The sequence below is a fragment of the Dendrobates tinctorius genome, unplaced genomic scaffold, assembly GCF_039654945.1.
Source record: "Dendrobates tinctorius isolate UK_male_01 unplaced genomic scaffold, ASM3965494v1 ptg000261l, whole genome shotgun sequence".
Taxonomy (NCBI): domain Eukaryota; kingdom Metazoa; phylum Chordata; class Amphibia; order Anura; family Dendrobatidae; genus Dendrobates; species Dendrobates tinctorius.
The window spans coordinates 1,282,075-1,352,232 of record NW_027361928.1 but is presented as its reverse complement, the minus strand read 5'-3'; the positions used below and the strand labels follow the sequence as shown (position 1 = coordinate 1,352,232).

The window sequence follows — 70,158 nt, the reverse complement described above, 5'->3', positions numbered from 1 at the left end:
AGCAGTCAGCTGGATAATACAGATATATACAGAGTAATATACAGAGATTACAGCCAGAGGTGCAGCTACAGGGAGGGCACAGGATGGGACAGCAGCCAGCTGGATAATACAGATATATACAGAGTAATATACAGAGATTAAAGTCAGAGGTGCAGCTACAGGGAGGGCACAGGATGGGGCAGCAGCCAGCTGGATAATACAGATACAGTCATGGCCAAAAGTATTGACACCCCTGCAATTCTGTCAGATAATACTCAGTTTCTTCCTGAAAATGATTACAAACACAAATTCTTTGGTGTTATTATCTTCATTTAATTTGTCTTAAATGAAAAAACACAAAAAGAATTGTCCTAAAGCCAAATTGGATATAATTCCACACCAAACATAACAAAGAGGGTGGACAAAAGTATTGGCACTGTTCGAAAAATCATGTGATGCTTCTCTAATTTGTGTAATTAACAGCACCTATAACTTACCTGTGGCACCTAACAGGTGTTGGCAATAACTAAATCACACTTGCAGCCAGTTGACATGGATTAAAGTTGACTCAACCTCTGTCCTGTGTCCTTGTGTGTACCACATTGAGCATGGAGAAAAGAAAGAAGACCAAAGAACTGTCTGAGGACTTGAGAAACCAAATTGTGAGGAAGCATGAGCAATCTCAAGGCTACAAGTCCATCTCCAAAGACCTGAATGTTCCTGTGTCTACCGTGCACAGTGTCATCAAGAAGTGTAAAGCCCATGGCACTGTGGCTAACCTCTCTAGATGTGGCCAGAAAAGAAAAATTGACAAGAGATTTCAATGCAAGATTGTGCGGATGTTGGATAAAGAACCTCCACTAACATCCAAACAAGTTCAAGCTGCCCTGCAGTCCGAGGGTACAACGGTGTCAACCCGTACTATCCGTCGGCATCTGAATGAAAAGGGACTGTATGGTAGGAGACCCAGGAAGACCCCACTTCTTACCCCGAGACATAAAAAAGCCAGACTGGAGTTTGCCAAAACTTACCTGAAAAAGCCTAAAACATTTTGGAAGAATGTTCTCTGGTCAGATGAGACAAAAGTAGAGCTTTTAGGGCAAAAGCATCAACATAGAGTTTACAGGAGAAAAAAGAGGCAATCAAAGAAAAGAACATGGTCCCTACAGTCAAACATGGCGGAGGTTCCCTGATGTTTTGGGGTTGCTTTGCTGCCTCTGGCACTGGACTGCTTGACCGTGTGCATGGCATTATGAAGTCAGAAGACTACCAACAAATTTTGCAGCATAATTTAGGGCCTAGTGTGAGAAAGCTGGGTCTACCTCAGAGGTCATGGGTCTTCCAGCAGGACAATAACCCAAAACACACTTCAAAAAGCACTAGAAAATGGTTTGAGAGAAAGCACTGGAGACTTCTAAGGTGGCCAGCAATGAGTCCAGACCTGAATCCCATAGAACACCTGTGGAGAGATCTAAAAATGGCAGTTTGGAGAAGGCACCCTTCAAATATCAGGGACCTGGAGTAGTTTGCCAAAGAAGAATGGTCTAAAATTCCAGCAGAGCATTGTAAGAAACTCATTGATGGTTACCGGAAGCAGTTGGTCGAAGTTATTTTGGATAAAAGTTGTGCAACCAAGTATTAGGCTGAGGGTGCCAATACTTTTGTCCGGCCCATTTTTGGAGTTTTGTGTGAAATGATCAATGTTTTGCTTTTTGCTTCATTCTCTTTTGTGTTTTTTCATTTAAGACAAATTAAATGAAGATAATAAAACCAAAGAATTTGTGTTTGCAATCATTTTCAGGAAGAAACTGAATATTATCTGACAGAATTGCAGGGGTGTCAATACTTTTGGCCATGACTGTATATACAGAGTAATATCCAGAGATTACAGCCAGAGGTGCAGATACAGGGAGGGCACAGGATGGGACAGCAGTCAGCTGGATAATACAGATCTATACAGAGTAATATACAGAGATTACAGCCAGAGGTGCAGCTACAGGGAGGGCACAGGATGGGACAGCAGCCAGCTGGATAATACAGATATATACAGCAGAGTAATATACAGAGATTACAGCCAGAGGTGCTGCTACAGGGAGGGCACAGGATGGGGCAGCAGTCAGCTGGATAATACAGATATATACAGAGTAATATCCAGAGATTACAGCCAGAGGTACAGATACAGAGAGGGCACAGGATGGGACAGCAGTCAGCTGGATAATACAGATCTATACAGAGTAATATCCAGAGATTACAGCCAGAGGTATAGATACAGGGAGGACACAGGATGGGACAGCAGTCAGCTGGATAATACAGATCTATACAGAGTAATATCCAGAGATTACAGCCAGAGGTGCAGATACAGGGAGGGCACAGGATGGGACAGCAGTCAGCTGGATAATACAGATATATACAGAGTAATATACAGAGATTACAGCCAGAGGTGCAGATACAGGGAGGACACAGGATGGGACAGCAGTCAGCTGGATAATACAGATATATACAGAGTAATATACAGAGATTACAGCCAGAGGTGCAGATACAGGGAGGGCACAGGATGAGGCAGCAGTCAGCTGGATAATACAGATATATACAGAGTAATATACAGAGATTACAGCCAGAGGTGCAGATACAGGGAGGGCACAGGATGAGGCAGCAGTCAGCAGGATAATACAGATATATACAGAGTAATATACAGAGATTACAACCAGAGGTGCAGATACAGGGAGGGCACAGGATGGGGCAGCAGTCAGCTGGATAATACAGATCTATACAGAGTAATATACAGAGATTACAGCCAGAGGTGCAGATACAGGGAGGGCACAGGATTGGGCAGCAGTCAGCTGGATAATACTGATCTATACAGAGTAATATACAGAGATTACAGACAGAGTGGCAGATACAGGGAGGGCACAGGATGGGGCAGCAGTCAGCTGGATAATACAGATATATACAGAGTAATATACAGAGATTACAGCCAGAGGGGCAGATACAGGGAGGGCACAGGATGGGGCAGCAGTCAGCTGGATAATACAGATATATACAGAGTAATATACAGAGATTACAGCCAGAGGTGCAGATACAGGGAGGGCACAGGATGAGGCAGCAGTCAGCTGGATAATACAGATATACACAGAGTAATATACAGAGATTACAGCCAGAGGTGCAGATACAGGGAGGGCACAGGATGGGGCAGCAGTCAGCTGGATAATACAGATATACACAGAGTAATATACAGAGATTACAGCCAGAGGGGCAGATACAGGGAGGGCACAGGATGGGACAGCAGTCAGCTGGATAATACAGATATACACAGAGTAATATCCAGAGATTACAGCCAGAGGTGCAGATACAGGGAGGGCACAGGATGGGACAGCAGTCAGCTGGATAATACAGATATATACAGAGTAATATACAGAGATTACAGCCAGAGGTGCAGATACAGGGAGGGCACAGGATGGGGCTGCAGTCAGCTGGATAATACAGATATATACAGAGTAATATACAGAGATTACAGCCAGAGGTGCAGATACAGGGAGGGCACAGGATGGGGCTGCAGTCAGCTGGATAATACAGATATATACAGAGTAATATACAGAGATTACAGCCAGAGGTGCAGATACAGGGAGCGCACAGGATGGGGCTGCAGTCAGCTGGATAATACAGATCTATACAGAGTAATATACAGAGATTACAGCCAGAGGTGCAGATACAGGGAGCGCACAGGATGGGGCAGCAGTCAGCTGGATAATACAGATATATACAGAGTAATATCCAGAGATTACAGCCAGAGGTGCAGATACAGGGAGGGCACAGGATGGGACAGCAGTCAGCTGGATAATACAGATCTTTACAGAGTTATATCCAGAGATTACAGCCACAGGTGCAGATACAGGGAGGACACAGGATGGGGCAGCAGTCAGCTGGATAATACAGATCTATACAGAGTAATATACAGAGATTACAGCCAGAGGTGCAGCTACAGGGAGGGCACAGGATGGGACAGCAGCCAGCTGGATAATACAGATATATACAGAGTAATATCCAGAGATTACAGCCAGAGGTGCAGATACAGGGAGGGCACAGGATGGGACAGTAGTCCTATACAGAGTAATATCCAGAGATTACAGCCAGAGGTGCAGATACAGGGAGGACACAGGATGGGGCAGCAGTCAGCTGGATAATACAGATCTATACAGAGTAATATCCAGAGATTACAGCCAGAGGTGCAGCTACAGGGAGGGCACAGGATGGGACAGCAGCCAGCTGGATAATACAGATATATACAGAGTAATATACAGAGATTACAGCCAGAGGTGCAGCTACAGGGAGGGCACAGGATGGGGCAGCAGTCAGCTGGATAATACAGATATATACAGAGTAATATACAGAGATTACAGCCAGAGGTGCAGCTACAGGGAGGGCACAGGATGGGACAGCAGCCAGCTGGATAATACAGACATATACAGAGTAATATACAGAGATTATAGCCAGAGGTGCAGCTACAGGGAGGGCACAGGATGGGACAGCAGTCAGCTGGATAATATAGATATATACAGAGTAATATACAGAGATTACAGCCAGAGGTACAGATACAGGGAGGGCACAAGATGGGACAGCAGTCAGCTGGATAATACAGATATATACAGAGTAATATACAGAGATTACAGCCAGAGGGGCAGATACAGGGAGGGCACATGATGGGACAGCAGTCAGCTGGATAATACAGATATATACAGAGTAATATACAGAGATTACAGCCAGAGGTGCAGCTACAGGGAGGGCACAGGATGGGACAGCAGCCAGCTGGATAATACAGATATATACAGAGTAATATACAGAGATTACAGCCAGAGGTGCAGCTACAGGGAGGGCACAGGATGGGACTGCAGTCAGCTGGATAATATAGATATATACAGAGTAATATACAGAGATTACAGCCAGAGGTACAGATACAGGGAGGGCACAAGATGGGACAGCAGTCAGCTGGATAATACAGATATATACAGAGTAATATACAGAGATTACAGCCAGAGGGGCAGATACAGGGAGGGCACAGGATGGGGCAGCAGTCAGCTGGATAATACAGATATATACAGAGTAATATACAGAGATTACAGCCAGAGGTGCAGATACAGGGAGGGCACAGGATGGGGCAGCAGTCAGCTGGATAATTCAGATATATACAGAGTAATATACAGAGATTACAGCCAGAGGTGCAGATACAGGGAGGGCGCAGGATGGGGCAGCAGTCAGCTGGATAATACAGATATATACAGAGTAATATACAGAGATTACAGCCAGAGGTGCAGATACAGGGAGGGCGCAGGATGGGGCAGCAGTCAGCTGGATAATACAGATATATACAGAGTAATATACAGAGATTACAGCCAGAGGGGCAGATACAGGGAGGGCACAGGATGTGGCAGCAGTCAGCTGGATAATACAGATATATACAGAGTAATATACAGAGATTACAGCCAGAGGTATAGATACAGGGAGGGCACAGGATGGGACAGCAGTCAGCTGGATAATACAGATATATACAGAGTAATATACAGAGATTACAGCCAGAGGGGCAGATACAGGGAGGGCACAGGATGGGACAGCAGTCAGCTGGATAATACAGATATATACAGAGTAATATACAGAGATTACAGCCAGAGGGGCAGATACAGGGAGGGCACAGGATGGGGCAGCAGTCAGCTGGATAATACAGATATATACAGAGTAATATACAGAGATTACAGCCAGAGGTGCAGCTACAGGGAGGGCACAGGATGGGACAGCAGTCAGCTGGATAATACAGATATATACAGAGTAATATACAGAGATTACAGCCAGAGGGGCAGATACAGGGAGGGCACAGGATGGGACAGCAGTCAGCTGGATAATACAGATATATACAGAGTAATATACAGAGATTACAGCCAGAGGGTCAGATACAGGGAGGGCACAGGATGGGGCAGCAGTCAGCTGGATAATACAGATATATACAGAGTAATATACAGAGATTACAGCCAGAGGTGCAGATACAGGGAGGGCACAGGATGGGGCAGCAGTCAGCTGGATAATACAGATATATACAGAGTAATATACAGAGATTACAGCCAGAGGTGCAGATACAGGGAGGGCACAGGATGGGGCAGCAGTCAGCTGGATAATACAGATATATACAGAGTAATATACAGAGATTACAGCCAGAGGTACAGATACAGGGAGGGCACAGGATGGGACAGCAGTCAGCTGGATAATACAGATATATACAGAGTAATATACAGAGATTACAGCCAGAGGTGCAGATACAGGGAGGGCACAGGATGGGGCAGCAGTCAGCTGGATAATACAGATATATACAGAGTAATATACAGAGATTACAGCCAGAGGTGCAGATACAGGGAGGGCACAGGATGGGGCAGCAGTCAGCTGGATAATACAGATATATACAGAGTAATATACAGAGATTACAGCCAGAGGTGCAGATACAGGGAGGGCACAGGATGGGACAGCAGCCAGCTGGATAATACAGATATATACAGAGTAATATACAGAGATTACAGCCAGAGGTGCAGATACAGGGAGGGCACAGGATGGGGCTGCAGTCAGCTGGATAATACAGATATATACAGAGTAATATACAGAGATTACAGCCAGAGGTGCAGATACAGGGAGGGCACAGGATGGGGCTGCAGTCAGCTGGATAATACAGATATATACAGAGTAATATACAGAGATTACAGCCAGAGGTGCAGATACAGGGAGCGCACAGGATGGGGCTGCAGTCAGCTGGATAATACAGATCTATACAGAGTAATATACAGAGATTACAGCCAGAGGTGCAGATACAGGGAGCGCACAGGATGGGGCAGCAGTCAGCTGGATAATACAGATATATACAGAGTAATATCCAGAGATTACAGCCAGAGGTGCAGATACAGGGAGGGCACAGGATGGGACAGCAGTCAGCTGGATAATACAGATCTTTACAGAGTTATATCCAGAGATTACAGCCACAGGTGCAGATACAGGGAGGACACAGGATGGGGCAGCAGTCAGCTGGATAATACAGATCTATACAGAGTAATATACAGAGATTACAGCCAGAGGTGCAGCTACAGGGAGGGCACAGGATGGGACAGCAGCCAGCTGGATAATACAGATATATACAGAGTAATATACAGAGATTACAGCCAGAGGTGCAGCTACAGGGAGGGCACAGGATGGGGCAGCAGTCAGCTGGATAATACAGATATATACAGAGTAATATACAGAGATTACAGCCAGAGGGGCAGATACAGGGAGGGCACAGGATGGGACAGCAGTCAGCTGGATAATACAGATATATACAGAGTAATATCCAGAGATTACAGCCAGAGGTGCAGATACAGGGAGGGCACAGGATGGGACAGCAGTCCTATACAGAGTAATATCCAGAGATTACAGCCAGAGGTGCAGATACAGGGAGGACACAGGATGGGGCAGCAGTCAGCTGGATAATACAGATCTATACAGAGTAATATCCAGAGATTACAGCCAGAGGTGCAGCTACAGGGAGGGCACAGGATGGGACAGCAGCCAGCTGGATAATACAGATATATACAGAGTAATATACAGAGATTACAGCCAGAGGTGCAGCTACAGGGAGGGCACAGGATGGGGCAGCAGTCAGCTGGATAATACAGATATATACAGAGTAATATACAGAGATTACAGCCAGAGGTGCAGATACAGGGAGGGCACAGGATGGGACAGCAGTCAGCTGGATAATACAGATATATACAGAGTAATATACAGAGATTACAGCCAGAGGTACAGATACAGGGAGGGCACAAGATGGGACAGCAGTCAGCTGGATAATACAGATATATACAGAGTAATATACAGAGATTACAGCCAGAGGGGCAGATACAGGGAGGGCACATGATGGGACAGCAGTCAGCTGGATAATACAGATATATACAGAGTAATATACAGAGATTACAGCCAGAGGTGCAGCTACAGGGAGGGCACAGGATGGGACAGCAGCCAGCTGGATAATACAGATATATACAGAGTAATATACAGAGATTACAGCCAGAGGTGCAGCTACAGGGAGGGCACAGGGTGGGACAGCAGTCAGCTGGATAATACAGATATATACAGAGTAATATACAGAGATTACAGCCAGAGGTGCAGATACAGGGAGGGCGCAGGATGGGGCAGCAGCCAGCTGGATAATACAGATATATACAGAGTAATATACAGAGATTACAGCCAGAGGTACAGATACAGGGAGGGCACAAGATGGGACAGCAGTCAGCTGGATAATACAGATATATACAGAGTAATATACAGAGATTACAGCCAGAGGGGCAGATACAGGGAGGGCACAGGATGGGGCAGCAGTCAGCTGGATAATACAGATATATACAGAGTAATATACAGAGATTACAGCCAGAGGTGCAGATACAGGGAGGGCGCAGGATGGGGCAGCAGCCAGCTGGATAATACAGATATATACAGAGTAATATACAGAGATTACAGCCAGAGGTGCAGATACAGGGAGGGCGCAGGATGGGGCAGCAGTCAGCTGGATAATACAGATATATACAGAGTAATATACAGAGATTACAGCCAGAGGGGCAGATACAGGGAGGGCACAGGATGGGGCAGCAGTCAGCTGGATAATACAGATATATACAGAGTAATATACAGAGATTACAGCCAGAGGTATAGATACAGGGAGGGCACAGGATGGGACAGCAGTCAGCTGGATAATACAGATATATACAGAGTAATATACAGAGATTACAGCCAGAGGGGCAGATACAGGGAGGGCACAGGATGGGACAGCAGTCAGCTGGATAATACAGATATATACAGAGTAATATACAGAGATTACAGCCAGAGGGGCAGATACAGGGAGGGCACAGGATGGGGCAGCAGTCAGCTGGATAATACAGATATATACAGAGTAATATACAGAGATTACAGCCAGAGGTGCAGCTACAGGGAGGGCACAGGATGGGACAGCAGTCAGCTGGATAATACAGATATATACAGAGTAATATACAGAGATTACAGCCAGAGGGGCAGATACAGGGAGGGCACAGGATGGGACAGCAGTCAGCTGGATAATACAGATATATACAGAGTAATATACAGAGATTACAGCCAGAGGGTCAGATACAGGGAGGGCACAGGATGGGGCAGCAGTCAGCTGGATAATACAGATATATACAGAGTAATATACAGAGATTACAGCCAGAGGTGCAGATACAGGGAGGGCACAGGATGGGGCAGCAGTCAGCTGGATAATACAGATATATACAGAGTAATATACAGAGATTACAGCCAGAGGTGCAGATACAGGGAGGGCACAGGATGGGGCAGCAGTCAGCTGGATAATACAGATATATACAGAGTAATATACAGAGATTACAGCCAGAGGTGCAGATACAGGGAGGGCACAGGATGGGGCAGCAGTCAGCTGGATAATACAGATATATACAGAGTAATATACAGAGATTACAGCCAGAGGTGCAGATACAGGGAGGGCACAGGATGGGACAGCAGCCAGCTGGATAATACAGATATATACAGAGTAATATACAGAGATTACAGCCAGAGGTGCAGATACAGGGAGGGCACAGGATGGGACAGCAGCCAGCTGGATAATACAGATATATACAGAGTAATATACAGAGATTACAGCCAGAGGTGCAGATACAGGGAGGGCACAGGATGGGGCAGCAGTCAGCTGGATAATATAGATATATACAGAGTAATATACAGAGATTACAGCCAGAGGTGCAGATACAGGGAGGGCACAGGATGGGACAGCAGTCAGCTGGATAATATAGATATATACAGAGTAATATACAGAGATTACAGCCAGAGGTGCAGATACAGGGAGGGCACAGGATGGGGCAGCAGTCAGCTGGATAATACAGATATATACAGAGTAATATACAGAGATTACAGCCAGAGGTGCAGATACAGGGAGGGCGCAGGATGGGGCAGCAGTCAGCTGGATAATACAGATATATACAGAGTAATATACAGAGATTACAGCCAGAGGTGCAGATACAGGGAGGACGCAGGATGGGGCAGCAGTCAGCTGGATAATACAGATATATACAGAGTAATATACAGAGATTACAGCCAGAGGTGCAGATACAGGGAGGGCACAGGATGGGGCAGCAGTCAGCTGGATAATACAGATATATACAGAGTAATATACAGAGATTACAGCCAGAGGTACAGATACAGGGAGGGCACAGGATGGGGCAGCAGTCAGCTGGATAATACAGATATATACAGAGTAATATACAGAGATTACAGCCAGAGGTGCAGATACAGGGAGGGCACAGGATGGGGCAGCAGTCAGCTGGATGGGTCACGGCACCGCTCCTTATCACCGGTGGATGGAGGGAAGCTCTCGTATGCACAGGCACCTTCTGAGTTTCTGGTCCGTCTCCACACATGACGTGACGCGGCTTCCATGGCAGAAAAATTACACTGGCTAAAGGTGTGTGGCTAGCTTTTAACCCCAAGCTCGCCCCCTCCCATATTCACCACCGCCCCTCTGTGTTGGACCGAATTCTTCCTTGAACTCTTAGCTTTAATAATTCCTAATATCTAGGATGGGTCATAACTTCCTAGCGGGAAGTACAAACAGGACGACTGACATCTCAACGGGTTCATTGGGGCTGGACCGATATGGAGAGTCCAAACTTGGGTTGGCTAAGTGGTTCTGGAGAGCCAGGCTTGATACCTCGGTATCCGGGACCGCTAGAGAAAGGTGAGACTCAGGGGCGTGCGGAGGGTTCCCAGGGTTCTGGTGGTATATTGGACTTACCCCTGAGAGTCACGGTAATCTCATAATTCATCTCTAGGTGTTGGTGACGCTCGGTCTAGAGTTTCCATTGATGGCTGGTTGATGTTGGCTGCCTTGCACAAAAGACAGAAGGGGGTCCTGCTCTGCTCCTCCTCACCTTAATTAAGGCCGGGTACACACTTTTGCCAAACATGAGTGTGCTGCGTACTTCCTCCCTTATGCCCCGCCTACTTCCGCACATCTTCCCTTCAGCTCCACCTAGTACCACATGTGTTCTGCGTACCTATCTTTAACATGGGACATGCAGACATGCATTGTATGCGGATACGTCCACATGGGGGGGACGACGATGGGGGGGGAGAGGACGACAGTGGACAGAGTGGGGGAGAGGCCGACAGAGGGGGGGAGGAGGCCGACAGAGGGGGGGGGGCCGACAGAGGGGGGGGGGGGGCGACAGAGGGGGGGAGAGGCCGACAGAGGGGGGGAGAGGCCGACAGAGGGGGGGAGAGGCCGACAGCGGACAGAGGGGGGGAGAGGCCGACAGAGGGGGGGGGGAGGCCGACAGCGGACAGAGGGGGGGAGAGGCCGACAGCGGACAGAGGGGGGGGAGGCAGACAGCGGACAGAGGGGGGGAGAGGACGACAGCGGACGGGGGGGGGGGAAGAGGTAGGCGGACAGAGGGGGAGGAATAGGACAGCGGACAGAGGGGGGAAGAGGACAGCGGACAGAGGGGGGGAATAGGACAGCAGACAGAGGGGGGGAATAGGACAGCAGACAGAGGGGGGGGAATAGGACAGCAGAGGGGGGGGAATAGGACAGCGGACAGAGGGGGGGGGAATAGGACAGCGGACAGGGGGGGGGAATAGGACAGCAGACAGAGGGGGGGGAATAGGACAGCGGACAGAGGGGGGGGAATAGGACAGCGGACAGAGGGGGGGGAATAGGACAGCGGACAGAGGGGGGGGAAGAGGACAGCGGACAGAGGGGGGGAGAAGAGGACAGCGGACAGAGGGGGGGAGAAGAGGACAGCGGACAGAGGGGGGGAGAAGAGGACAGCGGACAGAGGGGGGGAGAAGAGGACAGCGGACAGAGGGGGGGAGAAGAGGACAGCGGACAGAGGGGGGGAGAAGAGGACAGCGGACAGAGGGGGGGAGAAGAGGACAGCGGACAGAGGGGGGGAGAAGAGGACAGCGGACAGAGGGGGGGAGAAGAGGACAGCGGACAGAGGGGGGGAGAAGAGGACAGCGGACAGAGGGGGGGAGAAGAGGACAGCGGACAGAGGGGGGGAGAAGAGGACAGCGGACAGAGGGGGGGAGAAGAGGACAGCGGACAGAGGGGGGGAGAAGAGGACAGCGGACAGAGGGGGGGAGAAGAGGACAGCGGACAGAGGGGGGGAGAAGAGGACAGCGGACAGAGGGGGGGAGAAGAGGACAGCGGACAGAGGGGGGAAGAGGACAGCGGACGGGGGAAGGACAGCGGACGGGGGGGGGAGAGGACAGCGGACAGAGGGGGGGAAGAGGACAGTGGACAGAGGGGGGGGAAGAGGACAGCGGATGGGGGGGAAGGACAGCGGACGGGGGGGAGAGGACAGCGGACAGAGGGGGGGGAAGAGGACAGCGGACAGAGGGGGGGGAAGAGGACAGCGGACAGGGGGGGGGAGAGGACAGCAGACAGAGGGGGGGGAGAGGACAGCAGAGGGGGGGGGAAGAGGACAGCGGACAGAGGGGGGGGAGGACAGAGGGGGGGAGAGGACAGCGCACAGAGGGGGGGGAAGAGGACAGAGGAAAATGAAGACTTTCTAGACAGAACAGAGACATCTCTACTGGTGACCGAAGGTGAAGAAAGTGTCAGAGAACCTCCAAAAGCAGATGAGTGGAAGCATGTGACCAAAAGAAGCAAGAAGACCATGGAGACATCACCAACCACACAACTGAGAAACCCGATACCAAGGCCTTGCGGAGGATGACGATGGTACACCTAAGGATGAGGCACTACCAGCAAGCAAAGAAGAAAAAGGCACACAGCAACACCCAGAAGTGACAACAAAAAGTACAGCCAAGAAGCGAAGAAGAGTGGTAGTGGTGGGAGACTCACTACTGAGAAGCACAGAAGCAGCCATTTGCTGTAGATATAGTATATCTTGACTTCAGCAAAGCATTTGACAAAGTCTCTCATACAATCCTTATTGAAAAAATGACTAAGTATGGAATGGACAAGGCAACTGTTAGGTGGATTCATAACTGGCTTAGTGATCGGACCCAAAGAGTGGTCGTAAATGGCTGCACATCCAGTTGGAAGAATGTCTCAAGTGGGGTACCACAGGGCTCTGTCCTGGGCCCTGTATTGTTCAACATCTTTATCAACGATTTAGATGAAGGAATTGAGGGTAAACTGATTAAATTTGCTGATGACACAAAGCTAGGAGGGATAGCTAATACTAGAGAAGAGAGAGAGAGGATTCAAAAAGATTTAAATAAACTGGAGAAGTGGGCAGCAACTAACAGAATGGTTTTTAACAGGGAAAAATGCAAAGTACTACATCTGGGCAATAAAAATGAAAAAAGCATATATAGAATGGGAGGAATAGGCCTAAGTGACAGCACATGTGAAAAAGACTTGGGTATACTAATAGATCACAGACTGAATATGAGTCAACAGTGTGATGCAGCAGCAAAAAAGGCAAATGCAATTCTAGGATGTATTAACAGAAGCATACAGTCTAGATCACGTGAAGTCATTATTTCCCTCTACTCCTCTTTGGTCAGACCTCATCTGGAATATTGTGTCCAGTTTTGGGCACCACATTTTAAAAAAGACATCAACAAACTGGAGCAAGTTCAGAAAAGAGCGACCAGAATGGTGACCGGTCTGCAAACCCTGTCTTATGAGGAAAGGTTGCAGGATTTGGGAATGTTTAGCTGCAGAAGAGAAGACTGAGAGGAGACTTAATAGCCGTCTACAAATATCTAAAGGGCTGTCACATTGTAGAAGGATCAACTTTATTCTCATTTGCACAAGGAAAGACTAGAAGCAATGGGATGAAACTGAATGGGAGGAGACACAGATTAGATATTAGAGAAAACTTTTTGACAGAGTGATCAATGAGTGGAACAGGCTGCCACGAGAAGTGGTGAGTTCTCCTTCAATGGAAGTCTTCAAACAGAGGCTGGACAGACATCTGACTGGGATGATTTCGCGAATCCTGCTTTGAGCAGGGGGTTGGACCAGATGGCCCAGGAGGTCCCTTCCAACTCTATGATTCTATGAAGGTGACGGTCACAAGGGGGCATTCTCTGCGTCTGGAGGAGAGAAGGTTTCTTCACCAACATAGAAGAGGATTCTTTACTGTTAGGGCAGTGAGAATCTGGAGTTCCCTGCCTGAGGAGGTGGTGATGGCGAACTCAGCCGAGGGGTTCAAGAGAGGCCTGGATGTCTTCCTGAAGCGTAACAACATTGTATCTGATAGTGATTAGGTTCTTTAGAAGGACGGAGATCTGGGGATTTATTCTGACAGAATTTTATAGGCTGAACTGGACGGACTAATGTCTTTTTTCGGCCTTACTATGTTACAGCGGACAGAGGGGAGGGGAGAGGACGGCGGACACAGGGGGGGGGAGGGGGGAGAGGACGGCGGACACAGGGGGGGGGAGGGGGGAGAGGACGGCGGACACGGGAGAGGGGAGAGGACGGCGGACACGGGGGAGAGGGGAGAGGGGAGAGGACGGCGGACACGGGGGAGAGGGGAGAGGACGGCGGATACAGGGGGGGAGGGGGGAGAGGACGGCGGACACAGGGGGGAGAGGGGAGAGGACGGCGGACACAGGGGGGAGAGGGGAGAGGACGGCGGACACAGGGGGGAGACGGGAGAGGACGGCGGACACAGGGGGGAGAGGGGGAGAGGACGGCGGACACAGGGGGGAGAGGGGAGAGGACGGCGGACACAGGGGGGAGAGGGGAGAGGACGGCGGACACAGGGGGGAGAGGGGAGAGGACGGCGGACACAGGGGGGAGAGGGGAGAGGACGGCGGACACAGGGGGGAGAGGGGAGAGGACGGCGGACACAGGGGGGAGAGGGGAGAGGACGGCGGACACAGGGGGGAGAGGGGAGAGGACGGCGGACACAGGGGGGAGGGGGAGAGGACGGCGGACACAGGGGGGAGGGGGGAGAGGACGGCGGACACAGGGGGGAGGGGGGAGAGGACGGCGGACACAGGGGGGAGGGGGGAGAGGACGGCGGACACAGGGGGGAGGGGGGAGAGGACGGCGGACACGGGGGGGAGGGGGGAGAGGACGGCAGACACGGGGGGGAGGGGGGAGAGGACGGCAGACACGGGGGGGAGGGGGGAGAGGACGGCGGACACAGGGGGGAGGGGGAGAGGACGGCGGACACAGGGGGGAGGGGGAGAGGACGGCGGACACAGGGGGGAGGGGGAGAGGACGGCGGACACAGGGGGGAGGGGGAGAGGACGGCGGACACAGGGGGGAGGGGGAGAGGACGGCGGACACAGGGGGGAGGGGGAGAGGACGGCGGACACAGGGGGGAGGGGGAGAGGACGGCGGACACAGGGGGGAGGGGGAGAGGACGGCGGACACAGGGGGGAGGGGGAGAGGACGGCGGACACAGGGGGGAGGGGGAGAGGACGGCGGGCACAGGGGGAGGGGAGGAGAGGACGGCGGGCACAGGGGGAGGGGAGGAGAGGACGGCGGACACAGGGGGGGGAGAGGACGGCAGACACAGGGGGGAGGGGGGAGAGGACGGCGGACACAGGGGGGAGGGGGGAGAGGACGGCGGACACAGGGGGGAGGGGGAGAGGACGGCGGACACAGGGGGGGAGAGGACGGCGGACACAGGGGGGGGAGAGGACGGCGGACACAGGGGGGGAGAGGACGGCGGACACAGGGGGGGAGAGGACGGCGGACACAGGGGGGGAGAGGACGGCGGACACAGGGGGGGAGAGGACGGCGGACACAGGGGGGGAGAGGACGGCGGACACAGGGGGGGAGAGGACGGCGGACACAGGGGGGGAGAGGACGGCGGACACAGGGGGGGAGAGGACGGCGGACACAGGGGGGGAGAGGACGGCGGACACAGGGGGGGGGAGAGGACGGCGGACACAGGGGGGGGGAGAGGACGGCGGACACAGGGGGGGGAAGAGGACGGCGGACACAGGGGGGAGGGGGAGAGGACGGCGGACACAGGGGGGAGGGGGAGAGGACGGCGGAGAGGACGGCGGACACAGGGGGAGAGGACGGCGGACACAGGGGGAGAGGACGGCGGACAGGGGAGGGGGGGAGAGGACGGCGGACACAGGGGGAGGGGGGAGAGGACGGCGGACACAGGGGGGGAGAGGACGGCGGACACAGGGGGGGAGAGGACGGCGGACACAGGGGGGGAGAGGACGGCGGACACAGGGGGGGAGAGGACGGCGGACACAGGGGGGGAAGAGGACGGCGGACACAGGGGGGGAAGAGGACGGCGGACACAGGGGGAGAGGACGGCGGACAGGGGAGGGGGGGAGAGGACGGCGGACAGGGGAGGGGGGGAGAGGACGGCGGACACAGGGGGAGGGGGGAGAGGACGGCGGACACAGGGGGGGGAGAGGACGGCGGACACAGGGGGGGAGAGGACGGCGGACACAGGGGGGGAAGAGGACGGCGGACACAGGGGGGGAAGAGGACGGCGGACACAGGGGGGGAAGAGGACGGCGGACACAGGGGGGAGGGGGAGAGGACGGCGGACACAGGGGGAGAGGACGGCGGACAGGGGAGGGGGGGAGAGGACGGCGGACACAGGGGGAGGGGGGAGAGGACGGCGGACACAGGGGGGAGAGGGGAGAGGACGGCGGACACGGGGTGGGGGGGGGAGGACGGCGGACACGGGGTGGGGGGGAGGACGGCGGACACGGGGTGGGGGGGGGAGGACGGCGGACACAGGGGGGAGGGGAGGAGAGGACGGCGGACACAGGGGGGAGGGGGAGAGGACGGCGGGCACAGGGGGAGGGGAGGAGAGGACGGCGGACACGGGGGGAGAGGACGGCAGACACAGGGGGGAGGGGGGAGAGGACGGCGGACACAGGGGGGAGGGGGGAGAGGACGGCGGACACAGGGGGGAGGGGGGAGAGGACGGCGGACACAGGGGGGAGGGGGGAGAGGACGGCGGACACAGGGGGGAGGGGGAGAGGACGGCGGACACAGGGGGGGAGAGGACGGCGGACACAGGGGGGGAGAGGACGGCGGACACAGGGGGGGAGAGGACGGCGGACACAGGGGGGGAGAGGACGGCGGACACAGGGGGGGAGAGGACGGCGGACACAGGGGGGAGGGGGAGAGGACGGCGGAGAGGACGGCGGACACAGGGGGAGAGGACGGCGGACACAGGGGGAGAGGACGGCGGACAGGGGAGGGGGGGGAGAGGACGGCGGACACAGGGGGAGGGGGGAGAGGACGGCGGACACAGGGGGGGAGAGGACGGCGGACACAGGGGGGGAGAGGACGGCGGACACAGGGGGGGAGAGGACGGCGGACACAGGGGGGGAAGAGGACGGCGGACACAGGGGGGGAAGAGGACGGCGGACACAGGGGGGGAAGAGGACGGCGGACACAGGGGGGAGGGGGAGAGGACGGCGGACACAGGGGGGAGGGGGAGAGGACGGCGGAGAGGACGGCGGACACAGGGGGAGAGGACGGCGGACAGGGGAGGGGGGGAGAGGACGGCGGACAGGGGAGGGGGGGAGAGGACGGCGGACACAGGGGGAGGGGGGAGAGGACGGCGGACACAGGGGGGGGGGGGAGAGGACGGCGGACACAGGGGGGGAGAGGACGGCGGACACAGGGGGGGAGAGGACGGCGGACACAGGGGGGGAAGAGGACGGCGGACACAGGGGGGGAAGAGGACGGCGGACACAGGGGGGGAAGAGGACGGCGGACACAGGGGGGAGGGGGAGAGGACGGCGGAGAGGACGGCGGACACAGGGGGAGAGGACGGCGGACAGGGGAGGGGGGAGAGGACGGCGGACACAGGGGGAGGGGGGAGAGGACGGCGGACACAGGGGGGAGAGGGGAGAGGACGGCGGACACAGGGGGGAGGGGGGAGAGGACGGCGGACACAGGGGGGAGGGGGGAGAGGACGGCGGACACGGGGTGGGGGGGGGAGGACGGCGGACACGGGGTGGGGGGGGGAGGACGGCGGACACGGGGTGGGGGGGGGAGGACGGCGGACACGGGGTGGGGGGGAGGACGGCGGACACGGGGTGGGGGGGAGGACGGCGGACACGGGGGGGAGAGGACGGCGGACACAGGGGGGAGGGGAGGAGAGGACGGCGGACACGGGGTGGGGGGGGAGGACGGCGGACACGGGGGGGGAGAGGACGGCGGACACAGGGGGGAGGGGAGGAGAGGACGGCGGACACGGGGGGGAGAGGACGGCGGACACGGGGTGGGGGGGGGAGGACGGCGGACACGGGGTGGGGGGGGGAGGACGGCGGACACGGGGTGGGGGGGGAGGACGGCGGACACGGGGTGGGGGGGGGGAGGACGGCGGACACGGGGTGGGGGGGGAGGACGGCGGACACGGGGTGGGGGGGGGGGGGAGGACGGCGGACACGGGGGGGAGAGGACGGCGGACACAGGGGGGAGGGGAGGAGAGGACGGCGGACACGGGGGGGAGAGGACGGCGGACACAGGGGGGAGGGGGGAGAGGACGGCGGACACGGGGTGGGGGGGAGGACGGCGGACACGGGGTGGGGGGGGAGGACGGCGGACACGGGGTGGGGGGGGGGGGAGGACGGCGGACACGGGGTGGGGGGGAGGACGGCGGACACGGGGTGGGGGGGGAGGACGGCGGACACGGGGTGGGGGGGGGGGAGGACGGCGGACACGGGGTGGGGGGGAGGACGGCGGACACGGGGTGGGGGGGGAGGACGGCGGACACGGGGTGGGGGGGGGAGGACGGCGGACACAGGGGGGAGGGGAGGAGAGGACGGCAGACAGGACAGCGCGGCTGGTAATCAGTTGCCGCATTCTCGGACAAGAGCGCTGACGCTGGGTGTGACCCGGTTGCTATGGGAAACTGCTGGGACACTTCCGGGTGCTAAGAAGGTCGAGATGATCACGTGATAGAGCCGGCGACACACGTCATAGTCCGCATGCGCAGTTGTGTCGCAGCCCCACATGGTCCCCGCCCTTGGCCTTGTGAGTTCCTGGTACGTGCGCGTACGTTACGCTTTGACATCAAGTTTCGGTGAGAACGTGCGCGCCCCCGCAGTGTTCGCGCAGTTATGGCGGAGGGGGGTGGCGGAGCAGAACCGGGCACGGAGCAGCCGCCCCGAGCCGCCCGCACCCCGTCACCGGAGCATAGCGGCCTCCCGGACACAGAGACCCAGAAGACCGAGCTCGGAGACCTGCTGAAGGCGCCGCTGAGGAAGGGGGACGAGTGGTGAGAGGGAGGAGGAGGACAGGCCCGAGCACCGGCCTGGGAGACACGGGAGGAGGAGGAGACACGGGAGGAGGGGGGAGGAGGAGGAGACACGGGAGGAGGGGGGGGGGGGAGGAGGAGACACGGGAGGAGGGGGGGGGGGAGGAGGAGACACGGGAGGAGGGGGGGGGGGAGGAGGAGACACGGGAGGAGGGGGGGAGGAGGAGGAGGAGACACGGGAGGAGGGGGGGGAGGAGACACGGGAGGAGGGGGGGAGGAGACACGGGAGGAGGGGGGGGAGGAGGAGACACGGGAGGAGGGGGGGGGGGAGGAGGAGACACGGGAGGAGGGGGGGGGGGAGGAGGAGACACGGGAGGAGGGGGGGAGGAGACACGGGAGGAGGGGGGGGAGGAGGAGACACGGGAGGAGGGGGGAGGAGGAGGAGACACGGGAGGAGGGGGGGGGGGAGGAGGAGACACGGGAGGAGGGGGGGGGGGAGGAGGAGACACGGGAGGAGGGGGGGAGGAGGAGGAGGAGACACGGGAGGAGGGGGGGGAGGAGACACGGGAGGAGGGGGGGAGGAGACACGGGAGGAGGGGGGGGAGGAGGAGACACGGGAGGAGGGGGGGGAGGAGGAGACACGGGAGGAGGGGGGGGAGGAGGAGACACGGGAGGAGGGGGGGGAGGAGGAGACACGGGAGGAGGGGGGGGGGAGGAGGAGACACGGGAGGAGGGGGGGGAGGAGGGGGAGACACGGGAGGAGGGGGGGGAGGAGGAGGAGACACGGGAGGAGGGGGGGGAGGAGACACGGGAGGAGGGGGGGAGGAGGGGGGGAGGAGGAGACACGGGAGGAGGGGGGGGAGGAGGAGACACGGGAGGAGACACGGGAGGAGGGGGGGGAGGAGGAGGAGACACGGGAGGAGGGGGGGGAGGAGACACGGGAGGAGGGGGGAGGAGGAGACACGGGAGGAGGGGGGGAGGAGACACGGGAGGAGGGGGGAGGAGGAGACACGGGAGGAGGGGGGAGGAGGAGACACGGGAGGAGGGGGGGAGGAGACACGGGAGGAGGGGGGAGGAGACACGGGAGGAGGGGGGGAGGAGGAGACACGGGAGGAGGGGGGAGGAGGAGACACGGGAGGAGGGGGGAGGAGGAGACACGGGAGGAGGGGGGGAGGAGGAGACACGGGAGGAGGAAGGGGGAAGGAGGAGGAGGAGACACGGGAGGAGGGGGGGAGGAGGAGACACGGGAGGAGGGGGGGAGGAGGAGGAGACACGGGAGGAGGGGAGGAGGAGGAGACACGGGAGGAGGGGGGGGAGGAGGAGGAGACACGGGAGGAGGGGGGGAGGAGGAGACACGGGAGGAGGGGGGGAGGAGGAGGAGACACGGGAGGAGGGGAGGAGGAGACACGGGAGGAGGGGAGGAGGAGACACGGGAGGAGGGGGGGGAGGAGGAGGAGACACGGGAGGAGGGGGGGGAGGAGGAGGAGACACGGGAGGAGGAAGGGGGAAGGAGGAGGAGGAGACACGGGAGGAGGGGGAGACACGGGAGGGGGGAGGAGACACGGGAGGGGGGAGGAGACATGGGAGGAGGGGGGGGAGGAGGAGGAAACACGGGAGGGGGAGACACGGGAGGGGGCGGGAGGGGGAGACACGGGAGGAGGGGGGGAGGAGGAGGAGACACGGGAGGAGGGGGGGAGGAGGAGGAGACACGGGAGGAGGGGGGGGAGGAGGAGGAGACACGGGAGGAGGGGGGGGAGGAGGAGGAGACACGGGAGGAGGGGGGGGAGGAGGAGGAGAGACGGGAGGAGGGGGGAGGAGGAGGAGACACGGGAGGAGGGGGAGGAGGAGGAGACACGGGAGGAGGGGGAGGAGGAGGAGACACGGGAGGAGGGGGAGGAGGAGGAGACACGGGAGGAGGGGGAGGAGGAGGAGACACGGGAGGGGGGGAGGAGGAGGAGACACGGGAGGGGGGGGGGAGGAGGAGGAGACACGGGAGGGGGGGGGGAGGAGGAGGAGACACGGGAGGGGGGGGGAGGAGGAGGAGACACGGGAGGAGGGGGGGAGGAGGAGGAGACACGGGAGGAGGGGGGGGGAAAGGGGGAGACACGGGAGGGGGAGACACGGGAGGAGGGGGGGAGGGGGAGACACGGGAGGGGGGAGGAGACACGGGAGGAGGGGGGAGGGGGAGACACGGGAGGAGGGGGGAGGGGGAGACACGGGAGGAGGGGGAGACACGGGAGGAGGGGGGGGAGGGGGAGACACGGGAGGAGGGGGGGGAGGGGGAGACACGGGAGGAGGGGGGGAGGGGGAGACACGGGAGGGGGGGGAGGGGGAGACACGGGAGGAGGGGGGGAGGGGGAGACACGGGAGGAGGGGGGAGGAGACACGGGGGGAGGGGGAGACACGGGAGGAGGGGGAGGAGGAGACACGGGGGGAGACGGGGGAGGGGGGGAGACACGGGAGGGGGGGAGGGGGAGACACGGGGGGAGGGGGAGACACGGGAGGAGGGGGGAGGGGGAGACACGGGAGGAGGGTGAGACACGGGAGGAGGGGGGAGACACGGGGGGAGGGGGAGACACGGGGGGAGGGGGAGACACGGGGGAGGGGGAGACACGGGAGGAGGGGGGGAGGGGGAGACACTGGAGGAGGGGGAGACACGGGAGGGGGGAGACGGGGGAGGAGGAGGAGACACGGGAGGGGGGAGGGGGAGACACGGGGGAGGGGGGAGACAGGGGAGGAGGGGGGAGACACGGGAGGGGGGAGGGGGAGACACAGGAGGAGGGGGAGGAGGAGACACGGGAGGAGGGGGGAGACGGGGGAGGAGGAGGAGACACGGGGGGGGAGGGGGAGGAGGAGACACGGGAGGAGGGGGGAGACGGGGGAGGAGGAGGAGACACGGGGGGGGAGGGGGAGGAGGAGACACGGGAGGGGGAGACGGGGGAGGAGGAGGAGACACGGGGGAGACGGGGGAGGAGGAGACACGGGAGGGGGAGACGGGGGAGGAGGAGACACGGGAGGGGGAGACGGGGGAGGAGGAGACACGGGAGGGGGAGACGGGGGAGGAGGAGACACGGGGGGGAGACGGGGGGAGGAGGGGGAAACGGGGGAGGAGGAGACACAGGGGGGGGAGGAGGGGAGGAGGGGGAAACGGGGGAGGAGGGGGAGACGGGGGAGGAGGAGGAGACGGGCGGGGGAGGAGGAGGAGACGGGGGAGGGGAGGAGGAGGAGACGGGAGGAGGAGACGGGGGAGGGGGGAGGAGGAGACAGGGGGAGGGGGAAGGAGACAGGGGGAGGGGGAAGGAGACAGGGGGAGGGGGAAGGAGGAGACGGGAGGAGGAGGAGACAGGGGAGGGGGGTGAGGAGGAGACACGGGAGGGGGGAGGAGGAGGAGACACGGGAGGGGGGAGGAGGAGAAGACACGGGAGGAGGAGGAGACACGGGAGGGGGGAGGAGACACGGGAGGGGGGGAGGAGACACGGGAGGAGGGGAGGAGGAGGACACGGGAGGGGGGGGAGGAGGACACGGGAGGGGGGGGAGGAGGACACGGGAGGGGGGGGAGGAGGACACGGGAGGGGGGGAGGAGGAGGAGACACGGGAGGGGGGAGGAGGAGACACGGGAGGGGGGGAGGAGGAGACACGGGAGGGGGGGAGGAGGAGACACGGGAGGGTGGAGGAGACGCTGGGGCGGGGGAGGGAGGAGGAGACGCTGGGGAGCGAGGAGGTGGCGGCGGCGACCCCCGGTGGGGGGGAGACCTGGGGAGGGAGAAGGTGGCGGCGACCCCAGGAGGGAGGAGTAGACACTGGGGTGAGGGGAAGAGGAGACTTGGGGGGAGTTTGGGGTGGCGGCAACCCCCGGGGGGAGGGGGAGGAGTCGACCCCGGGTGGTGGGGGGGGGGGAGTAGGATATTCTTTGTGCCGCCGGTACAGAACCCTGTGTATTCTGATCCCCTGGATGTGGCCTGGGCGGCACAAATACTCAGGGGACGGTTGTATATTTTCTGGTCTTTGTCACGCGTCGTTCTGACACCGTCCGCTTGTGTGACGCTTTTTCGGTGTTGTCAGGTACCTAGTCGACAGCCGCTGGTACAAACAGTGGAAGAAATATGTTGGGTTTGATTCGTGGGACATGTACAACGTGGGAGAAAGCAGCCTGTTCCCGGGACCGGTGGATAACTCTGGCTTGTTGGCAGGTAGAGTAGAGAGTGCGAGTGGCGCCATCAGGGCGGCGGCGCTGCGTCCCATTCACCGCTCTGTGTCGCTTCAGATCCTGACACTCAGGTATTAAAGGAGCATCTGATCGATGAGCTGGACTACGTGCTGGTGCCCACCGAGGCCTGGGGTAAACTCATGTGCTGGTATGGCAGCGTGCCCGGCCAGAAACCCATAGTGAGGAAGGTAGGTGGCCCCGGCGCTGTACATGGGGCCCCAGGGCGGGCTGCAGAAGGTGCTGACCCCTCTGCTCGTCTGCAGGTGGTGGAGCACGGCATGTTTGTGAAGCATTGTAAGGTGGAGGTGTACCTGATCGAGCTGAAACTCTGCGAGAATAGTGACCTGGACAACGTGGTGACGCGCCACTTCAGCAAAGCCGACACGATCGGTAAGAGCGGCCCCAGAATACTGAGCCCCTGCCCACCCTTCCTGCCAGTGGCCTCGACCCTGCCCCAGCCCATCCCCTACCTCCGTGGCCCCAACCCATCCCCACTCCCTCCGTGGCCCCAACCCATCCCCACTCCCTCCGTGGCCCCAACCCATCCCCACTCCCTCCGTGGCCTCACCACTCCCTCCGTGGCCCGGCCTCACCACTCCCTCCGTGGCCCGGCCTCACCACTCCCTCTGGTTGCAGACTCCATAGAGAAGGAGATGAGGATCGTCTTTAATGTTCCCGGGAATAAGGAGACGCGGCTGTGGAATAAATACATGACAAACACCTTCGAGCAGCTCACCAAGCCCGACAACACGGTGCAGGACGCGGGGCTCTACCAGGGGCAGGTAATCGGTCCCCCGGCCTCTCACTCCGGGTCAGTGCAGTCCTCCTGTAATTAACTCCTTGTGTCTTGGCAGATTCTGGTGATAGAGCAGAGGAACGCGGACGGTACATGGCCTCGGCAGCCGCAGACCAAGTGAGTGATGAAGGGTCCGGGGGAGGTCTGTCTGCTACTTGTCCCCGATCTTTCTATGATCTCTCATCAATGCCTTAGATCAAGTACCGCCACGAGTAGAAGCTACACCACCTCCACAAAGTCCTCATCCAGCTGCACCTACTCCTCATCATCCTCATCTGCCACCATAACAAACGGAGACAGCGGGGGTGGCGGCTATGGGCTGAGCAACGCCAGTGCGTGCAAAGGGTGAGTTCGGAACTGCCGATGATCACTGTAAGTACAGCACGTCTGTAAGGAGGCCCCTTTGGCCGCGCCACGGCTGTGTGCGTATCTTGGATCGGATTGGCTCCTGCAGCACCCTCCAGGCCTGTCTGCGGCTCTCAGCCTCCTACATCTCTTCTTCGGTCCTCACCTTCCTCCTCGGTTCCCGGCTCCCCCTCGCCTTCCTCCTCGGCTCCCCCTCGCCTTCCTCCTCCTCGGCTCCCCCTCGCCTTCCTCCTCGGCTCCCCCTCGCCTTCCTCCTCCTCCTCGGCTCCCCCTCGCCTTCCTCCTCGGCTCCCCCTCGCCTTCCTCCTCCTCCTCGGCTCCCCCTCGCCTTCCTCCTCCTCCTCGGCTCCCCCTCGCCTTCCTCCTCCTCCTCGGCTCCCCCTCGCCTTCCTCCTCCTCCTCGGCTCCCCCTCGCCTTCCTCCTCCTCCTCGGCTCCCCCTCGCCTTCCTCCTCCTCCTCGGCTCCCCCTCGCCTTCCTCCTCCCCCTCGGCTCCCCCTCGCCTTCCTCCTCCTCCTCCTCGGCTCCCCCTCGCCTTCCTCCTCCTCCTCCTCGGCTCCCCCTCGCCTTCCTCCTCCTCCTCCTCGGCTCCCCCTCGCCTTCCTCCTCCTCCTCGGCTCCCCCTCGCCTTCCTCCTCCTCCTTGGCTCCCCCTCGCCTTCCTCCTCCTCCTCGGCTCCCCCTCGCCTTCCTCCTCCTCCTCGGCTCCCCCTCGCCTTCCTCCTCCCCCTCGGCTCCCCCTCGCCTTCCTCCTCCCCCTCGCCTTCCTCCTCCTCGGCTCCCCCTCGCCTTCCTCCTCCTCCTCCTCGGCTCCCCCTCGCCTTCCTCCTCCTCGGCTCCCCCTCGCCTTCCTCCTCCTCCTCCTCGGCTCCCCCTCGCCTTCCTCCTCCTCCTCCTCGGCTCCCCCTCGCCTTCCTCCTCCTCGGCTCCCCCTCGCCTTCCCCCTCGCCTTCCTCCTCCTCGGCTCCCCCTCGCCTTCCTCCTCCTCGGCTCCCCCTCGCCTTCCTCCTCGCCTTCCTCCTCCTCGGCTCCCCCTCGCCTTCCTCCCCCTCGCCTTCCTCCCCCCTCGCCTTCCTCCCCCCTCGCCTTCCTCCCCCCTCGGCGCCCCCCCCCCCCCCCCCCCCCCCCCGCCTTTCTCCTCGGCTCATGGCGTCCCCTCTTCTTCCTCCTGCAGTGGTTACGGCTCCTCGTACAGCTCGTACAGTTACAGGGACCCCTCCAGTAAGCCCGGCCTGTGTGGTCTCAGTAACCTGGGGAACACGTGCTTCATGAACTCTGCATTGCAGGTAGGTCTGGCCGCTCCTGGGGTCTTAGTTGGGTTGTGGCTGCGGCTCTTGTGTGCTCGGCGGTGTGGTAGATCGGCTCACTCGTCGGCTTAATGAGGCAATCACAGGGACACTCCACAGCCCAGTGCAAAAGAAACCGACATATCCCGTCTTCTCGACATGTATCAGGCAGCCCCCACTATAGCCCTGAAAACGGCGGTGTCCGCCCGCTCTGTAGTGCGGCTCCCTTCCAGACTACACAGAACCATCGCCTTTAGCTCCTGGACCTTGGCCTGGGGTGGAGATAAGGTGGACAGCGGCCATCTGCCCAGCTCTTCAGATGTTCATAATAAACCTGGTCCTGTCATGGCAGATTAACCCCTCTCAGCACATAACGTGCTTCCGGGTTCATGTCACTGAAGCTAACAACCTCAGTGACACACATCTCCAGTACATTACCAGTGACCAGCGGCTTTACACTTACTGATAACTGGTAACAGTGGGCCCTCTGGAATAAGGCCATGTGCACACTTAGTATTTCCTGCAGATTTTCCTGCCTCATAAACACTGAAACAGTTGACGCTGCGGATGCTTCAATTGGGTGTAAATCCACAAGGCAAACCTCAGCAGTGAGCGACCGAGGCGACAGAAGTCTCGTTCTCTTCTCTGGGAAAGTAAAACGCTTTTTTTTTAACGGAACAATACGACGTGTGAACAAGCCCTAAGGGGATTGGAAGAACAATCAGACGAGGACAAGCCAACATACAGAACGCCTGTAGTGACGCCCTTATATCGCCAGCACGTCGTATACTTGGAAGGACGGGATCTGCCCCGAGTCCTGGAGACAGGAACAGTCAGTAAATCTGCGCTGCCGATCAGGTGATCAATGCTCTTTTTTATACAGTGTTTGAGTAACACCCCCCCCCTGACCGAGTACTTCTTGACCGACGACTACAAGGACGAGATCAACAGGGACAATCCGCTGGGAATGAAAGGAGAGATCGCCACAGCCTATGCTGAACTAATCCGCCAGATCTGGTCCGGGGAGCATTCTTATGTCGCTCCACGCATGTTCAAGGTAGGACCACCCAAAAGTATCAGGTCACTGTCCACATAAGTTACATCACTGATCCTCTATTATACTCCAGAGCTGCACTCACTATTCTGCTGGTGCAGTCACTGTGTACATACATTACTGATCCTGAGTTACCTCCTGTGTTATACCCCAGAGCTGCACTCACTATTCTGCTGGTGCAGTCACTGTGTACATACATTACTGATCCTGAGTTACCTCCTGTATTATACCCCAGAGCTGCACTCACTATTCTGCTGGTGCAGTCACTGTGTACATACATTACTGATCCTGAGTTACATCCTGTATTATACTCCAGAGCTGCACTCACTGTTCTGCTGGTGCAGTCAGTGTGTACATACATTACATTACTGATCCTGAGTGACATCCTGTATTATACTCCAGAGCTGCACTCACTATTCTGCTGGTGCAGTCACTGTGTACATACATTACATTACTGATCCTGAGTTACATCCTGTATTATACTCCAGAGCTGCACTCACTATTCTGCTGGTGCAGTCACTGTGTACATACATTACTGATCCTGAGTTACCTCCTGTATTATACCCCAGAGCTGCACTCACTATTCTGCTGGTGCAGTCACTGTGTACATACATTACTGATCCTGAGTGACATCCTGTATTATACCCCAGAGCTACACTCACTATTCTGCTGGTGCAGTCACTGTGTACATACATTACATTACTGATCCTGAGTTACATCCTGTATTATACCCCAGAGCTGCACTCACTATTCTGCTGGCGCAGTCACTGTGTACATACATTACATTACTGATCCTGAGTTACATCCTGTATTATACTCCAGAGCTGCACTCACTATTCTGCTGGTGCAGTCACTGTGTACATACATTACATTACTGATCCTGAGTTACCTCCTGTATTATACCCCAGAGCTGCACTCACTATTCTGCTGGTGCAGTCACTGTGTACATACATTACATTACTGATCCTGAGTTACATCCTGTATTATACTCCAGAGCTGCACTCACTATTCTGCTGGTGCAGTCAGTGTGTACATACATTACATTACTGATCCTGAGTTACCTCCTGTATTATACCCCAGAGCTGCACTCACTATTCTGCTGGTGCAGTCAGTGTGTACATACATTACTGATCCTGAGTTACATCCTGTATTATACCCCAGAGCTGCACTCACTATTCTGCTGGTGCAGTCACTGTGTACATACATTACATTACTGATCCTGAGTTACCTCCTGTATTATACCCCAGAGCTGCACTCACTATTCTGCTGGTGCAGTCAGTGTGTACATACATTACTGATCCTGAGTTACATCCTGTATTATACTCCAGAGCTGCACTCACTATTCTGCTGGTGCAGTCACTGTGTACATACATTACATTACTGATCCTGAGTTACATCCTGTATTATACTCCAGAGCTGCACTCACTATTCTGCTGGTGCAGTCACTGTGTACATACATTACATTACTGATCCTGAGTTACATCCTGTATTATACTCCAGAGCTGCACTCACTATTCTGCTGGTGCAGTCACTGTGTACATACATTACATTACTGATCCTGAGTTACATCCTGTATTATACTCCAGAGCTGCACTCACTATTCTGCTGGTGCAGTCACTGTGTACATACATTACATTACTGGTCCTGAGTTACCTCCTGTATTATACCCCAGAGCTGCACTCACTATTCTGCTGGTGCAGTCACTGTGTACGTACATTACATTACTGATCCTGAGTTACATCCTGTATTATACTCCAGAGCTGCACTCGCTATTCTGCTGGTGCAGTCACTGTGTACCTACATTACATTACTGATCCTGAGTTACATCCTGTATTATACCCCAGAGCTGCACTCACTATTCTGCTGGTGCAGTCACTGTGTACATACATTACATTACTGATCCTGAGTTACATCCTGTATTATACTCCAGAGCTGCACTCACTATTCTGCTGGTGCAGTCAGTGTGTACATACATTACATTACTGATCCTGAGTTACATCCTGTATTATACCCCAGAGCTGCACTCACTATTCTGCTGGTGCAGTCAGTGTGTACATACATTACATTACTGATCCTGAGTTACCTCCTGTATTATACCCCAGAGCTGCACTCACTATTCTGCTGGTGCAGTCAGTGTGTACATACATTACTGATCCTGAGTTACATCCTGTATTATACCCCAGAGCTGCACTCACTATTCTGCTGGTGCAGTCAATGTGTACATACATTACATTACTGATCCTGAGTTACCTCCTGTATTATACCCCAGAGCTGCACTCACTATTCTGCTGGTGCAGTCAGTGTGTACATACATTACTGATCCTGAGTTACATCCTGTATTATACTCCAGAGCTGCACTTACTATTCTGCTGGTGCAGTCACTGTGTACATACATTACATTACATTACTGATCCTGAGTTACCTCCTGTATTATACTCCAGAGCTGCACTCACTATTCTGCTGGTGCAGTCACTGTGTACATACATTACATTACTGATCCTGAGTTACATCCTGTATTATACTCCAGAGCTGCACTCACTATTCTGCTGGTGCAGTCACTGTGTACATACATTACATTACTGATCCTGAGTTACATCCTGTATTATACTCCAGAGCTGCACTCACTATTCTGCTGGTGCAGTCACTGTGTACATACATTACATTACTGATCCTGAGTTACATCCTGTATTATACTCCAGAGCTGCACTCACTGTTCTGCTGGTGCAGTCACTGTGTACATACATTACATTACTGATCCTGAGTTACATCCTGTATTATACTCCAGAGCTGCACTCGCTATTCTGCTGGTGCAGTCACTGTGTACCTACATTACATTACTGATCCTGAGTTACATCCTGTATTATACCCCAGAGCTGCACTCACTATTCTGCTGGTGCAGTCAGTGTGTACATACATTACATTACTGATCCTGAGTTACCTCCTGTATTATACCCCAGAGCTGCACTCACTATTCTGCTGGTGCAGTCAGTGTGTACATACATTACATTACTGATCCTGAGTTACATCCTGTATTATACCCCAGAGCTGCACTCACTATTCTGCTGGTGCAGTCAGTGTGTACATACATTACATTACTGATCCTGAGTTACCTCCTGTATTATACCCCAGAGCTGCACTCACTATTCTGCTGGTGCAGTCAGTGTGTACATACATTACATTACTGATCCTGAGTTACCTCCTGTATTATACCCCAGAGCTGCACTCACTATTCTGCTGGTGCAGTCAGTGTGTACATACATTACATTACTGATCCTGAGTTACATCCTGTATTATACCCCAGAGCTGCACTCACTATTCTGCTGGTGCAGTCACTGTGTACATACATTACTGATCCTGAGTTACATCCTGTATTATACTCCAGAGCTGCACTCACTATTCTGCTGGTGCAGTCACTGTGTACATACATTACATTACTGATCCTGAGTTACCTCCTGTATTATACCCCAGAGCTGCACTCACTATTCTGCTGGTGCAGTCACTGTGTACAGACATTACATTACTGATCCTGAGTTACATCCAGTATTATACTCCAGAGCTGCACTCACTATTCTGCTGGTGCAGTCACTGTGTACATACATTACTGATCCTGAGTTACATCCTGTATTATACCCCAGAGCTGCACTCACTATTCTGCTGGTGCAGTCACTGTGTACGTACATTACATTACTGATCCTGAGTTACATCCTGTATTATACTCCAGAGCTGCACTCGCTATTCTGCTGGTGCAGTCACTGTGTACATACATTACATTACTGATCCTGAGTTACATCCTGTATTATACTCCAGAGCTGCACTCACTATTCTGCTGGTGCAGTCACTGTGTACATACATTACATTACTGATCCTGAGTTACATCCTGTATTATACCCCAGAGCTGCACTCACTATTCTGCTGGTGCAGTCACTGTGTACATACATTACATTACTGATCCTGAGTTACATCCTGTATTATACCCCAGAGCTGCACTCACTATTCTGCTGGTGCAGTCACTGTGTACATACATTACATTACTGATCCTGAGTTACATCCTGTATTATACTCCAGAGCTGCACTCACTATTCTGCTGGTGCAGTCACTGTGTACATACATTACATTACTGGTCCTGAGTTACCTCCTGTATTATACCCCAGAGCTGCACTCACTATTCTGCTGGTGCAGTCACTGTGTACAGACATTACATTACTGATCCTGAGTTACATCCTGTATTATACTCCAGAGCTGCACTCACTATTCTGCTGGTGCAGTCACTGTGTACATACATTACATTACTGATCCTGAGTTACATCCTGTATTATACTCCAGAGCTGCACTCACTATTCTGCTGGTGCAGTCACTGTGTACATACATTACATTACTGATCCTGAGTTACATCCTGTATTATACTCCAGAGCTGCACTCACTATTCTGCTGGTGCAGTCACTGTGTACATACATTACATTACTGGTCCTGAGTTACCTCCTGTATTATACCCCAGAGCTGCACTCACTATTCTGCTGGTGCAGTCACTGTGTACAGACATTACATTACTGATCCTGAGTTACATCCAGTATTATACTCCAGAGCTGCACTCACTATTCTGCTGGTGCAGTCACTGTGTACATACATTACTGATCCTGAGTTACATCCTGTATTATACCCCAGAGCTGCACTCACTATTCTGCTGGTGCAGTCACTGTGTACGTACATTACATTACTGATCCTGAGTTACATCCTGTATTATACTCCAGAGCTGCACTCGCTATTCTGCTGGTGCAGTCACTGTGTACATTACTGATGCTGAGTTACGTCCTGTATTATCCTCCAGAGCTGTGCTCACCACTCTGCTGGCTCTCTCAGACACAGGTGGGCCGCTTCGCTCCGCAGTTCTCGGGGTACCAGCAGCAGGACTCTCAGGAGCTCCTGGCGTTTCTTCTGGACGGTTTGCATGAAGATCTGAACAGAGTTAAGAAGAAGCCGTACCTGGAGCTGAAGGACGCCAATGGACGGCCGGACTCGGTACGTGCACAGCAGGAGGGTGCGCTGATACACGCGGGGTGTGGGGCTTGCGCTCGCTGTGGCTGCTGTGGGTATCGGGCCAGAGAGGTGGGTCCATGGCCCCTGGATGTGGTGGGAGGGGGCCGCGTCCGTGGTGGGTCCTCGCTCACATCTGTCATCCCGCAGGTGGTGGCTACAGAGGCGTGGGACAATCACCTGCGGCGGAATAACTCCATCATTGTGGACATTTTCCACGGTCTCTTTAAGTCCACGCTTGTGTGTCCTGAGTGCTCCAAGGTGTCCGTGACCTTCGACCCTTTCTGTTATCTCACTCTTCCCCTGCCCATGAAGAAGGACCGCACTATGGAGGTGTTCCTGGTGCGTGTGGACCCTCAGTGTAAGCCCACCCAGGTGAGTTCTGGTCTGAGTGGCATGTCTGAGAACCCTGCGTGTGATCTGACGTCTCTTTTCTCCTGCACAGTTCCGACTGATTGTGCCTAAAATGGGGGCGGTCTCTGACCTCTGCTCCGCACTTTCTAAACTGTCAGGAGTGCCTGCCGAAAATGTAAGTGCCCTTCGATTCCCCCTCCGATTAGCCCCCCCGATTCCCCCGCCCGGCCCCCTCCACCCTCTGGTTTCCGCAGGGTCTTAACCTCTGCTTTTTCTCCCCCCCCCGCAGATGGTGGTGACGGATGTGTACAATCACCGTTTTCACAAAATCTTCCAGTCGGATGAGATGCTCAGTCACATCATGGAGCGCGACGATCTCTTTGTGTACGGTACTGTGTGTGTGTGTGTGTGTGTGTGTGTTGTATATGGATATAGCTACTCTTAGTAGGGACCTGTTCACACCTGATTTCTGTTTATAAGTAAAGGTCAGTCTTTTGATGTCTCGTGTGTGTGTTGGCCATCTCGGGCCTCTCTCTCTGTCTCGGGCCTGTCTGTCTCGGGCCTGTCTGTCTCGGGCCTGTCTGTCTCGGGCCTGTCTGTCTCGGGCCTGTCTGTCTCGGGCCTGTCTGTCTCGGGCCTGTCTGTCTCGGGCCTGTCTGTCTCGGGCCTGTCTGTCTCGGGCCTGTCTGTCTCGGGCCTGTCTGTCTCGGGCCTGTCTGTCTCGGGCCTGTCTGTCTCGGGCCTGTCTGTCTCGGGCCTGTCTGTCTCGGGCCTGTCTGTCTCGGGCCTGTCTGTCTCGGGCCTGTCTGTCTCGGGCCTGTCTGTCTCGGGCCTCTCTCTCTCTCTCTGTCTGTCTCGGGCCTCTCTCTCTCTCTCTGTGTGTCTCGGGCCTCTCTCTCTCTCTCTGTGTGTCTCGGGCCTCTCTCTCTCTCTCTGTGTGTCTCGGGCCTCTCTCTCTCTCTCTCTGTGTCTCGGGCCTCTCTCTCTCTCTCTCTCTGTGTCTCGGGCCTCTCTCTCTCTCTCTCTCTGTGTCTCGGGCCTCTCTCTCTCTCTCTCTCTCTCTCTCTGTGTCTCGGGCCTCTCTCTCTCTCTCTCTCTCTCTCTCTGTGTCTCGGGCCTCTCTCTCTCTCTCTCTCTCTCTCTCTCTCTCTGTGTCTCGGGCCTCTCTCTCTCTCTCTCTCTCTCTCTCTGTGTCTCGGGCCTCTCTCTCTCTCTCTCTGTGTCTCGGGCCTCTCTCTCTCTCTCTCTGTGTCTCGGGCCTCTCTCTCTCTCTCTCTGTGTCTCGGGCCTCTCTCGCTCTCTCTCTGTGTCTCGGGCCTCTCTCTCTCTCTCTCTGTGTCTCGGGCCTCTCTCTCTCTCTCTGTGTCTCGGGCCTCTCTCTCTCTCTCTCTCTGTGTCTCGGGCCTCTCTCTCTGTGTCTCGGGCCTCTCTCTCTCTCTGTGTCTCGGGCCTCTCTCTCTCTCTGTGTCTCGGGCCTCTCTCTCTCTCTGTGTCTCGGGCCTCTCTCTCTCTCTGTGTCTCGGGCCTCTCTCTCTCTCTGTGTCTCGGGCCTCTCTCTCTCTCTGTGTCTCGGGCCTCTCTCTCTCTCTGTGTCTCGGGCCTCTCTCTCTCTCTGTGTCTCGGGCCTCTCTCTCTCTCTGTGTCTCGGGCCTCTCTCTCTCTCTCTCTCTCTCTCTGTGTCTCGGGCCTCTCTCTCTCTCTCTGTGTCTCGGGCCTCTCTCTCTCTCTCTCTCTGTGTCTCGGGCCTCTCTCTCTCTCTCTCTCTGTGTCTCGGGCCTCTCTCTCTCTCTCTGTGTCTCGGGCCTCTCTCTCTCTCTCTCTCTGTGTCTCGGGCCTCTCTCTCTCTCTCTCTGTGTCTCGGGGCTCTCTCTCTCTGTGTCTCGGGCCTCTCTCTCTCTGTCTCGGGCCTCTCTCTCTCTGTGTCTCGGGCCTCTCTGTCTCTGTGTCTCGGGCCTCTCTCTCTCTGTGTCTCGGGCCTCTCTCTCTGTGTCTCGGGCCTCTCTCTCTCTGTGTCTCGGGCCTCTCTCTCTCTGTGTCTCGGGCCTCTCTCTCTCTGTGTCTCGGGCCTCTCTCTGTGTCTCGGGCCTCTCTCTCTCTGTGTCTCGGGCCTCTCTCTCTCTGTGTCTCGGGCCTCTCTCTCTCTGTGTCTCGGGCCTCTCTCTCTCTCTCTGTGTCTCGGGCCTCTCTCTCTCTCTCTGTGTCTCGGGCCTCTCTCTCTCTCTCTGTGTCTCGGGCCTCTCTCTCTCTCTCTCTGTGTCTCGGGCCTCTCTCTCTCTGTGTCTCGGGCCTCTCTCTCTCTCTCTGTGTCTCGGGCCTCTCTCTCTCTCTCTGTGTCTCGGGCCTCTCTCTCTCTCTCTCTCTCTGTGTCTCGGGCCTCTCTCTCTCTCTCTCTCTGTGTCTCGGGCCTCTCTCTCTGTGTCTCGGGCCTCTCTCTCTCTCTCTCTCTGTGTCTCGGGCCTCTCTCTCTCTCTCTCTCTCTGTGTCTCGGGCCTCTCTCTCTCTCTCTCTCTGTGTCTCGGGCCTCTCTCTCTCTCTGTGTCTCGGGCCTCTCTCTCTCTCTCTCTCTGTGTCTCGGGCCTCTCTCTCTCTCTCTCTCTGTGTGTCTCGGGCCTCTCTCTCTCTCTCTCTCTCTCTGTGTGTCTCGGGCCTCTCTCTCTCTCTCTGTGTGTCTCGGGCCTCTCTCTCTCTCTCTCTGTGTGTCTCGGGCCTCTCTCTCTCTCTGTGTGTCTCGGGCCTCTCTCTCTCTCTCTCTCTGTGTGTCTCGGGCCTCTCTCTCTCTCTCTCTCTGTGTCTCGGGCCTCTCTCTCTCTCTCTCTCTGTGTCTCGGGCCTCTCTCTCTCTCTCTCTGTGTGTCTCGGGCCTCTCTCTCTCTCTCTCTCTCTGTGTCTCGGGCCTCTCGCTCTCTGTGTCTCGGGCCTCTCGCTCTCTGTGTCTCGGGCCTCTCGCTCTCTGTGTCTCGGGCCTCTCGCTCTCTGTGTCTCGGGCCTCTCGCTCTCTGTGTCTCGGGCCTCTCGCTCTCTGTGTCTCGGGCCTCTCGCTCTCTGTGTCTCGGGCCTCTCGCTCTCTGTGTCTCGGGCCCCTCTCTCTCTGTGTCTCGGGCCCCTCTCTCTCTGTGTCTCGGGCCTCTCGCTCTCTGTGTCTCGGGCCTCTCGCTCTCTGTGTCTCGGGCCTCTCGCTCTCTGTGTCTCGGGCCTCTCGCTCTCTGTGTCTCGGGCCTCTCGCTCTCTGTGTCTCGGGCCTCTCGCTCTCTGTGTCTCGGGCCTCTCGCTCTCTGTGTCTCGGGCCTCTCTCTCTCTGTGTCTCGGGCCTCTCTCTCTCTGTGTCTCGGGCCTCTCTCTCTCTGTGTCTCGGGCCTCTCTCTCTCTCTCTCTCTGTGTCTCGGGCCTCTCTCTCTCTCTCTCTCTGTGTCTCGGGCCTCTCTCTCTCTCTCTCTCTCTGTGTCTCGGGCCTCTCTCTCTCTCTCTCTCTGTGTCTCGGGCCTCTCTCTCTCTCTCTCTCTGTGTCTCGGGCCTCTCTCTCTCTCTCTCTCTCTGTGTCTCGGGCCTCTCTCTCTCTCTCTGTGTCTCGGGCCTCTCTCTCTCTCTCTCTGTGTCTCGGGCCTCTCTCTCTCTCTCTCTCTGTGTCTCGGGCCTCTCTCTCTCTCTCTCTCTGTGTCTCGGGCCTCTCTCTCTCTCTCTCTGTGTCTCGGGCCTCTCTCTCTCTCTCTCTGTGTCTCGGGCCTCTCTCTCTCTCTGTGTCTCGGGCCTCTCTCTCTCTCTCTCTCTCTCTCTGTGTGTCTCGGGCCTCTCTCTCTCTCTCTCTCTCTCTGTGTCTCGGGCCTCTCTCTCTCTCTCTCTGTGTCTCGGGCCTCTCTCTCTCTGTGTGTCTCGGGCCTCTCTCTCTCTCTCTCTGTGTGTCTCGGGCCTCTCTCTCTCTCTCTCTCTGTGTGTCTCGGGCCTCTCTCTCTCTCTGTGTGTCTCGGGCCTCTCTCTCTCTCTGTGTGTCTCGGGCCTCTCTCTCTCTCTCTGTGTGTCTCGGGCCTCTCTCTCTCTCTCTCTGTGTGTCTCGGGCCTCTCTCTCTCTCTCTCTGTGTCTCGGGCCTCTCTCTCTCTCTCTCTGTGTGTCTCGGGCCTCTCTCTCTCTCTCTCTCTCTCTGTGTCTCGGGCCTCTCTCTCTCTCTCTCTGTGTGTCTCGGGCCTCTCTCTCTCTCTCTGTGTGTGTCTCGGGCCTCTCTCTCTCTGTGTCTCGGGCCTCTCTCTCTCTGTGTCTCGGGCCTCTCTCTCTCTGTGTCTCGGGCCTCTCGCTCTCTGTGTCTCGGGCCTCTCGCTCTCTGTGTCTCGGGCCTCTCGCTCTCTGTGTCTCGGGCCTCTCGCTCTCTGTGTCTCGGGCCTCTCGCTCTCTGTGTCTCGGGCCTCTCGCTCTCTGTGTCTCGGGCCTCTCGCTCTCTGTGTCTCGGGCCCCTCTCTCTCTGTGTCTCGGGCCCCTCTCTCTCTGTGTCTCGGGCCTCTCTCTCTCTGTGTCTCGGGCCTCTCTCTCTCTGTGTCTCGGGCCTCTCTCTCTCTGTGTCTCGGGCCTCTCTCTCTCTGTGTCTCGGGCCTCTCTCTCTCTGTGTCTCGGGCCTCTCTCTCTCTCTCTCTCTGTCTGTCTGTGTCTCGGGCCTCTCTCTCTCTCTCTCTCTCTCTGTCTGTCTGTGTCTCGGGCCTCTCTCTCTCTCTCTGTCTGTGTCTCGGGCCTCTCTCTCTCTCTCTGTCTGTGTCTCGGGCCTCTCTCTCTCTCTCTCTCTCTCTGTCTGTCTGTGTCTCGGGCCTCTCTCTCTCTCTCTGTCTGTGTCTCGGGCCTCTCTCTCTCTCTCTGTCTGTGTCTCGGGCCTCTCTCTCTGTCTGTCTGTGTCTCGGGCCTCTCTCTCTGTCTCGGGCCTCTCTCTGTCTCGGGCCTCTCTCTCTGTGTCTCGGGCCTCTCTCTGTCTCGGGCCTCTCTCTCTGTGTCTCGGGCCTCTTAATATTCAAATTCAAATGAGTTTTATTCGCAGGACTAAGTACATGTCAGCATTGCCAAAGCAAATGGTAAAAAATAGGGGGATGGGGGGTGATAGGGAGGCATATAGAGGTCCGGGAAATATCTGGCTCCTATTAGATGATAGGGGTATAGGAGTCCATGATACATCAGTCTCCCCTTAGTTTGGCGAAAGAGATGTGTCCATGGTGGGGTATATAGGTCCATGACCTATCAGGCTCCCTTTAGTCTGGGGATAGGGACATGTCCCGGGTGGGGTATAGAGGTCCATGACATACCAGTCTCCTCTTAGTTGGGGGATAGGGACGTGTGTTATGAATGGGTCACCGAGGAGAAAAAACCTAAACAAGCTAAGCCACAGAAAACCATAGAGGATGGTAACTATGCAGATTGCAGATCCCTGATCTTACCACACAACTAGCAGTAGCCGTGGAGCGTACCTACGATGATTCTAGACGCCTCGTCACAGCCGGAGAACTAAATAAGCCTAAAGCAAGAAAAGGGAAAACTAACTGCCCCAGAGCAGACCCCAAAGGAATAGATAGCCCCCACATGTATTGATGGTGACACAAGATGAAAACACAAACACAGGCAGGAAAATAGGCTGAGCAAACGATGGGGCCCAAACTAACTAGACAGGAAAGGAAAGACACTGTCTGCAACCTGCAAAAAACCCTACAAAAATCATGTCCAACACTTCTGATAGCAAAATTAACCCTGAAGTCACTAGACTTCTCCCACTATATTAGCACTCTGAAATATTCTGAGACAGAGCAAAAAGAGGCCAATCTAATAAGGGACACAAAGCCAATTGGCAAAATACTGATAAATAAGAGTGGAAATTCCGCACAGCCCCCAGCCGGGGCTGGCTGACCACACAAAAAACTGAATAGACCAACAAAATCAAGTGTGAACATTAGCAGAAAAACTTCGCTTTAGATGACTGGAACAGAGCTGAGAACCAAGAGCTGACAAGCCAGTAGGAATCACCAGCAACTGAATAGGGCGTCGGCTGTCTTAAATCCAATCTGAGATTCCTGAGGTCCAATCGTCGTCCTCATTATCAGGTGGCAGATCTCCACTGATCAAATCAGCCTCACTACCTCCTGTTACCACCAGAGGGAGTCTGGAAGGAGAGCACACAACAGACGTGTCCAGGGTGGGCTTTAGTGGTCCACGACATATGTCTCCTCTTAGTTTGGGGACAGGGACGTGTCCAGGGTGGGGTATAGAGGTCCATGACATATCAGTCTCCTCTTAGTTGGGGGAAAGGGACGTGTCCAGGGTGGGGTATAGCGGTCCATGACATATCAGTCTCCTCTTAGTCGGGGGGATAGGGACATGTCTAGGGTGGGGTATAGAGGTCCATGACATATCAGTCTCCTCTTAGTTGGGGGATAGAGACGTGTCCAGGGTGGGGTATAGAAGTCCATGACATATCAGTCTCCTCTTAGTCTGGGGATAGGGATGTGTCCAGGGTGGGGTATAGAAGTCCATGACATATCAGTCTCCTCTTAGTCTGGGGATAGGGATGTGTCCAGGGTGGGGTATAGAGGTCCATGACATATCAGCCTCCTCTTAGTCTCAGGATAGGGATGTGTCCAGGGTGTGGTATAGATGTCCATGACATATCAGTCTCCTCTTAGTCTGGGGATGGGGACGTGTCCAGGGTGGGGTATAGAGGTCCATGACACATCAGTCTCCTCTTAGTCTGTGGAAGGCACTGACATATTCCGCTGCTATGGCCGCTGCACTTTCCTCGTCTTCCCCCAGTATTATCAGCAGTTTCTCTTCCTCCATTGAGTTGACGTCTGGGAGGAGATCAGACAGTCTCTTGTCATGAGTGTCCCTCACTGCGGAGTATTTGGGGCACCTCAGCAAGAAGTGGTCCTCGTCTTCCACGTCCTCCTGGGGCCACTGCTGGCAGAGTCTGCTCTCTCGGGGCTTGTAGTTCTGTCGGTTCTGCCCGGTTTCGATGAGTAGGCTGTGGGCGCTCAGTCTGTACCGGCTCAGGATCTGTCGCTCTTTGGGGTTTTCTAGTCTCTCTAGATATGGGGCCAGTTTTTGCTCCCTCTGTAGGTTCTGGTATATCGTCAGTTTCTGGGATTTGTTTAGGTCGTTCCTCCAGATGCTGAGATGTTCCTCTTTGACTTTGTGTACCGTCTTCTGGATTTCGCCTTTTGTCAGGCCATGTAGGCTGATGGCTTGGTCAGACTGGCTTTGGGTACTTTGTGTTGGGAGGCTTCCTGGGGCCTCCTGATGTGCGAAGGCTTTGTGATGGTAGTAGCAGGGACTACTACTTTGTAGATGAACCTTGAATGACAGCGCCTTCTTTTGGATTGTGAGGCGTAGTGGGAATCTGCCCCGCTCTGCTCGGCAGGCGCTGTTTGATGTGCTCCGATGGACTTGGAGAAGATGCTGGCAGAACTCTAGCTGCAATATTTCAGTTGGTCCAGCGTCCCACTTTGACCAGTTTGGGTATGAGACTGGACCCCAGACCTCACTGCTGTACAGAAGGATTGGGGCAATGATGAAGTCATATTTTTAGCCAGACTGTTACTGGTGCCTTGAGATGGTACAGACGTCTTCTGATGGCATGGAAGGCTTTGGAGGCCTTGTCTTTCAGTAACTCTATGGCTTGCTTGAAGCTCCCTGACCGGCTGAGTTCTAGGCCCAGGTAGGTGGACCTGTTGGTTTCTGTACGTGGACAGTTGTCTATTATAAAGGTGGGATGGCCAACAGGTTTCTGCTTTCTATTCTGGAACACCGTGATAATAGTTTTCTTCTGGTTGATTGGCAGTGGCCATGTGCTGCTGAAGGTCTCTAGGATTTTCAGGTGATCTTGGAGGCCTTTCTCTGTTGGTGATAACGGCACGAGGTCATCAGCAAACAGCAGACATTTCACCTGGGTGTCATGGAGGGCGAGTGCTGGTGCTGAGGAGGACTCTAGGGCCACCGCCAGCTCACTGATGTAGATGTTACAGAGCGTTGGACTGAGGCTGCGGCCCTGTCTCACTCCTCGGCTCTGTTGGAAATAGGCCGTCCTCCTTCCGTTGACCCTCACACTGCAACTGTTCTCAGTGTAGGAGCTTCGGATGATATCATATGTTTTGCCTCCAATTCCGCTCCCCAGCAGGACGTTGTGCTCGGTGAGGATCCTCTTGTTCAGGATGCAGTTAAAGAGTTTGCCCAGGTTGCTGCTGACACATATCCCTGGTAGTTTGCTGGGTCGTACTTGTCCCCGTTTTTGTGTATAGGGGTTATGAGGCCTTGGTTCCAGTTTTTGGGGACGCCTCCAGCCTGCAGTACAGTATTACATAGTTTTGTTATCGCAGCCTGGATGTCTGGAGGGCTGTATTTTAGCATTTCTGGAAGGATCCCATCTGGACCGCTGGCTTTTTTACCCTTTATCCGTGTGATCCTTTCTGTTATTTCTGTCAGTGTGATTGGTGTATCCAGAGGATTTTGGAAATCTTTGAACTTTTCCTCCACATCTTTCAGTTTTTCACAAGCTCTCTTGGTGCCGGGTTCAGGTCCTCACTTGGGATGTCTTTGTAACGGTCCTTGAAGTGCTGGAGCCAGCCGTTGCCGCTCTGGATGTGGAGGCTGTTGCTTTTCTGGTTGGATCCAAGGTGATTCCACAGTTCCCAAAATGTGTTGTCTTCAAGGGCATCTTGGAGTTGGAGGAGTTTGGTGGAGATGTGGTTTTGCTTTTTCTTTGAGGATGGCTTTGTAATTTCGTTGTACGGTGTGGTAGTCTTCTCTCGGAGCAGGGTTCTTGGGTCTCTGTGTTTTTTACTTGAGGCCATTCTTAGGGTCTTCCGTATGGTCTTACATTCATTGTCAAACCAGTTGTTGGGATTTTGCTTACTCGGCCTCTTGTTTTCAGGTCGGACATTTCTGCCATGGCATGGAGAAGGTCTCTTACCACTAGGTGTACTCCTCCTGGGTTAGGTTCGTACACGTTATTATGGAAGCGTTGGAGCTTCTCCTTGATCTCTGGTCTGTTGATGGCATCTTTATATTTTGGAGCCAACATCTTGGACCATGTGAAGGATGGCGGTAAGCTAAAGAGGCCCGTGTTCTGTGAGGGTGATTTGTTTGTGGATGTGATGTATAGGACCAGTTGGTTGTGTGGTCTGACAGATGTGTTTGTGGGGTGACTATAAGGGCGCCAATATTTGTAGGGTCCATATCTGTGATGGCATAGTCTATCACACTGCTTCCCACATGGGAGTTTAGGGTGGGTCTTCCCAATGAGTCTCCCTTGGTGCGGCCATTGAGGATATGAAGTCCAAGGCTTCGGCATAGGTTCGACAGTGTTCTGCCGCTGTTATTAGCTGTGCAGTCGTAGCTGTTCCTGTCGGTGTGCACTGGGTTGTCGGTCGGTCTCTGCTCCAAATATATAGCTGTTCCCATAAGTGGTCCGGTAGTCTCTTTTTCCTTCCCGTTCTTGCGTTGAGGTCTCCGTAGATGAGAACGTTGCCCAGAATCTGGAGGTGGGCAGCTTCAGTCTTTAGGGTCTCAGAGCTTGTGGGTTGAAGTATGGAGACTCTGGAGGAGCTACGTACGCTGCAGAGGTAGACGTCGGCCCGGGATGGGAAGATGGAGCGGCTTATTGTTATCCAGATGTGGCTGTCTCTTCTCTTCACTGCTCTATGTTCATGGAGCTCCTCTTTGTTCCATACTTATGTTCCTCTCTTTTTCTCTCTCTTTCGGGCATCTCGGGGTGCTGTAGCCTTGGTGTCAGCCCCCCACTTGTAGTCAGTCATAGAGGGGATGGCTCTTTAGGGGTCTTGGAGCTTCCATATAAGGGTTTTTTTTTTTCTGACGAGACAACCCTTCAACTTGCTCTGATGGGAGAAGTAGTTCCCGGACCCCCATGGTCTCCCCTCATGGAGTCTCATTTTGCTGCAGGTATGAGGTGAAGTCATCGGGGGGCTCAGATTCTGATTGGCTCACATTGCCCATCTGTTTCCGGGAGAAGCGATTCCGACAGAGCAGTGCGGCGGGCACCATCCTGTATGGGCAGCCTCTACTGATCTCCGTGCCCCGGCAGAAGCTTACGGCGGACATGCTGTACAGCCTGGTCTTGGAGAGAATCCGGTAAGTGGCATCGAGACGGCGTCCACTTCTGGGGTCACCATGTGTCTCTTTGTGCTGCGGGCTTCCCCTATTGCAATATGGGAGGTGCGGAACAGTGCTCCTCGCTCTGTTGTGGGGGCGTGTGGGCATCCTCTCTTCCTCTGCTGTGGGGGGGTGTGGGCATCCTCTCTTCCTCTGCTGTGGGGGGGTGTGGGCATCCTCTCTTCCTCTGTGGGGGGTGCGGGTGTCCTCTCTTCCTCTGTTGTGGGGGGGTGCGGGCGTCCTCTCTTCCTCTGTTGTGGGGGGGGTGCGGGCGTCCTCTCTTCCTCTGTTGTGGGGGGTGTGGGCATCCTCTCTTCCTCTGTTGTGGGGGGTGCGGGCGTCCTCTCTTCCTCTGTTGTGGGGGGTGTGAGCATCCTGTCTTCCTCTGTTCTGGGGGGTGTGGGCATCCTCTTCCTCTGTGAGGGGTGCGGGCGTCCTCTCTTCCTCTGTTGTGGGGGGGTGCGGGCGTCCTCTCTTCCTCTGTTGTGGGGGGGTGCGGGCGTCCTCTCTCCCTCTGTGGGGGGGGTGCGGGCGTCCTCTCTTCCTCTGTTGTGGGGGGTGCGGGCGCCCTCTCTTCCTCTGTTGTGGGGGGTGCGGGCAGGGCTGTGGAGTCGGAGTCGTGGAGTCGGAGTCGGTGCTCATTTTGGTGGAGTTGGAGTCGGTATAAAATGGACCGACTCCGACTCCTAAAATATATAATAAATTGGGTACAGTAATTCAATGCAGGATGTGCTGAATATTTTTTCATAGGAGTTTGGGAAAGTTATGAAATGTCCTATAAATGGCTGTTATATTCCTGATCTAAGGCTACATTCACACACAGCGTTTTTCCTGTGTTTTTTGAGGATACGTTTTTCAGCTGCAAAAGCAGATCAGCTTTTTAAAAAACCGCATCACCTGAAAGGTTTTTGAGCTCATAGATAATGTTTTCAATAGCAAAAGCAGATTAGAAATCTGCTCTATCTATATATCCATATCTGTCTATCCATATCGTATCTGTACCAAAAAGAATGAAAACCGGGTAGTACACCAATATATATTCTGTTCTATCTAAATATCTTGATTATTGGATCATAAAAATGATTAAATGTCTGAGGTTCACATTGTACTACAATAAATTTTTCACTTAAATATAAGCAATATGTGTGGGAGTCGGAGTCGTGGAGTCGGAGTTGGAGTCAGTGTAAGGGAAATTGAGGAGGTGGAGTCGGAGTAAGGGAAATTGAGGAGTCGGAGTCGCAGGTTTGGCTTACCGACTCCACAGCCCTGGACCGTGCGGGCGCCCTCTCTTCCTCTGTTGTGGGTGGTGCGAGCGTCCTCTCTTCCTCTTGTGGGAGGTGCGGAACAGTGCTCCTCACTCTGTTGTGGGGGGTGCGGGCGTCCTCTTCCTCTGTTGTGGGGGTGCGGGTGTCCTCTTCCTCTGCTGTGGGGGGGTGTGGACATCCTCTCTTCCTCTGTTGTGGGGGTGCGGGCGTCCTCTCTTCCTCTGTTGTGGGGGGTGCGGGCATCCTCTCTTCCTCTGTTGTGGGGGGTGCGGGCATCCTCTCTTCCTCTGTTGTGGGGGGGTGCGGGCGTCCTCTCTTCCTCTGTTGTGGGGGGGTGCGGGCATCCTCTATTCCTCTGTTGTGGGGGGGTGCGGGCGTCCTCTCTTCCTCTGTTGTGGGGGGTGTGTGCGTCCTCTCTTCCTCTGTTGTGGGGGGTGCGGGCGTCCTCTCTTCCACTGTTGTGGGGGGTGCGGGCGTCCTCTCTTCCTCTGTTGTGGGGGGTGCGGGCGTCCTCTCTTCCTCTGTTGTGGGGGGTGCGGGCGCCCTCTCTTCCTCTGTTGTGGGGGGTGCGGAACAGTGCTCCTCACTCTGTTGTGGGGGGTGCAGGTGTCCTCTTCCTCTGTTGTGGGGGGTGCGGGCGTCCTCTCTTCCTCTGTTGTGGGGGTGCGGGTGTCCTCTTCCTCTGCTGTGGGGGGGTGTGGGCATCCTCTCTTCCTCTGCTGTGGCGGGGTGTGGGCATCCTCTCTTCCTCTGTTCTGGGGGGTGCGAGCGTCCTCTCTTCCTCTGTTGTGGAGGGGTTCGGGCGTCCTCTCTTCCTCTGTTGTGGGGGGTGCGGGCGCCCTCTCTTCCTCTGTTGTGGGGGGTGCGGGCGCCCTCTCTTCCTCTGTTGTGGAGGGGTTCGGGCGTCCTCTCTTCCTCTGTTGTGGGGGGTGCGGAACAGTGCTCCTCACTCTGTTGTGGGGGGGTGCGGGCGTCCTCTCTTCCTCTGTTGTGGGGGGGTGCGTGCGTCCTCTCTTCCTCTGTTGTGGGGGGTGCGGGCGTCCTCTCTTCCTCTGTTGTGGGGGGTGCGGGCGTCCTCTCTTCCTCTGTTGTGGGGGGGGTGCGGGCGTCCTCTCTTCCTCTGTTGTGGGGGGGTGCGGGCGTCCTCTCTTCCTCTGTTGTGGGGGGGTGCGGGCATCCTCTCTTCCTCTGTTGTGGGGGGGTGCGGGCGTCCTCTCTTCCTCTGTTGTGGGGGGTGTGTGCGTCCTCTCTTCCTCTGTTGTGGGGGGTGCGGGCGTCCTCTCTTCCACTGTTGTGGGGGGTGCGGGCGTCCTCTCTTCCTCTGTTGTGGGGGGTGCGGGCGTCCTCTCTTCCTCTGTTGTGGGGGGTGCGGGCGCCCTCTCTTCCTCTGTTGTGGGGGGTGCGGAACAGTGCTCCTCACTCTGTTGTGGGGGGTGCAGGTGTCCTCTTCCTCTGTTGTGGGGGGTGCGGGCGTCCTCTCTTCCTCTGTTGTGGGGGTGCGGGTGTCCTCTTCCTCTGCTGTGGGGGGGTGTGGGCATCCTCTCTTCCTCTGCTGTGGCGGGGTGTGGGCATCCTCTCTTCCTCTGTTCTGGGGGGTGCGAGCGTCCTCTCTTCCTCTGTTGTGGAGGGGTTCGGGCGTCCTCTCTTCCTCTGTTGTGGGGGGTGCGGGCGCCCTCTCTTCCTCTGTTGTGGGGGGTGCGGGCGCCCTCTCTTCCTCTGTTGTGGAGGGGTTCGGGCGTCCTCTCTTCCTCTGTTGGGGGTGCGGAACAGTGCTCCTCACTCTGTTGTGGGGGGGTGCGGGCGTCCTCTCTTCCTCTGTTGTGGGGGGGTGCGTGCGTCCTCTCTTCCTCTGTTGTGGGGGGTGCGGGCGTCCTCTCTTCCTCTGTTGTGGGGGGTGCGGGCGTCCTCTCTTCCTCTGTTGTGGGGGGGGTGCGGGCGTCCTCTCTTCCTCTGTTGTGGGGGGGTGCGGGCGTCCTCTCTTCCTCTGTTGTGGGGGGGTGCGGGCATCCTCTCTTCCTCTGTTGTGGGGGGGTGTGGGCGTCCTCTCTTCCTCTGTTGTGGGGGGTGTGTGCGTCCTCTCTTCCTCTGTTGTGGGGGGTGCGGGCGTCCTCTCTTCCACTGTTGTGGGGGGTGCGGGCGTCCTCTCTTCCTCTGTTGTGGGGGGTGCGGGCGTCCTCTCTTCCTCTGTTGTGGGGGGTGCGGGCGCCCTCTCTTCCTCTGTTGTGGGGGGTGCGGAACAGTGCTCCTCACTCTGTTGTGGGGGGTGCAGGTGTCCTCTTCCTCTGTTGTGGGGGGTGCGGGCGTCCTCTCTTCCTCTGTTGTGGGGGTGCGGGTGTCCTCTTCCTCTGCTGTGGGGGGGTGTGGGCATCCTCTCTTCCTCTGCTGTGGCGGGGTGTGGGCATCCTCTCTTCCTCTGTTCTGGGGGGTGCGAGCGTCCTCTCTTCCTCTGTTGTGGAGGGGTTCGGGCGTCCTCTCTTCCTCTGTTGTGGGGGGTGCGGGCGCCCTCTCTTCCTCTGTTGTGGAGGGGTTCGGGCGTCCTCTCTTCCTCTGTTGTGGGGGGGTGCGGGCGTCCTCTCTTCCTCTGTTGTGGGGGGGTGCGTGCGTCCTCTCTTCCTCTGTTGTGGGGGGTGCGGGCGTCCTCTCTTCCTCTGTTGTGGGGGGTGCGGGCGTCCTCTCTTCCTCTGTTGTGGGGGGGTGCGGGCGTCCTCTCTTCCTCTGTTGTGGGGGGGTGCGGGCGTCCTCTCTTCCTCTGTTGTGGGGGGGTGCGGGCGTCCTCTCTTCCTCTGTTGTGGGGGGGTACGGGCGTCCTCTCTTCCTCTGTGGGGGAGTACGGGCATCCTCTCTTCCTCTGTTGTGGGGGGGTGCGGGCGTCCTCTCTTCCTCTGTTGTGGGGGGGGGGTACGGGCGTCCTCTTCCTCTGTTGTGGGGGGGTGCGGGCGTCCTCTCTTCCTCTGTTTTGGGGGGGGTGCGGGCATCCTCTCTTCCTCTGTTGTGGGGGGGGTGCGGGCGTCCTCTCTTCCTCTGTTTTGGGGGGGGTGCGGGCATCCTCTCTTCCTCTGTTTTGGGGGGGGTGCGGCCATCCTCTCTTCCTCTGTTGTGGGGGGGTGCGGGCGTCCTCTCTTCCTCTGTTGTGGGGGGGTGCGGGCGTCCTCTCTTCCTCTGTTGTGGGGGGGTGCGGGCGTCCTCTCTTCCTCTGTTGTGGGGGGGGTGCGGGCGTCCTCTCTTCCTCTGTTGTGGGGGGGGTGCGGGCGTCCTCTCTTCCTCTGTTGTGGGGGGGGTGCGGGCGTCCTCTCTTCCTCTTCTGTGGGAGGTGCTCCTCGCTCTGTTGTGGGGGGTGCGGGCGTCCTCTCTTCCTCTGTGGGGGGTGCGGGCGTCCTCTCTTCCTCTGTGGGGGGTGCGGACGTCCTCTGTTGTGGGGGGTGCGGGCGTCCTCTCTTCCTCTGTTGTGGGGGGTGCGGGCGTCCTCTCTTCCTCTGTTGTGGGGTGCGGAACAGTGCTCCTCGCTCTGTTGTGGGGGGTGCGGGCGTCCTCTCTTCCTCTGTTGTGGGGGGTGCGGGCGTCCTCTCTTCCTCTTTTGTGGGAGGTGCGGAACAGTGCTCCTCACTCTGTTGTGGGGGGTGCGGGCGTCCTCTCTTCCTCTGTGGGGGGTGCGGACGTCCTCTGTTGTAGGGGGTGCGGGCGTCCTCTCTTCCTCTGTTGTGGGGAGTGCGGGCGTCCTCTCTTCCTCTTTTGTGGGAGGTGCGGAACAGTGCTTGTAACGGGGTCTACCCAAGCTGCGGTACCTCTTTCAGAACCACCCCGTGTTTTCGGAGGTCCGCTCTGCGTTGGCTGGAGTCTGAATGAATCTCGCTGGCTGGAATTCCTTGGTTACATGGGCGCATATAAAAGATCACTGCTTCTCCATGTATTTCCAGTCTGACAACACTTTACTCACCGGACACAGAATATATCACACAGATACAGAGGGCCGGCCAATAGAAAAGCGGCAGGCCAGACATACATTACAAAATCCGCAGGTGGCTGGAGCCCGCCAATGTTTACTGTGGGAATTACAAGGGTGGGGGAAGGGCGGGCAAAAGGATAATATCGTGTCCCCTCTGCCCAAGGGCGCAGCCTGTGGGCTGATGCATTAGGGACATGCATCTCACATGGAACCTATTATACATACATATAACTGCACAACATATTCTGGGTGCTGAGTGGTTCTGTAACACGGCTCCCCTTTTCAGCGACGCGATCGGCATACACAGTCTGATCCTCAACGGATCGGTTTGGGGATGACCGAAGTTTATGGGGTTGGTACAAGTTCCGTTTGTCGACTTAGTCCATCGGCGTTACCGTTTTGTTTGCCGGGTCTGTGGTGGATGGTGAAGTCCAGAGGTTGTAGGGCTAAACTCCACCGCAGCAATCTGGCGTTGTCTCCGGAGACCCGATTAAGCCAGACTAGGGGATTATGGTCCATTAGGAGGGAAAACTGTCGTTCATACAAATATGGTTGCAACTTCTTGAGTGCCCATACTACCGCCAGGCACTCCTTCTCGATGGCCGCATAGCTTACTTCACGGGGCAGTAGTTTCCGACTCAGGTAAGCTACCGGGTGTTCTTGGCCGTCCGGCCCGACTTGGCTCAGTACTGCCCCCAATCCAAACATAGAAGCGTCTGTGTGAACAAGGAAACGTGTAGTTGGATCGGGTGCGGCCAATACAGGGGTATTGGTGAGGGCGTCCTTTAGTTGGCGGAAGGCTTCTTCACACTCTGAGGTCCAGGTTACCTGGCTGGGTTGGTTCTTACGGGTCAGATCAGTGAGGGGCTTGGCTACGCTGCTGTAATTGGGAACGAATTTCCTGTAATACCCCGCTGTCCTTAGAAACGCCATGACCTGGGTTTTAGTGCGTGGGATGGGCCATTTGGCTATGGCCTCAATCTTGGCTGGTTCTGGTCGCTGTTTCCCACTTCCCACCCAATGCCCTAAATACTGAACCTCTGCTTTGCCCACGTGACACTTGTTTGGGTTCAGGGTGATTCCGGCCTGGTGGATCCTGTCCAATACTGTCTCTAGGTGATTTAGATGCTCTTCCCATGTCGCACTGTAGATGGGATGTCATCCAGGTAGGCACAAGCATAGTCCTGGAGACCATCCAGAAGCCGGTCAGCCAGCCTCTGGAAGGTCGCCGGGGCATTCTTCATCCCGAATGGCATAACTCGAAACTGGAATAAGCCGAACGGGGTGACAAATGCCGACTTTGGAATAGCGTCAGGACTAAGGGGAATCTGCCAGTAGCCTTTGCATAGATCGATGGTGGTCAAATACTTTGCCCCCGCCAGCCGGTCTAACAACTCATCCACACGTGGCATGGGATATGCATCCGTCACTGTTTTCTCATTGAGCTTACGATAGTCTACACAGAACCGTGTAGTCCCATTCTTCTTGGGCACTAACACTACGGGGGATGCCCAGGGACTATCTGACTCTTCAATGACCCCTAAACGCAGCATCTCTTGTATCTCTTGTCACATCCCCTCTCGTACAGACTCAGGGACGCGGAAGGGGTTTTGTCGCAGGGGGGTCTGATCCTGGGTCTCAACCTTGTGTTCTGCCAGGCGAGTGTACCCCGGTCTCTCTGAAAACATCCTCTGTCGCAGCCTCAACAACGCCTCCGCCTGCTGTCTCTCCCGGGGGCCTAGGTCTTCACCCAAGTGTACCTGGTCCCATGTTTTAGACTGAGTCCTTTCCCCTAAGACATCCGGCAAGGGAAGTCCGGCTAAATCCTCTGCTTCAGGTGCACAGATGGCCACTACCTCTTCAGGGCGCTCCCGGTAGGGCTTCAGCATATTCACGTGGAACATGCGGATAACCCTGGGGTCGTCACAATCGGTGACATTGTAGGTTGTGTCGGCTATTTTCCCCACTACCTGGTAGGGCCCCTGCCATGCAGCTTGGAACTTATTCTGCTTAGTGGGCTCTAACACCAGGACCATCTGTCCTATTTCCAAAGTGCGCTCTCTGGCCCTCCGATCGTACCATATGCCCTGGCGCCGCTGGGTCGCCTGCATGTTCTCACGTACAGTTTGGGTCAGCTCCTGTAGGCGGTCCCGGAATTCCAGCACATAGGGTACAATAGGTACCCCTTCTATGAGGCCCTCCCCTTCCCAGTGTTCTAGCACTAAGTCTAGGGGTCCCCTTACCCGTCTCCCGTATACCAGCTCGAACGGGGAGAACCCCGTGGATTCTTGGGGCACCTCCCGATAGGCAAACAGGAGGTGTGGCAAGAATTTCTCACAGTCCCTGTAGGTCCTGGTAAAAGTCCCAATGAGCTGTTTTAATGTCCCGTTAAAGCGTTCACACAACCCATTGGTTTGCGGGTGGTACGGGCGCTTCTAATGGACTTTACGCCGCACAGCTTCCACAGCTGGTTGGTCACCTCTGCTGTAAACTGGGTACCCTGGTCAGAGATAATCTCCCGGGGAAATCCAACCCGTGAGAACACCTGGAGCAGGGCGGCCGCCACCGTCTCTGCCAGTATGTTAGGTAACGCAACCGCCTCTGGATACCGTGTGGCATAATCTACCACTGTCAATATATACTTTTCCGGACGGACTGGGTTTGGCTAACGGCCCTATCAGATCGACCGCTACTCGGCTAAATGGTTCCTCCACAATGGGGAGGGGGCGTAATTTGGCCTTGCATCGATCCCCCCACTTGCCAATGCGCTGACAACTGTCACAGGTCTGGCAGTACTGACAAACATCATAGGTTACCCCCGGCCAAAAGAAGTTTTGTGTCAGACGATGCCTGGTGCGACTGACGCCGAAGTGCCCGGCCAAGGGTATATCATGAGAGATTCGCAGTAGCTCCTGCCTATACTTCTTGGGAACTACCAGCTGTTGTTTTATAGTGGGGCTCGTCCCTGTGTGGTGCTGCTCTGTGATCCGGTAGAGGAGTCCCTGCTTCCATACAAACTGTTCCCCTTCCAGTACTCCTCTCCCCTCCTGTGCCTTCCCACGATATCCCTCTAATGAAGGATCCTCAAGTAACTCCCTCTTAAATTCATCTGGGGTGGCCCAAGAAATGTTTCTGGCTATGGGAATACGTGCAGGGCTGGGGTGTCTTACCTGGGCCTCCTCTGAGTGTGATTCCGCCTCCGCAGCCAGCTCCACTTTGGTCCGCTCTGCCATCTCCATCTTGGCTAGCTCTATCCTGGTCCGCTCGGCTATCTCTTCCTTCAGATCAGTACGCACATCAGCCATCACCTCTCGTATAATCTCTACTGCAGGGTTTGGGCCATAGAACGCCAGTCTGTTCTTTACCTCCCTCTGGAATTCGGTCTTTTCCACATTCACATTGGGGGGCGCTGCACTGTCGTGTTCCATGATGGCTGCTATCAAATCCACTTTTGTTTTGTTGCTGGCGATCAACCCTCGGGCTTCCACCAGATCTTTTAATGTAGTCCTCTTTAACTTCTGGTAGTTGTTTTCCATTCATTCCTTTCCTCCTGTAGACGGGGTATCATATCCCGCCGCTGCTACCAGTGTAACGGGGTCTTCCAAGTTGGGGTACCTCTTTTAGTACCACCCCGTGTTTTCGGAGGTCCGCTCTGCATTGGCTGGAGTCTGAATGAATGACGCTGGCTGGAATTCCTTGGTTACATGGGCGCATATAAAAGATCACTGCTTCTCCACGTATTTCCAGTCTGACAACACTTTACTCACAGGACACAGAATATATCACACAGATACAGAGGGCCGGCCAATAGACAAGCGTCAGGCCAGACATGCATTACAAAAGCCGCAGGTGGCCGGAGCCTGCCGATGTTTACTGTGGAAATTACAAAGGTGGGGGGAGGGCGGACAAAAGGGGAATATCGTGTCCCCTCTGCCCAGGGGTGCAGCCTGTGGGCTGATGCATTAGGGACATGCATCTCACATGGAAGCTATTATACATATAACTGCACAACATATTCTGGGTGCTGAGTGGTTCTGTAGCACGTAACAGCGGGCGTCCTCCCTTCCTCTGTTGTGGGGGGTGCGGGCGTCCTCTCTTCCTCTGTTGTGGGGGGTGCAGGCATCCTCTCTTCCTCTGTTGTGGGGGGTGCGGGCGTCCTCTCTTCCTCTGTTGTGGGGGTGCGGGCATCCTCTCTTCCTCTGTTGTGGGGGGTGCGGGCGTCCTCTGTTCCTCTGTTGTGGGGGTGCGGGCATCCTCTCTTCCTCTGTTGTGGGGGGTGCGGGCATCCTCTCTTCCTCTGTTGTGGGGGGTGCGGGCGTCCTCTGTTCCTCTGTTGTGGGGGTTCGGGCGTCCTCTGTTCCTCTGTTGTGGGGGGTGCGGGCATCCTCTTCCTCTGTTGTGGGGGGTGTGGGCGTCCTCTCTTCCTCTGTTGTGGGGGTGCGGGCGTCCTCTCTTCCTCTGTTGTGTGGGGTGTGGGCGTCCTCTCTTCCTCTGTTGTGGGGGGTATGGGTGTCCTCTCTTCCTCTGTTGTGGGGGGGTGCGGGCGTCCTCTCTTCCTCTGTTGTGGGGGGGTGCGGGCGTCCTCTCTTCCTCTGTTGTGGGGGGGTGCGGGCGTCCTCTCTTCCTCTGTTGTGGGGGGGTGCGGGCGTCCTCTCTTCCTCTGTTGTGGGGGGGTGCGGGCGTCCTCTCTTCCTCTGTTGTGGGGGGGTGCGGGCGTCCTCTCTTCCTCTGTTGTGGGGGGGTGCGGGCGTCCTCTCTTCCTCTGTTGTGGGGGGGTGCGGGCGTCCTCTCTTCCTCTGTTGTGGGGGGGTGCGGGCGTCCTCTCTTCCTCTGTTGTGGGGGGGTGCGGGCGTCCTCTCTTCCTCTGTTGTGGGGGGGTGCGGGCGTCCTCTCTTCCTCTGTTGTGGGGGGGTGCGGGCGTCCTCTCTTCCTCTGTTGTGGGGGGGTGCGGGCGTCCTCTCTTCCTCTGTTGTGGGGGGGTGCGGGCGTCCTCTCTTCCTCTGTTGTGGGGGGGTGCGGGCGTCCTCTCTTCCTCTGTTGTGGGGGGGTGCGGGCGTCCTCTCTTCCTCTGTTGTGGAGGGGTGCGGGCGTCCTCTCTTCCTCTGTTGTGGAGGGGTGCGGGCGTCCTCTCTTCCTCTGTTGTGGAGGGGTGCGGGCGTCCTCTCTTCCTCTGTTGTGGAGGGGTGCGGGCGTCCTCTCTTCCTCTGTTGTGGGGGGGTGCGGGCGTCCTCTCTTCCTCTGTTGGGGGGGTGCGGGCGTCCTCTCTTCCTCTGTTGGGGGGGTGCGGGCGTCCTCTCTTCCTCTGTTGTGGGGGGGTGCGGGCGTCCTCTCTTCCTCTGTTGTGGGGGGGTGCGGGCGTCCTCTCTTCCTCTGTTGTGGGGGGGTGCGGGCGTCCTCTCTTCCTCTGTTGTGGGGGGTGCGGGCGTCTTCTCTCGCTCTGTTATGTGGCATGCTGGCTCCCCACAGGGATGGGTCGCCCTTCCTCACATGTTGCGTCCTCCCTCAGGCGCTACATAAAGGCCCCGTTAACGGAGGAATACTCCTGTCCGTCCAGCATCTCCACTTCCTGCAATGGCTCAAACGGGATCTATGACGGTAAATGTGGAAATCCGCCATCGCTCGTCCGGCGTACGCAGCACCTCCTGCTGAGCTCAGACTTATTTTCCATGTTTTCAAGATGAGGAGATGGATCATCAGGAGGAACATGAGAGGGACGAGTCCCCGGAAGAGTCCAACGGTCAGTCAGACGATAGTGTGGAGGAGGAGAACTCTGAGGGTTGTAGTCCCTGCAATAAAATGCCAAAGAAAGCCCAGGACGTCCGCAAGAGGCTCTTCTGTTTCAGCCTGGTCAACTCCTACGCCACGTCCGATGTGGGCAGCATGCCGGCCGAGGGCGCCGTCCTGAAACTCACCTGTGAGTATGGTTATCACTAGAGTTGAGCGAATGTGTTCGGAAATGGTTGCCGAATCTGAGTTTGCCACATTCGTGCCATGTTGGTACCCTATTCGTGCCAAACGTATGTTTGACGATCGATTCCGAACATGTTCGGTCATTTCTCCTCCCATTGACTCCAATGACATTCGGCGAATATTGTAAATTCAATATAGTCAGGACCACACAGCTCGCCCCCATCTGCTGCGTCATCCGCCAAGTGAGCAGGCCGTGGGGAGGGTGCCTGCTGGTGACTCTGCTGTTGTCTGATCTTTTTTAGCCTATTCCACTGTAGCCATAGACTGGGACACGGAGACGAAGAAGTTATATTACGATGATCAGGAGGCTGAGGTGAGCGCTCTGCGTGATGGGGGCCGTAGTCGGGTGATGGTTGGGGGCCATAGTCGGGTATTGGTCGGCAGGGCTACTGTGACATTGTCTTTCCTGCAGGCCTTTGACAAGCACGAGTCCATGCTGCAGCCACAGAAGAAAAAGATGACGGTGGCTTTGAGAGACTGCATCCAGCTCTTCACCAAGACCGAAGTGCTGGGAGAACACGACCCCTGGTGAGCACCACCCTGTATTGTGTGGGTACTGGGTGCCCGCCCTCTGAGGGTGCCCTGCCACATTTTTGTGGGTATTTCCTTTTCCATTCCTCTTAATTCCAGGTATTGCCCAAACTGCCGGAAGCATCAGAGGGCCACCAAAAAGTTTGACCTCTGGTCTTTGCCAAAAATTCTTGTGGTGCATTTAAAGCGCTTCTCGTATAACCGCTACTGGAGGGACAAGCTGGATGCGGTGGTGGAGTTCCCCATCAGGTAAGGCAGCCCCTTTGTCCTGCCGTTGATAACAGGTTGGCAGTGGGTCAGTACGCTGCTGCATTTGGTAACAGGCGAGTGGTGGGCCGGGGTGCTCCTGCGGGTGCTAACAGGCGGGCTGTGTGTCGGCGCTCCTGCGGGTGCTAACAGGCGGGTGGTGGGTCGTGGTGCTTCTGCGGGTGGTAACAGGTGGGCGGTGGGTCGGGACGCTTCTGCAGGTGGCAACAGGTGGCTGGTGGGTGAGAGCGCTCTTGCGGTGGTAACAGGTGGGCGATGGGTCAGTGCGCTGCTGCATTTGGTAACAGGCGAGTGGTGGGCCGGGGTGCTCCTGCAGGTGGTAACAGGCGAGTGGTGGGCCGGGGTGCTCCTGCAGGTGGTAACAGTCGAGTGGTGGGCCGGGGTGCTTCTGCAGGTGGTAACAGGCGGGCGGTGGGTCAGGGCACTTCTGTGGGTGGTAACAGGTGGGCGGTGGGTCGGGACGCTTCTGCAGGTGGCTGGTGGGTCAGGGCGCTCTTGCGGTGGTAACAGGTGGGTGGTGGGTCGGGGCGCTCCTGCGGGGTGGTAAGCGGTGAGTGGTGGGCCCAGGTATCCTGCGGGTGGTAACAGGCGCGTGGTGTGTCTGGGCACTCCTGCGGGTAGTAATAGGCGGGCGGTGGGTTGGGACACTTCTGCAGGTGGTAACAGGTTGGGCGGTGGGTCGGGGCGCTCTTGCAGGTGGGCGGTGGGTCGGGGTTCTCCTGCGGGTGGTAACAGGTGGGCGGTGGGTTGGGACTCTTATGCAGGTGGTAAGAGGGTGGGCGGTGGGTCGGGGCACTCTTGCAGGTGGTAACAGGTGGGCGGTTGTTCGGGGGTTCTGCTGCAGGTGGTAACAGGTGAGTTGGGACGCTTCTGCAGGTGGGTGGTGGGTCAGGGCGCTCTTGCGGTGGTAACAGGTGGGTCGGGGCGCTTCTGCGGGTGGTAACAGGTGGGCGGTGGGTCGGGGCAATCTTGCGGATGGTAACAGGTGGGCGGTGGGTCAGGGTTCTCTTGCGGGTAGTAACAGGTGGGTTGGGACGCTTCTGCAGGTGGTAAAAGGTGGGTGGTGGGTCAGGACGCTTCTGCGGGTGGTAGCAGGGTGGGTGGTGGGTCGGGGAGCTCCTGCGGGTGGTAAGAGGTGAGTGGTGGGCCCAGGTACTCCTGCGGGTGGTAACAGGCGCGTGGTGTGTCTGGGCACTCCTGCGGGTAGTAAGAGGCGGGCGGTGGGTTGGGACACTTCTGCGGGTGGTAACAGGGTGGGCGGTGGGTCAGGGCGCTCTTGCAGGTGGGCGGTGGGTCGGGGTTCTCCTGCGGGTGGTAACAGGTGGGCGGTGGGTTGGGACGCTTCTGCAGGTGGTAAGAGGGTAGGCGGTGGGTTGGGGCGCTCTTGCAGGTGGTAACAGGTGGGCGGTTGGTCAGGGTTCTGCTGCAGGTGCTAACAGGTGGGTTGGGACGCTTCTGCAAGTGGGTGGTGGGTCAGGGCGCTCTTGCGGTGGTAACAGATGGGTCGGGGCGCTTCTACGAATGGTAACAGGTGGGTGGTGGGTTGGGGCGCTTCTGCGTGTGGTAACAGGGTGGGCGGTGGGTCGGGGCGCTCTTGCAGGTGGTAACAAGTGGGCGATGGGTTGGGGTTCTCCTGCGGGTGGTAACAGGTGGGTGGTGGGTTGGGACACTTCTGCAGGTGGTAACAGGGTGGGCGGTGGGTCGGGGAACTTTTGCGGGTGGTAACAGGTGAGTGGTGGGCCGGGGTGCTCCTGCGGGTGGTAACAGGTGGGTTGGGAAGCTTCTGCAGGTGGTAACAGGTGGGTGGTGGGTCGGGGCGCTTCTGCGGGTGGTAACAGGTGGGTTGGGGCACTCCTGCGGGTGGTAACAGGCGAGTGGTGGGCCGGGGTTCTCCTGCAGGTGGTAAGAGGCGGGTGGTGGGTTAGGACACTTCTGCGGGTGGTAACAGGGTGGGCAGTGGGTTGGGGCGCTCTTGCAGGTGGTAACAGGTGGGCGATGGGTTGGGGTTCTCCTGCGGGTGGTAACAGGTGGGTGGTGGGTTGGGACGCTTCTGCAGGTGGTAACAGGGTGGGCGGTGGGTCAGGGCGCTCTTCCAGGTGGTAACAGGTGGGCGATGGGTTGGGGTTCTCCTGCGGGTGGTAACAGGTGTGCGGTGGGTCGGGGCACTTTTGCGGGTGGTAACAGGTGGGCTGTCGGCCGGGGTGCTCCTGCGGGTGGTAACAGGCGAGTGGTGGGCCGGGGTGCTCCTGCGGGTGGTAACAGGTGAGTGGTGGGTTGGGGTTCTCCTGCGGGTGGTAACAGGTGGGCGGTGGGCCAGGGAACTCCTGCAGGTGGTAACAGGTGGGCTGTGGGCCGGGGTGCTCCTGCGGGTGGTAACAGGTGGGTGGTGGGTCGGGGCGCTTCTGCGGGTGGTAACAGGTGGGTTGGGGCACTTCTGCGGGTGGTAACAGGTGGGCTGTGGGCCGGGGTGCTCCTGCGGGTTGTAACAGGCGAGTGGTGGGCCGGGGTGCTCCTGCAGGTGGTAAGAGGCGGGTGGTGGGTTAGGACACTTCTGCGGGTGGTAACAGGGTGAGCGGTGAGTCGGGGTGCTCTTGCAGATGGTAACAGGTGGGCGATGGGTTGGGGTTCTCCTGCCGGTGGTAACAGGTGGGTTGTGGGCTGGGACGCTTCTGCAGGTGGTAACAGGGTGGGCGGTGGGTCGGGGTTCTCCTGGGGGTGGTAGCAGGTGCTGTGGGCCGGGGTGCTTCTGCAGGTGGTAGCAGGTGCTGTGGGCCGGGGTGCTTCTGCAGGTGGTAACAGGTGGGTGGTGGGTCGGGGCGCTTCTGCGGGTGGTAACAGGTGGGCGGTGGGTCAGGGTACTCCTGCGGGTGGTAACAGGTGCTGTGGGCCGGGGTGCTCCTGTGGGTGGTAACAGGCGAGTGGTGGGCCGGGGTGCTCCTGCAGGTTGTTACTAGCGGGCAGTGGGTCGGGGCGCTACTGTGGGTGGATACTACCGGGAGGTGGGTCGGGGCGCTCCTGCGGGTGGTTACTAGCGGGCGGTGGTTTGGGGCGCTCCTGCGGGTGGTTACTAGCGGGCGGTGGGTCGGGGCGCTCCTGCGGGTGGTTACTAGCGGGCGGTGGGTCGGGGCGCTCCTGCGGATGGTTACTAGCGGGCGGTGGGTCGGGGCGCTCCTGCGGGTGGTTACTAGCGGGCGGTAGGTCGGGGCGCTCCTGCGGGTGGTTACTAGCGGGCGGTGGGTCGGGGCGCTCCTGCGGGTGGTTACTAGCGGGCGGTGGGTCGGTGCGCTCCTGCGGGTGGTTACTAGCGGGCGGTGGGTCGGTGCACTCCTGCGGGTGGTTACTAGCGGGCGGTGGGTCGGGGCGCTCCTGCGGGTGGTTACTAGCGGGCGGTAGGTCGGGGCGCTCCTGCGGGTGGTTACTAACGGGCGGTAGGTCACGGCGCTCCTGCGGGTGGTTTCTAGCGGGCTGTGGGCCGGGGCGCTCCAGCGGGGCGCTGCTGCGACTGCTGGCAGATTAATTCTGGGCCGGGTCATGATGGCAGCTCGGTGCCACATTGTGCTCCTGGTGTGAGGATGATCCCGTGTGGTCGGCCCGCGCTACCTTTTATCCCCCGCACGCTCTACATCTCTCGCGCATTATTGTGCTCTATGTTCCAGAAACCTTAACATGTCGGAGTTTGTGTGTGACCCGACGGCCGGGCCCTACATGTACGATCTTGTGGCGGTTTCCAATCACTATGGCGGCATGGGTGGTGGCCATTGTAAGTATGGCGGGTGCAATAACAGCGCAGCTGGCGGCGTTCTTATGTCTCGCACTGACCAGCGCCTTTCTCTCCCCACAGACACCGCGTATGCCAAGAATCAGGAGACGCAGCAGTGGTATTACTTCGATGACAGCAGCGTTTCCCTGGCATCTGAAGATCAGATTGTGGTACGGGGAGTGGGGGGATGGGGTATGGCCCGGCGGCCATCACTCGGGGTGTGTGGGGATGGATTTGTGCACTGTGGCCATTACTCGGGATGTGGGGGGATGAGGTCGGGTGCGGCGGCCATTACTCGGGATGTGGGGGGATGAGTTCGGGTGCGGCGGTCATTACTCGGGATGTGGGGGGATGAGGTAGGGTGCGGCGGTCATTACTCGGGATGTGGGGGGATGAGGTAGGGTGCTGCGGCCATCACTCGGGGTGTGGGGGGATGAGGTCGGGTGCGGCGGTCATTACTCGGGATGTGGGGGGATGAGGTAGGGTGCTGCGGTCATTACTCGGGATGTGGGGGGATGAGGTAGGGTGCTGCGGCCATCACTCGGGGTGTGGGGGGATGAGGTCGGGTGCGGCGGCCATTACTCGGGATGTGGGGGGATGAGGTCGGGTGCGGCGGTCATTACTCGGGATGTGGGGGGATGAGGTAGGGTGCTGCGGCCATCACTCGGGGTGTGGGGGGATGAGGTCAGGTGCTGCGGCCATCACTCGGGGTGTGGGGGGATGAGGTCGGGTGCGGCGGCCATTACTCGGGATGTGGGGGGATGAGGTTGGGTGCTGCGGCCATCACTCGGGGTGTGGGGGGGATGAGGTCGGGTGCTGCGGCCGTCACTCGGGGTGTGGGGAGATGAGGTCAGGTGCTGCGGCCATCACTCGGGATGTGGGGGGATGAGGTCGGGTGCTGCGGCCATCACTCAGGGTGTAGGGAGATGGGGTCGGGTGCTGCGGCCATCACTCGGGATGTGGGGGGGATGAGGTCGGGTGCTGCGGCCGTCACTCGGGGTGTGGGGGGATGAGGTCGGGTGCTGCGGCCATTACTCGGGATGTGGGGAGATGAGGTCGGGTGCTGCGGCCATCACTCGGGGTGTGGGGGGATGAGGTCGGGTGCTGCGGCCATCACTCGGGATGTGGGGAGATAAGGTCGGGTGCTGCGGCCATCACTCGGGATGTGGGGAGATGAGGTCGGGTGCTGCGGCCATCACTCGGGATGTGGGGGGAGGAGGTCGGGCGCGGCGGCCATTACTCGGGATGTGGGGGGAGGCGGTCGGGCGCGGCGGTCATTACTCGGGGTGTGGGGAGATGAGGTCAGGTGCGGCGGTCATTACTCGGGGTGTGGGGGGATGAGGTCGGGTGCGGCGGCCATTACTCGGGATGGGGGGGAGGCGGTCGGGCGCAGCGGTCATTACTCGGGATGTGGGGGGATGAGGTTGGGTGCGGCGGTCATTACTCGGGGTGTGGGAGATGGGATCGGGAGCGGCAGTCATTACTCGAGATGTGGGGGGATGAGGTTGGGTGCGGCGGTCATTACTCGGGGTGTGGGGGGATGAGGTCGGGTGCTGCGGCCATCACTCGGGATGTGGGGAGATGGGATCGGGCGCGGCGGTCATTACTCGGGATGTGGGGGGATGAGGTCGGGTGCGGCGGCCATCACTCTGGGTGTGGGGGGATGGGATCGGGGGCGGCGGTCATTACTCGGGGTGTGGGGAGATGAGGTCGGGTGCTGCGGCCATCACTCGGGGTGTGGGGGGATGGGATCGGGCGCGGCGGTCATTACTCGGGATGTGGGGGGATGAGGTTGGGTGGGGCGGCCATCACTTGGGATGTGGGGAGATGGGGTCGGGTGCGGCGGCCATCACTCGGGGTGTGGGGGGATGGGATCGGGCGCGGCGGTCATTACTCGGGATGTGGGGGATGGGATCGGGCGCGGCGGTCATTACTCGGGATGTGGGGGATGGGATCGGGCGCGGCGGTCATTACTCGGGATGTGGGGGGATGAGGTTGGGTGCGGCGGCCATCACTCGGGATGTGGGAAGATGGGGTCGGGTGCGGCGGCCATCACTCGGGGTGTGGGGGGATGGGATCGGGCGCGGCGGTCATCACTCGGGGTATGGGGGGGGATGAGGTCGGGTGTGGGGAGATGAGGTCGGGTGCTGTGGCCATCACTCAGGGTGTAGGGAGATGGGGTCGGGCGCGGCGGCCATCACTCGGGATGTGGGGGGATGAGGTCGGGTGCGGCGGCCATCACTCGCGATGTGGGGGGATGAGATCGGGCGCGGCGGTCATTACTCGGGGTGTGGGGAGATGGGGTCGGGTGCTGCGGCCATCACTCGGGGTGTGGGGGAATGGGATCGGGCGCGGCGGTCATTACTCGGGGTGTGGGGAGATGAGGTTGGGTGTGGGGGGATGGGATCGGGCACGGCGGTCATTACTCGGGGTCTGGGGAGATGGTCGGGTGCGGCGGCCATCACTCGGGGTGTGGGGGGATGAGGTTGGGTGCGGCGGCCATCACTCGGGGTGTGGGGGGGATGAGGTCGGGTGCGGCGGCCATCACTCGGGGTGTAGGGAGATGGGGTCGGGCGCGGCGGTCATTACTCGGGATGTGGGGGGATGAGGTCGGGTGCTGCGGCCATCACTCGGTGTAGGGAGATGGGGTCGGGTGCTGCGGCCATCACTCGGGATGTGGGGGGATGAGGTCGGGCGCGGCAGTCATTACTCGGGATGTGGAGGGATGAGGTAGGGTGCTGCGACCATCACTCAGGGTGTAGGGAGATGGGGTCGGGTGCTGCGGCCATCACTCGGGATGTGGGGGGATGAGGTCGGGCGCGGCAGTCATTACTCGGGATGTGGAGGGATGAGGTAGGGTGCTGCGACCATCACTCGGGGTGTGGGGGGATGAGATCGGGCGCGGCGGTCATTACTCGGGGTGTGGGGAGATGGGGTCGGGTGCTGCGGCCATCACTCGGGGTGTGGGGGAATGGGATCGGGCGCGGCGGTCATTACTCGGGGTGTGGGGAGATGAGGTCGGGTGCGGCGGCCATCACTCGCGATGTGGGGGAATGAGATCGGGCGTGGCGGTCATTACTCGGGGTGTGGGGAGATGGGGTCGGGTGCTGCGGCCATCACTCGGGGTGTGGGGGAATGGTATCGGGCGCGGCGGTCATTACTCGGGGTGTGGGGAGATGAGGTTGGGTGTGGGGGGATGGGATCGGGCACGGCGGTCATTACTCGGGGTCTGGGGAGATGGTCGGGTGCGGCGGCCATCACTCGGGGTGTGGGGGGATGAGGTTGGGTGCGGCGGCCATCACTCGGGATGTGGGGGATGGGATCGGTCGCGGCGGTCATTACTCGGGATGTGGAGGGATGGGGTCGGGTGCTGCGGCCATCACTCGGGGTGTGGGGGGATGAGGTCGGGTGCGGCGGCCATCACTCGGGGTGTGGGGGGATGAGGTTGGGTGCGGCGGCCATCATTCGGGGTGTGGAAGGATGGGATCGGGCGCGGCGGTCATTACTCGGGATGTGGGGGGATGAGGTCGGGTGCTGCGGCCATCACTCGGGGTGTAGGGAGATGGGGTCGGGTGCTGCAGCCATCACTCGGGGTGTAGGGAGATGGGGTCGGGTGCTGCAGCCATCACTCGGGGTGTAGGGAGATGGGGTCGGGCGCGGCAGTCATTACTCGGGATGTGGGGGGATGAGGTCGGGTGCTGCGGCCATCACTCGGGATGTGGGGGGATGAGGTCGGGCGCGGCAGTCATTACTCGGGATGTGGAGGGATGAGGTAGGGTGCTGCGGCCATCACTCGGGGTGTGGGGGGATGAGATCGGGCGCGGCGGTCATTACTCGGGGTGTGGGGAGATGGGGTCGGGTGCGGCGGCCATCACTCGGGGTGTGGGGGAATGGGATCGGGGGCGGCGGTCATTACTCGGGGTGTGGGGAGATGAGGTCGGGTGCGGCGGCCATCACTCGCGATGTGGGGGGATGAGATCGGGTGCTGCGGCCATCACTCGCGATGTGGGGGGATGAGGTCGGGTGCTGCGGCCATCACTCGGGGTGTGGGGGAATGGGATCGGGCGCGGCGGTCATTACTCGGGGTGTGGGGAGATGAGGTTGGGTGTGGGGGGATGGGATCGGGCACGGCGGTCATTACTCGGGGTCTGGGGAGATGGTCGGGTGCGGCGGCCATCACTCGGGGTGTGGGGGGATGAGGTTGGGTGCGGCGGCCATCACTCGGGGTGTGGGGGATGGGATCGGGCGCGGCGGTCATTACTCGGGATGTGGGGGGATGAGGTCGGGTGCTGCGGCCATCACTCAGGGTGTAGGGGGTGGGGTCGGGCGCGGCGGCCATCACTCGGGGTGTAGGGAGATGGGGTCGGGTGCTGCGGCCATCACTCGGGGTGTGGGGGGGATGAGGTCGGGTGCGGCGGCCATCACTCGGGGTGTAGGGAGATGGGGTCGGGTGCTGCGGCCATCACTCGGGGTGTGGGGGGTATGAGGTCGGGTGCGGCGGCCATCACTCGGGGTGTGGAGAGATGAGGTCGGGTGCGGCGGCCATCACTCGGGGTGTAGGGAGATGGGGTCGGGTGCTGCGGCCATCACTCGGGGTGTGGGGGGATGAGGTCGGGTGCTGCGGCCATCACTCGGGATGTGGGGAGATGAGGTCGGGTGCTGCGGCCGTCACTCGGGGTGTGGGGGGGATGAGGTCGGGTGCAGCGGCCATCACTCGGGGTGTGGGGGGATGAGGTCGGGTGCTGCGGCCATCACTCGGGGTGTGGGGGGGATGAGGTCGGGTGCTGCGGCCATCACTCGGGATGTGGGGAGATGAGGTCGGGTGCTGCGGCCATCACTCGGGATGTCGGGGGGATGAGGTTGGGTGTGGGGGGATGAGATCGGGCGCGGCGGTCATTACTCGGGGTGTGGGGAGATAGGGTCGGGTGCTGCGGCCATCACTCGGGGTGTGGGGGAATGGGATCGGGCGCGGCGGTCATTACTCTGGGTGTGGGGAGATGAGGTTGGGTGTGGGGGGATGGGATCGGGCACGGCGGTCATTACTCGGGGTCTGGGGAGATGGTCGGGTGCGGCGGCCATCACTCGGGGTGTGGGGGGATGAGGTTGGGTGCGGCGGCCATCACTCGGGGTCTGGGGGATGGGATCGGTCGCGGCGGTCATTACTCGGGATGTGGAGGGATGGGGTCGGGTGCTGCGGCCATCACTCGGGGTGTGGGGGGGATGAGGTCGGGTGCGGCGGCCATCATTCGGGGTGTGGAAGGATGGGATCGGGCGCGGCGGTCATTACTCGGGATGTGGGGGGATGAGGTCGGGTGCTGCGGCCATCACTCAGGGTGTAGGGGGTGGGGTCGGGCGCGGCGGCCATCACTCGGGGTGTGGGGGGGATGAGGTCTGGTGCGGCGGCCATCACTCGGGGTGTAGGGAGATGGGGTCGGGTGCTGCGGCCATCACTCGGGGTGTGGGGGGGATGAGGTCGGGTGCGGCGGCCATCACTCGGGGTGTGGAGAGATGAGGTCGGGTGCAGCGGCCATCACTCGGGGTGTAGGGAGATGGGGTCGGGTGCTGCGGCCATCACTCGGGGTGTGGGGGGATGAGGTCGGGTGCTGCTGCCATCACTCGGGATGTGGGGAGATGAGGTCGGGTGCTGCGGCCGTCACTCGGGATGTGGGGGGGATGAGGTCGGGTGCAGCGGCCATCACTCGGGGTGTGGGGGGATGAGGTCGGGTGCTGCGGCCGTCACTCGGGGTGTGGGGGGGATGAGGTCGGGTGCTGCGGCCATCACTCGGGATGTGGGGGGATGAGGTCGGGTGCTGCGGCCGTCACTCGGGGTGTGGGGGGATGAGGTCGGGTGCTGCGGCCGTCACTCGGGGTGTGGGGGGATGAGGTCGGGTGCTGCGGCCGTCACTCGGGGTGTGGGGGGATGAGGTCGGGTGCTGCGGCCGTCACTCGGGGTGTGGGGGGGATGAGGTCGGGTGCTGCGGCCGTCACTCGGGGTGTAGGGAGATGGGGTCGGGTGCTGCGGCCATCACTCGGGATGTGGGGGGGATGAGGTCGGGTGCTGCGGCCATCACTCGGGATGTGGGGGGGATGAGGTCGGGTGCTGCGGCCATCACTCGGGATGTGGGGAGATGAGGTCGGGTGCTGCGGCCATCACTCGGGATGTCGGGGGGATGAGGTCGGGTGCTGCGGCCATCACTCGGGATGTGGGGAGATGAGGTCGGGTGCTGCGGCCGTCACTCGGGGTGTGGGGGGGATGAGGTCGGGTGCAGCGGCCATCACTCGGGGTGTGGGGGGATGAGGTCGGGTGCTGCGGCCATCACTCGGGGTGTGGGGGGGATGAGGTCGGGTGCTGCGGCCATCACTCGGGATGTGGGGAGATGAGGTCGGGTGCTGCGGCCGTCACTCGGGGTGTAGGGAGATGGGTTCGGGTGCTGCGGCCATCACTCGGGATGTCGGGGGGATGAGGTTGGGTGTGGGGGGATGAGATCGGGCGCGGCGGTCATTACTCGGGGTGTGGGGAGATAGGGTCGGGTGCTGCGGCCATCACTCGGGGTGTGGGGGAATGGGATCGGGCGCGGCGGTCATTACTCGGGGTGTGGGGAGATGAGGTTGGGTGTGGGGGGATGGGATCGGGCACAGCGGTCATTACTCGGGGTCTGGGGAGATGGTCGGGTGCGGCGGCCATCACTCGGGGTGTGGGGGGATGAGGTTGGGTGCGGCGGCCATCACTCGGGGTCTGGGGGATGGGATCGGTCGCGGCGGTCATTACTCGGGATGTGGAGGGATGGGGTCGGGTGCTGCGGCCATCACTCGGGGTGTGGGGGGGATGAGGTCGGGTGCGGCGGCCATCATTCGGGGTGTGGAAGGATGGGATCGGGCGCGGCGGTCATTACTCGGGATGTGGGGGGATGAGGTCGGGTGCTGCGGCCATCACTCAGGGTGTAGGGGGTGGGGTCGGGCGCGGCGGCCATCACTCGGGGTGTGGGGGGGATGAGGTCTGGTGCGGCGGCCATCACTCGGGGTGTAGGGAGATGGGGTCGGGTGCTGCGGCCATCACTCGGGGTGTGGGGGGGATGAGGTCGGGTGCGGCGGCCATCACTCGGGGTGTGGAGAGATGAGGTCGGGTGCAGCGGCCATCACTCGGGGTGTAGGGAGATGGGGTCGGGTGCTGCGGCCATCACTCGGGGTGTGGGGGGATGAGGTCGGGTGCTGCTGCCATCACTCGGGATGTGGGGAGATGAGGTCGGGTGCTGCGGCCGTCACTCGGGATGTGGGGGGGATGAGGTCGGGTGCAGCGGCCATCACTCGGGGTGTGGGGGGATGAGGTCGGGTGCTGCGGCCGTCACTCGGGGTGTGGGGGGGATGAGGTCGGGTGCTGCGGCCATCACTCGGGATGTGGGGGGGATGAGGTCGGGTGCTGCGGCCGTCACTCGGGGTGTGGGGGGATGAGGTCGGGTGCTGCGGCCGTCACTCGGGGTGTGGGGGGATGAGGTCGGGTGCTGCGGCCGTCACTCGGGGTGTGGGGGGGATGAGGTCGGGTGCTGCGGCCGTCACTCGGGGTGTAGGGAGATGGGGTCGGGTGCTGCGGCCATCACTCGGGATGTGGGGGGGATGAGGTCGGGTGCTGCGGCCATCACTCGGGATGTGGGGGGGATGAGGTCGGGTGCTGCGGCCATCACTCGGGATGTGGGGAGATGAGGTCGGGTGCTGCGGCCGTCACTCGGGATGTGGGGGGGATGAGGTCGGGTGCTGCGGCCGTCACTCGGGGTGTGGGGGGGATGAGGTCGGGTGCAGCGGCCATCACTCGGGGTGTGGGGGGATGAGGTCGGGTGCTGCGGCCGTCACTCGGGATGTGGGGGGGATGAGGTCGGGTGCTGCGGCCGTCACTCGGGGTGTGGGGGGGATGAGGTCGGGTGCAGCGGCCATCACTCGGGATGTGGGGGGGATGAGGTCGGGTGCTGCGGCCATCACTCGGGATGTGGGGAGATGAGGTCGGGTGCTGCGGCCGTCACTCGGGGTGTAGGTAGATGGGGTCGGGTGCTGCGGCCATCACTCGGGGTGTAGGTAGATGGGGTCGGGTGCTGCGGCCATCACTCGGGGTGTAGGGAGATGGGGTCGGGTGCTGCGGCCATCACTCGGGGTGTGGGGGGATGAGATCGGACGCGGCGGTCATTACTCAGGGTGTGGGGAGATGGGGTCGGGTGCGGCGGCCATCACTCGTGGTGTGGGGGGGATGAGGTCGGGTGCAGCGGCCATCACTCGAGGTGTAGGGAGATGGGGCCGGGTGCTGCAGCCATCACTCGGGGTGTAGGGAGATGGGGTCGGGCGCGGCAGTCATTACTCGGGATGTGGGGAGATGAGGTCGGGTGCTGCGGCCGTCACTCGGGATGTGGGGGGATGAGGTCGGGCGCGGCAGTCATTACTCGGGATGTGGAGGGATGAGGTAGGGTGCTGCGGCCATCACTCGGGGTGTGGGGAGATGGGGTCGGGCGCGGCAGTCATTACTCGGGGTGTGGGGGGATGAGGTCGGGCGCGGCAGTCATTACTCGGGATGTGGGGGGATGAGATCGGGTGCGGCGGTCATTACTCGGGATGTGGGGGGATGAGATCGGGTGCGGCGGTCATTACTCGGGATGTGGGGGGATGGGGTCGGGCGCGGCGGTCATTACTCGGGGTGTGGGGAGATGAGGTCGGGCGTGGCGGTCATTACTCGGGGTGTGGGGGGATGAGGTCGGGTGCTGCGGCCATCACTCGGGGTGTGGGGGGATGAGATCGGACGCAGCGGTCATTACTCGGGGTGTGGGGGGATGAGGTTGGGTGCTGCGGCCATCACTCGGGGTGTGGGGGGATGGGGTCGGGCGCGGCGGTCATTACTCGGGGTGTGGGGGGATGAGGTCGGGTGCTGCGGCCATCACTCGGGGTGTGGGGGGATGAGGTCGGGTGCGGCACCCATCACTCGGGGTGTGGGGGGATGAGGTCGGGTGTTGCGGCCATCACTCTGGATGTGGGGGGGATGAGGTCGGGTGCTGCGGTCATTACTCGGAGTGTGGGGGGGATGAGATCGGACGCGGCGGTCATTACTCGGGGTGTGGGGGGATGAGGTCCGGTGTTGTGGCCATCACTCAGGGTGTAGGGAGATGGGGTCGGACGCGGCGGTCATTACTCGGGGTGTGGGGGGATGAGGTCGGGTGCTGCGGCCATCACTCGGGGTGTGGGGGGGATGAGATCGGACGCAGCGGTCATTACTCGGGGTGTGGGGAGATGCGGTCGGGTGCGGCGGCCATCACTCAGGGTGTAGGGAGATGGGGTCGGGCGCGGCGGCCATCACTCGGGGTGTGGGGGGATGAGGTCGGGTGCTGCGGCCATCACTCGGGGTGTGGGGGGGATGAGATCGGACGCAGCGGTCATTACTCGGGGTGTGGGGGGATGAGGTCGGGTGCTGCAGCCATCACTCGGGGTGTGGGGGGGATGAGATCGGACGCAGCGGTCATTACTCGGGGTGTGGGGAGATGGGGTCGGGTGCGGCGGCCATCACTCGGGGTGTGGGGGGATGAGGTCCGGTGCTGTGGCCATCACTCAGGGTGTAGGGAGATGGGGTCGGGCGCGGCGGCCATCATTCGGGGTGTGGGGGGATGAGGTCGGGTGCTGCAGCCATCACTCGGGGTGTGGGGGGGATGAGATCGGACGCAGCGGTCATTACTCGGGGTGTGGGGAGATGGGGTCGGGTGCGGCGGCCATCACTCGGGGTGTGGGGGGATGAGGTCCGGTGCTGTGGCCATCACTCAGGGTGTAGGGAGATGGGGTCGGGCGCGGCGGCCATCATTCGGGGTGTGGGGGGATGAGGTCGGGTGCTGCAGCCATCACTCGGGGTGTGGGGGGGATGAGATCGGACGCAGCGGTCATTACTCGGGGTGTGGGGGGATGGGGTCAGGTGCGGCGGTCATTACTCGGGATGTGGGTAGATGGGCTCGGGTGCGGCGGCCATCACTCGGGGTGTGGGGGGATGAGGTCGGGTGCTGCGGCCATCACTCGGGGTGTGGGGAGATGGGGTCGGGTGCGGCGGTCATTACTCGGGATGTGGGGGGATGGGCTCGGGTGCGGCGGCCATCACTCGGGATGTGGGGAGATGGGATCGGGCGCGGCGGTCATTACTCGGGATGTGGGGGGATGGGCTCGGGTGCGGCGGCCATCACTCGGGGTGTGGGGTGTTGAGATCGGACGCAGCGGTCATTACTCGGGATGTGGGGGGATGGGGTCGGGTGCGGCGGTCATTACTCGGGATGTGGGGGGATGGGCTCGGGTGCGGCGGCCATCACTCGGGGTGTGGGGGGATGGGCTCGGGTGCGGCGGTCATTACTCGGGATGTGGGGGGATGGGCTCGGGTGCGGCGGCTATCACTCGGGGTGGTCCTCGCTCTTTGCTGAAGTCTTCTTATCTCTTCTAGACTAAAGCGGCATATGTGCTGTTCTACCAGAGACAAGATGGCGGCAGCTTTAAGGCCTCCTCGCCTGCAGCGTCTCTCGGCTCTCCTCCCGCTGAGGACGACCTCGGGGAACAGGACAGACAGCAGGACTTGGACTGTATGGACACCAACTAATCCTGGAGCCCCACGTGGCCCTGTGCGGAGGGAGCCCCCCGGTTCGAGGTCGGGGGTGTCGGGAGCTTCACCTTCCCTCCAGCTCGCAGGCGGAGGATGGGCCCTTCTCGCGGTCAGTGGACAGATGGGAGGAGCACCAGCAGCCGTCACACCCTGTGATTGGCTCTCGGCCACGGGTGTCCTTACTTCCTGTTGGGGGTGGGGCTATTTATTGCTCTGTATTTTACGGGGACGTTTCCTGTAAAGCATCGCACAATGTACAAAGCGGAGGATGATCTGCAGGGGGCGCTGCGGAGCGCTGTGCTGTGGGTGATGGGTGCCATTAAATGTCATGATGAAAGCAGAGCCTCATTCACACAGGCCGGTTATCAGGGTGCAGTGACGACCCCCTGTACTCCCCCCGCAGGATGCGGCCCTTGTGGTCTGTCACAGTAGGTGGAGCCTCACCAACCGAGTGCACAGGACGTCCCGGGGCGGTGCGCCCGACAAGTAACACGGGAACAGAGATTAGTGAATCACCGGGGAACTACAACTCCCAGCACACACCAGCAGTAGAGCAGGGATGTTAGTGTGGAGGTGGGCGGATGATGGGAGTGCTGACTCCTGGGCCGAGTGCCATCTCCTGTTAGATTTCTGCTTGCCATAACTAGCTGCCATGTGTCTCTCCTCGGGGTGGCGGCTCTTTACTCCCCACCGGTCCAGATGTGTGCACAGTATCCCTCCTCCGCCTCTCCAGATGTGTGCGCAGTATCCCTCCTCCGCCTCTCCGGATGTGTGCGCAGTATCCCTCCTCCGCCTCTCCGGATGTGTGCGCAGTATCCCTCCTCCGCCTCTCCGGATGTGTGCGCAGTATCCCTCCTCCGCCTCTCCGGATGTGTGCGCAGTATCCCTCCTCCGCCTCTCCGGATGTGTGCGCAGTATCCCTCCTCCGCCTCTCCGGATGTGTGCGCAGTATCCCTCCTCCGCCTCTCCGGATGTGTGCGCAGTATCCCTCCTCCGCCTCTCCGGATGTGTGCGCAGTATCCCTCCTCCGCCTCTCCGGATGTGTGCGCAGTATCCCTCCTCCGCCTCTCCGGATGTGTGCGCAGTATCCCTCCTCCGCCTCTCCACATGTGTGCACAGTATCCCTCCTCCGCCTCTCCGGATCTGTGCACAGTATCCCTCCTCCGCATCTCCGGATCTGTGCACAGTATCCCTCCTCCGCCTCTCCAGATGTGTGCACAGTATCTCTCCTCCGCCTCTCCAGATGTGTGCACAGTATCCCTCCTCCGCCTCTCCAGATGTGTGCACAGTATCCCTCCTCCGCCTCTCCAGATGTGTGCACAGTATCCCTCCTCCGCCTCTCCAGATGTGCGCACAGTATCCCTCCTCCGCCTCTCCAGATGTGCGCACAGTATCCCTCCTCC

The 70,158-nt window shown here is 58.7% G+C and overlaps 1 protein-coding gene across 2 annotated transcripts; it reads left to right on the top strand.

The window, feature by feature from the left end:
* Positions 1–18,949: 18,949 nt before the first annotated feature.
* Positions 18,950–69,092, top strand: USP4 (ubiquitin specific peptidase 4). Of its 2 annotated transcripts, none has more exons than XM_073558904.1 (22): positions 18,950–18,996; positions 23,271–23,398; positions 23,473–23,603; positions 23,679–23,805; positions 24,052–24,197; positions 24,270–24,328; positions 24,407–24,556; positions 25,750–25,861; positions 26,745–26,918; positions 31,773–31,931; positions 32,097–32,321; positions 32,392–32,475; positions 32,590–32,684; positions 42,210–42,398; positions 53,134–53,222; positions 53,305–53,541; positions 53,840–53,910; positions 54,010–54,125; positions 54,228–54,377; positions 58,052–58,155; positions 58,237–58,325; positions 68,600–69,092. In XM_073558904.1, the coding sequence occupies exons 1-22, from the start codon at positions 18,965–18,967 to the stop codon at positions 68,750–68,752; spliced, it is 2,820 nt and encodes a 939-aa protein (XP_073415005.1). In that variant the 5' UTR covers positions 18,950–18,964; the 3' UTR covers positions 68,753–69,092. The 2 variants fall into 2 exon arrangements, with proteins under 2 accessions (XP_073415005.1, XP_073415004.1); XM_073558903.1 differs by lacking the exon at positions 18,950–18,996 and adding an exon at positions 19,003–19,229.
* The last annotated feature ends 1,066 nt before the right edge of the window (positions 69,093–70,158 follow it).

What these genes read in the sequence shown, in the direction of transcription:
- USP4 (XM_073558903.1), top strand. Translation starts at nt 19,072, where the DNA reads ATGGCGGAGGGGGGTGGCGGAGCAGAACCGGGCACGGAGCAGCCGCCC. An exon ending in CTCAAACGGGATCTATGACG is followed by an intron (nt 53,223 to 53,304) that starts GTAAATGTGGAA and finishes CATGTTTTCAAG; the next exon opens with ATGAGGAGATGGATCATCAG. An exon ending in CGGCATGGGTGGTGGCCATT is followed by an intron (nt 58,156 to 58,236) that starts GTAAGTATGGCG and finishes CTCTCCCCACAG; the next exon opens with ACACCGCGTATGCCAAGAAT.